Here is a 54,519-nt window from a genome sequence, read left to right as displayed (position 1 = left end):
ATACAAAAGACCAAAAATCTAACAATCCCCACGGACGCCCTCCTTTTTACTATCGACATAGACAGTCTCTACACAAACATCGAAACACAGGCCGGAATATCGGCTGTGCAAGATTGCTTCAAGCGTTTTCCGGACCCCAAAAGACCCGATGAGTATATAATCAAACTATTAGAAATCAATCTCACCAAAAACGACTTTGAATTTAACTCGAAATTCTATCTGCAAACAAAGGGCACCGCCATGGGCAAAAAATTCGCACCCTCTTACGCAAACATATTCATGGCAGCTTGGGAGCACTCCGCACTTACTAATTTTCCCTTAAAACCATTCGCATATTACAGATTCCTAGACGATATTTGGGGAGTATGGACATACGGCCGAGAGGAATTTCAAAGATTCACAACACACTTGAACAATCATCAAAGTTCCATCACAATCAAGTTTGAGATCAACGACCAACAAGTGAACTTCTTGGACGTAGTCACATACAAAGGACCAAAATTTGAGAAACAAAACCAATTGGACTACAAAGTTTACTTCAAACCCACAGACACACACTCGCTACTACACAAGTCTAGCTTTCACCCTAAGCACACATTTCGGGGAGTAATCAAGTCACAAATCCTTAGATTTTACAGAATATCTTCTCAAGAGACAGACTTTAAAATGGCAGTTAAAACCCTCTTTAAGGCACTTAAAAAACGGGGATACGGACGCACATACCTTCGGAAAATTTTCAAAACATTTCAACAATCTATCGCAAACCCAACAACAACAACAAACACACGCAACAAAATAATCCCCCTCGTCACATTTTACTCACAACAGAGTAAACAACTTAATAGAGCAACAAAAGAAAACTTCAACAAATTCATCGAACCCACACGTTTTATACAGAAACACAGACCAATCGCGGCCTTTAAGAGAAACAAAAACTTACTAGACACACTGGTCAGTAGCAAAACCAGCCAACAACCAAAACCGACAAGAGCGGAAGCGCACAAACACTACACGGTGAGACGGTGGGTCCAGAACAAAACAAACAAAAACATTTACGAAACACAACGCAACACATCGGCGGGGGTATGCAACTGCATCTACTTAATTTATTGTACGAAATGCCACAAACAATACGTTGGACAAACTAAGAATCAACTCTCATTACGAACATATCAACACACATACAACATACGTAACAAAATCGAAAAACGCAAATTATTAGTTAAGCATTTTGTAATGCATGGACTCTCAGCCCTCAGGGTTACCGCCTTACAGTCAAGCCCCTTTTGGTCATTACGGGAGAGGTTAAGGTTTGAAAGAATATGGATCAAGCGATTGGACACGGTGTATCCAAGGGGCCTAAATGAAAACTAAAAACAAACAGCAAAACCTAAAACACGGAGAGCTCCGGGATGAACCCTAATTTTCGATTACGACAACCCAACACCAACACTCACCCCAACCCCATAGACGGTAACCCTGACGCGACCACTAACCCTATTCCCATAAACCAAAACGCAACCCCAACACTCACCCCAACCCTACGGCCAGGAACCCTACGGTCAGTAACCCTACGGTCAGTAACCCTAACATTAAAATTAAAATTCATTTTTATGCAGCTCTGAACATTAAAATTAAAATTCATTTTTATGCAGCCCTGAACTACGTGAATCATACCTAAAAACACAGCGACTCAGGGGACTACGCGACTAACCCTAAGTTTCAAAAATTAAAATGCAACCCCAACCCCTACACTCACCCTAACCCTAAAGTCAGTAACCCTGACACTAAAACCCCTCTTAATACGACCTGAAATCACAGGAACCATACCCCAAACACGGGGGACGGCGCGACAAACCCTAACTCGAATCTTAACACAAAAGTAAATATACGAAGGGACACAAAAAAGCACACACACGCACACATAAAACAATAAAAACACAAATAAAAGACACACACCTAATTTTAAACAAATAAACAAATTAAATAAACAAAGTAATCAAAAAAGTAAAAAAAAAAAAAAAAAAAAAAAAAAAAAAAAAAAAAAAAAAAAAAAACAAAAAATAAAACAATTATTTATTTATTCACAAAAAATACATAAAACAGCATGATATTCAACAATGAGAAACAGGAGTGGAGGAGGGTCTGGACGAAGGAGGAAGTCGAAATGGAATCCGAAGCGGTCAGTTGAAATGTAGGACAATGCACAACCAAGGCCGGACACAGTCTGGCCTTTGGATTTTTCGTTCCCCTAACCAAGCTCGTGCCACGTCTCTGAACTTTGGGTCCGATGAGATGAAATCCCGAAATCCGACTCTCCACCACGACACAGTCCTGTAAATACACAACTAATAACATAATTTTAATGCTTAATACAGTCCCCATCACATAAAACCTAATTAAAAGTAAGCCCAGACTATATCTACACACTCATACATACATACAAGATCCTCTCAACACAGATATAAATCCCCCACAGAGAGTGGAGTGAATAATGATACAAAAAAGGAAAACTCGATACAAACTTAGAGAATATTTGATACATAATAGCTCCCCTCCTCTCTCATCACTCTAACATTAGTTACAAAGACTCAAAGGACGATTTGTAAACAAAGGGGCACACTTATCCACAACTTTACATGATTCTCAGACTAACATCCAAAACAAACACACAATACTTACCTAACATCCTATCCCAACACCTCTGGATCAACAGGGGAATTCACAGGGCTGCATACCAGTTAATTCAATCACTCCAGCTCGAAAAACAAAGCAGAGAGACGGAGTTTGCCGAGATGATGACGTCACCGGAGCCACGAACAAAACAGGAAGTAAATCGCGGAAGCACCGCGACGATGACGTCACACACCCTCGCGTTTAAAACTACTTCAAACACAGCCAATTCATTTCTAACATTTATCCAAAGCAGGATCAAAGGAATCCATACAAACACAACTTAAAAACCAGGATTATCTGACAATTAATAACATTACTAACATTATTTGAGGCTTAAGACGATTCAACACACTGATTTATCTTACAGAAATAATCCAACTCATTTAATAAGAGGATTAAAAATGAGGAATACAATTTATCTCGAATAACACAGCCTGTCATAACATTTTAGACCCAAAATGACTCAGCAAAATAACAAACACTCCATAAGGACACCAACAATTACTCCTTACACACTTATAAAAATAATAAACCCACGCAGATATGACTTAAATAGTTACTTATAAAACAACTTGAACAAACACACTTGAAGTAACATCCAAACCACATAGGAAGTCAAATAAATAAGTTTGATAATAAATACTCATAACAAATAATTTTTCTAACAAAACAAACGCTTAATTATTTCAACAGGATGATTAAATATATTAAAAGCAAAAAATACACATTAAAATACGATTAAAACACCATTTGAACAAACCAGCTCACACACTGATCATAGCCACTCCCCCACTCCCCCCTCCCCTCTCCCTCACAGCAGGACTATAAATAGGGAGGGAACACTCACCAGCTCACCATTTGTGAAGCTGCTCTCTTTGGACACTCACAGACACTGATCTTCTATACAAATCCGACGTTCTTGCACACAGCCTGAGGAAGAAATATACACTTCGAAACGTAGCTACGCATTGAACGTCGATTTTTAGGAATTCCTTATAGATTTAGAAAATAGAATTAGGAAAAAATATTTAGAAAAAAATAGAAAACTACAAAGCTTTCAAAAAACAAAAAAAGATGTACAGATACTTTAATGAATACAGAGCCAGACTAACTCCAAGAGAACGAGTTAGGATCTGGGATTATCCCACTAACACAGCACACCAATATATTTCTAGGAACAATGCAGTACAACAAAGTACTCGAAATCAAAGTCACGAGCAACGGAGTGAGAACACCAACCGCTTGCGGTGGGACGTTCACGCCGGCCCGCACCGTGTTCATGACAATGATTTCCACCCAACAGTCCGTTTCCGGACTACTAGAGATACTAGATGGATAAACGATGGGGCCCAAGACGAGCACCATCGTTTCAACAATTTCACATATCAGTACAGACAATACAACAACACCCAACCTAGACAAGACACCAGACCACGTGCACTGATCACACGTGAAGACGACGACACATGGAGATACACAAGAAGTGACACACATCACTACAAAAACGCAGAATTCCCATACAGAGAAAGACAATTTATAAATTCCCAATACAAAAGACAAGAAAATAGAGTAGAATTAGACAACGATACGTGGAGATACAGAAATAATAACACGCACTCTAAAAACACAAACTTCCCACAGAGACAAAGACAATTCAGAAACGTTCAATACGACACACAGGGGGTTCCCTACAACAGAAACGCCCAACCGCCTCGCCCGGTCTTCACGAGACGCGAAACTCCACATAACATAAACAGACAAAGAACGACTTACTATCACGATGACACTCCACGCACAGACGGTCCCCTTCAACGCAAACATTACTCCAGGGACGGTAACGGGACAGAATATACACCAAGGTGGCGTAACGAACAAAACAACAAGAGAGAACGGCCACAAAAGGGACCGCGAACAAGACCCCAGAGATATTTTACACAACCGAGCGATCCTACCCCATCTGCATATACGCCCGCAACACCGAAGCTCAAAAACACGATTAAACTGGTTTACGATCTCCTTCGCTTGGAACACCAATTAAAAAACATTGACGTACAAAAAGAAAGCGACACACCCATCACATTTAAAAGACTGCAAACACACCTGATCACCACGATTAAACCATTACTACCCAACGAAAGAGTAAACGAGAGATTGACGGGCAACGCACGCAATTGGATGTACACGACACAACTTATCCTACGAGAACATTACCAGCTCCTCATCCAACAGAAGAAGCGTGAGCTCATAGCGCACACCGACAGAGCGGATTGGCCACACGCACTCGACATAGCGACCAGATGGGCCAACAAAAACCTACAAAATAAAATACAACCCACAACATTCGAAAAAATAGAAACATTCCTTACCGAAACTAACGAACGCAACACATCGAGAGACACCGAAAACGGAGATCCACCAGCCCCAAACACAAATCAAACGCACGCACGAACACACAAACGTAAAGATGATCCGCCAGCGACAAGGGCAAAATCAGGGGCACAACACGTACATGTACAGACTTCGCCAGCCGCCCCTCCTCCCAGCAGGGGCGACTGGTCTTTCGACGAAGAATTCCCACCACTCGCACCCCCAGCAGGCATTACGCCTACAATCATACACACAACAAAACCACTACCACAAAGAACAGCACGCAGACTTAACACTGACCTCTTGGTGGACATCGAAACACCACAAAACAAACAGACCGCCGAACAAAAAGCCCCCACCGAACAGCCAAAAACAACCCACGAACAACTTAGCACACACACAACTGTCGAGAAGAACAAAACGAACGAAAAGGAAGACACAACTGGGCAGTCTAGACACACCTCAGACACGACGGCGACTACAAGACCTCCCACTACACATGTAGACAGAGCCACCTCCCCCAGTTTATACTCGGAGGACTCAACGGATGACGACTACGCCACATATACAGTCAACGCAGCACATAGAACATCCCCTACATTGGAGACCGAAAACGAACAGAGAGACAGTACACGAACCGAAGAAACCGAAAATACCACACACGACACTGAGAACACATCGACAGCGCTCGCCACACCAAGAAAGGACACACACACACTCGTGACCCCCTCCACACCAAAATCGGTGGGCAGACCTTACAAACACATCAAGACAGACAAAAAACACATAGACTGGAGCCTCAACCTAAAAAAGAGATGTGTGATAATCGGCGACTCTAACGTAGCAAGGATCCCGTCTTTTGATATAGTAGAGCTCCAGGTGGATAGCTTCCCGGGAGCCAAATTCCAACACGCCGGTTATTTGGTGGAAAAAGCAACGATCGCAATGGAACCCGAAGTACTGATGCTCTCATTCGGTATCAATAATCGTACACAAAGGTGCATCTCAACCACAGAAAAGGAAATACTCAGAACATACAAAACAGCACGCGCTCGCTTACCACACACGGAGATCATCGTACCACTCATTAACTTTAGCCAAACACTACCAGAAGAAGAAAAAGCACATCTCACGGCCATGAACAAATACATCAGGGACAATCTTCATCATGTATCAGCATTACCATCCAGGGATTTCAGGGTAGAGAACGACATGATCCACTGGACCGCCGGTACGGCCCGAGCACTTTTAGAACACTGGATGTATTTTTTAGACTTGGAAGGCCAAATATCCCAACAGGGGACTCAGACAAACGCATAGTCAATTTATCGACGGTAATACTAACCCAAGATCAAACGGAAACATTACGGAAAGGCCTTTCGTTCATTCCCTCAACTAAAAGAACCACACAAAAGATCGAATTATTACATAGCTTACAGACTTATCACAGACGAATAAAATTAGAAGTATACTTTGAGGGCAAAAAAAGACAAAAACAGAAACTACCATTCACGCACAACTCCGATTGGACTCCAGCACTATCCAGTTTACCCCCGCAAATCAACTCATTGATCAAAGCAGACTATTACGCGTACAAACATCTCGATTGGGGCCGGTCAGAAGAAGAAAATCTCACAAAGAATGAAAGAATAGCTATTAAAAACCTACACGGCAATCACCAGTTGGTAATCAAACCTGCGGACAAAGGAAACGCGGTCGTACTCATGGACAAAACGGACTATTTATGGGAGGGGCATCGACAACTTAACAAACAAGAACACTATAGCCCCTTGAACGAACCCATATACCCCCAAACGAGACTAGAAATCAAAGAAATACTTGAAGAAATGTGCGAAAAAAAGATTATCAGCGGGGACCAAAAAACTTATTTAATGGGATCGGGCACTCCCAGGCCAAGGAGATTTTATCTACTGCCCAAAATTCACAAAGACCCGAAAGACTGGAGTAGGCCACATAAGATACCACCAGGCCGTCCAATAGTATCGGACTGTGATAGCGAATCATACTATACAGCCGAATATATAGAATATTTCTTAAACCCCATCTCACAGCGACACGCCAGTTATTTACGAGACACATACGATTTCATACAAAAGACCAAAAATCTAACAATCCCCACGGACGCCCTCCTTTTTACTATCGACATAGACAGTCTCTACACAAACATCGAAACACAGGCCGGAATATCGGCTGTGCAAGATTGCTTCAAGCGTTTTCCGGACCCCAAAAGACCCGATGAGTATATAATCAAACTATTAGAAATCAATCTCACCAAAAACGACTTTGAATTTAACTCGAAATTCTATCTGCAAACAAAGGGCACCGCCATGGGCAAAAAATTCGCACCCTCTTACGCAAACATATTCATGGCAGCTTGGGAGCACTCCGCACTTACTAATTTTCCCTTAAAACCATTCGCATATTACAGATTCCTAGACGATATTTGGGGAGTATGGACATACGGCCGAGAGGAATTTCAAAGATTCACAACACACTTGAACAATCATCAAAGTTCCATCACAATCAAGTTTGAGATCAACGACCAACAAGTGAACTTCTTGGACGTAGTCACATACAAAGGACCAAAATTTGAGAAACAAAACCAATTGGACTACAAAGTTTACTTCAAACCCACAGACACACACTCGCTACTACACAAGTCTAGCTTTCACCCTAAGCACACATTTCGGGGAGTAATCAAGTCACAAATCCTTAGATTTTACAGAATATCTTCTCAAGAGACAGACTTTAAAATGGCAGTTAAAACCCTCTTTAAGGCACTTAAAAAACGGGGATACGGACGCACATACCTTCGGAAAATTTTCAAAACATTTCAACAATCTATCGCAAACCCAACAACAACAACAAACACACGCAACAAAATAATCCCCCTCGTCACATTTTACTCACAACAGAGTAAACAACTTAATAGAGCAACAAAAGAAAACTTCAACAAATTCATCGAACCCACACGTTTTATACAGAAACACAGACCAATCGCGGCCTTTAAGAGAAACAAAAACTTACTAGACACACTGGTCAGTAGCAAAACCAGCCAACAACCAAAACCGACAAGAGCGGAAGCGCACAAACACTACACGGTGAGACGGTGGGTCCAGAACAAAACAAACAAAAACATTTACGAAACACAACGCAACACATCGGCGGGGGTATGCAACTGCATCTACTTAATTTATTGTACGAAATGCCACAAACAATACGTTGGACAAACTAAGAATCAACTCTCATTACGAACATATCAACACACATACAACATACGTAACAAAATCGAAAAACGCAAATTATTAGTTAAGCATTTTGTAATGCATGGACTCTCAGCCCTCAGGGTTACCGCCTTACAGTCAAGCCCCTTTTGGTCATTACGGGAGAGGTTAAGGTTTGAAAGAATATGGATCAAGCGATTGGACACGGTGTATCCAAGGGGCCTAAATGAAAACTAAAAACAAACAGCAAAACCTAAAACACGGAGAGCTCCGGGATGAACCCTAATTTTCGATTACGACAACCCAACACCAACACTCACCCCAACCCCATAGACGGTAACCCTGACGCGACCACTAACCCTATTCCCATAAACCAAAACGCAACCCCAACACTCACCCCAACCCTACGGCCAGGAACCCTACGGTCAGTAACCCTACGGTCAGTAACCCTAACATTAAAATTAAAATTCATTTTTATGCAGCTCTGAACATTAAAATTAAAATTCATTTTTATGCAGCCCTGAACTACGTGAATCATACCTAAAAACACAGCGACTCAGGGGACTACGCGACTAACCCTAAGTTTCAAAAATTAAAATGCAACCCCAACCCCTACACTCACCCTAACCCTAAAGTCAGTAACCCTGACACTAAAACCCCTCTTAATACGACCTGAAATCACAGGAACCATACCCCAAACACGGGGGACGGCGCGACAAACCCTAACTCGAATCTTAACACAAAAGTAAATATACGAAGGGACACAAAAAAGCACACACACGCACACATAAAACAATAAAAACACAAATAAAAGACACACACCTAATTTTAAACAAATAAACAAATTAAATAAACAAAGTAATCAAAAAAGTAAAAAAAAAAAAAAAAAAAAAAAAAAAAAAAAAAAAAAAAAAAAAAAAAAACAAAAAATAAAACAATTATTTATTTATTCACAAAAAATACATAAAACAGCATGATATTCAACAATGAGAAACAGGAGTGGAGGAGGGTCTGGACGAAGGAGGAAGTCGAAATGGAATCCGAAGCGGTCAGTTGAAATGTAGGACAATGCACAACCAAGGCCGGACACAGTCTGGCCTTTGGATTTTTCGTTCCCCTAACCAAGCTCGTGCCACGTCTCTGAACTTTGGGTCCGATGAGATGAAATCCCGAAATCCGACTCTCCACCACGACACAGTCCTGTAAATACACAACTAATAACATAATTTTAATGCTTAATACAGTCCCCATCACATAAAACCTAATTAAAAGTAAGCCCAGACTATATCTACACACTCATACATACATACAAGATCCTCTCAACACAGATATAAATCCCCCACAGAGAGTGGAGTGAATAATGATACAAAAAAGGAAAACTCGATACAAACTTAGAGAATATTTGATACATAATAGCTCCCCTCCTCTCTCATCACTCTAACATTAGTTACAAAGACTCAAAGGACGATTTGTAAACAAAGGGGCACACTTATCCACAACTTTACATGATTCTCAGACTAACATCCAAAACAAACACACAATACTTACCTAACATCCTATCCCAACACCTCTGGATCAACAGGGGAATTCACAGGGCTGCATACCAGTTAATTCAATCACTCCAGCTCGAAAAACAAAGCAGAGAGACGGAGTTTGCCGAGATGATGACGTCACCGGAGCCACGAACAAAACAGGAAGTAAATCGCGGAAGCACCGCGACGATGACGTCACACACCCTCGCGTTTAAAACTACTTCAAACACAGCCAATTCATTTCTAACATTTATCCAAAGCAGGATCAAAGGAATCCATACAAACACAACTTAAAAACCAGGATTATCTGACAATTAATAACATTACTAACATTATTTGAGGCTTAAGACGATTCAACACACTGATTTATCTTACAGAAATAATCCAACTCATTTAATAAGAGGATTAAAAATGAGGAATACAATTTATCTCGAATAACACAGCCTGTCATAACATTTTAGACCCAAAATGACTCAGCAAAATAACAAACACTCCATAAGGACACCAACAATTACTCCTTACACACTTATAAAAATAATAAACCCACGCAGATATGACTTAAATAGTTACTTATAAAACAACTTGAACAAACACACTTGAAGTAACATCCAAACCACATAGGAAGTCAAATAAATAAGTTTGATAATAAATACTCATAACAAATAATTTTTCTAACAAAACAAACGCTTAATTATTTCAACAGGATGATTAAATATATTAAAAGCAAAAAATACACATTAAAATACGATTAAAACACCATTTGAACAAACCAGCTCACACACTGATCATAGCCACTCCCCCACTCCCCCCTCCCCTCTCCCTCACAGCAGGACTATAAATAGGGAGGGAACACTCACCAGCTCACCATTTGTGAAGCTGCTCTCTTTGGACACTCACAGACACTGATCTTCTATACAAATCCGACGTTCTTGCACACAGCCTGAGGAAGAAATATACACTTCGAAACGTAGCTACGCATTGAACGTCGATTTTTAGGAATTCCTTATAGATTTAGAAAATAGAATTAGGAAAAAATATTTAGAAAAAAATAGAAAACTACAAAGCTTTCAAAAAACAAAAAAAGATGTACAGATACTTTAATGAATACAGAGCCAGACTAACTCCAAGAGAACGAGTTAGGATCTGGGATTATCCCACTAACACAGCACACCAATATATTTCTAGGAACAATGCAGTACAACAAAGTACTCGAAATCAAAGTCACGAGCAACGGAGTGAGAACACCAACCGCTTGCGGTGGGACGTTCACGCCGGCCCGCACCGTGTTCATGACAATGATTTCCACCCAACAGTCCGTTTCCGGACTACTAGAGATACTAGATGGATAAACGATGGGGCCCAAGACGAGCACCATCGTTTCAACAATTTCACATATCAGTACAGACAATACAACAACACCCAACCTAGACAAGACACCAGACCACGTGCACTGATCACACGTGAAGACGACGACACATGGAGATACACAAGAAGTGACACACATCACTACAAAAACGCAGAATTCCCATACAGAGAAAGACAATTTATAAATTCCCAATACAAAAGACAAGAAAATAGAGTAGAATTAGACAACGATACGTGGAGATACAGAAATAATAACACGCACTCTAAAAACACAAACTTCCCACAGAGACAAAGACAATTCAGAAACGTTCAATACGACACACAGGGGGTTCCCTACAACAGAAACGCCCAACCGCCTCGCCCGGTCTTCACGAGACGCGAAACTCCACATAACATAAACAGACAAAGAACGACTTACTATCACGATGACACTCCACGCACAGACGGTCCCCTTCAACGCAAACATTACTCCAGGGACGGTAACGGGACAGAATATACACCAAGGTGGCGTAACGAACAAAACAACAAGAGAGAACGGCCACAAAAGGGACCGCGAACAAGACCCCAGAGATATTTTACACAACCGAGCGATCCTACCCCATCTGCATATACGCCCGCAACACCGAAGCTCAAAAACACGATTAAACTGGTTTACGATCTCCTTCGCTTGGAACACCAATTAAAAAACATTGACGTACAAAAAGAAAGCGACACACCCATCACATTTAAAAGACTGCAAACACACCTGATCACCACGATTAAACCATTACTACCCAACGAAAGAGTAAACGAGAGATTGACGGGCAACGCACGCAATTGGATGTACACGACACAACTTATCCTACGAGAACATTACCAGCTCCTCATCCAACAGAAGAAGCGTGAGCTCATAGCGCACACCGACAGAGCGGATTGGCCACACGCACTCGACATAGCGACCAGATGGGCCAACAAAAACCTACAAAATAAAATACAACCCACAACATTCGAAAAAATAGAAACATTCCTTACCGAAACTAACGAACGCAACACATCGAGAGACACCGAAAACGGAGATCCACCAGCCCCAAACACAAATCAAACGCACGCACGAACACACAAACGTAAAGATGATCCGCCAGCGACAAGGGCAAAATCAGGGGCACAACACGTACATGTACAGACTTCGCCAGCCGCCCCTCCTCCCAGCAGGGGCGACTGGTCTTTCGACGAAGAATTCCCACCACTCGCACCCCCAGCAGGCATTACGCCTACAATCATACACACAACAAAACCACTACCACAAAGAACAGCACGCAGACTTAACACTGACCTCTTGGTGGACATCGAAACACCACAAAACAAACAGACCGCCGAACAAAAAGCCCCCACCGAACAGCCAAAAACAACCCACGAACAACTTAGCACACACACAACTGTCGAGAAGAACAAAACGAACGAAAAGGAAGACACAACTGGGCAGTCTAGACACACCTCAGACACGACGGCGACTACAAGACCTCCCACTACACATGTAGACAGAGCCACCTCCCCCAGTTTATACTCGGAGGACTCAACGGATGACGACTACGCCACATATACAGTCAACGCAGCACATAGAACATCCCCTACATTGGAGACCGAAAACGAACAGAGAGACAGTACACGAACCGAAGAAACCGAAAATACCACACACGACACTGAGAACACATCGACAGCGCTCGCCACACCAAGAAAGGACACACACACACTCGTGACCCCCTCCACACCAAAATCGGTGGGCAGACCTTACAAACACATCAAGACAGACAAAAAACACATAGACTGGAGCCTCAACCTAAAAAAGAGATGTGTGATAATCGGCGACTCTAACGTAGCAAGGATCCCGTCTTTTGATATAGTAGAGCTCCAGGTGGATAGCTTCCCGGGAGCCAAATTCCAACACGCCGGTTATTTGGTGGAAAAAGCAACGATCGCAATGGAACCCGAAGTACTGATGCTCTCATTCGGTATCAATAATCGTACACAAAGGTGCATCTCAACCACAGAAAAGGAAATACTCAGAACATACAAAACAGCACGCGCTCGCTTACCACACACGGAGATCATCGTACCACTCATTAACTTTAGCCAAACACTACCAGAAGAAGAAAAAGCACATCTCACGGCCATGAACAAATACATCAGGGACAATCTTCATCATGTATCAGCATTACCATCCAGGGATTTCAGGGTAGAGAACGACATGATCCACTGGACCGCCGGTACGGCCCGAGCACTTTTAGAACACTGGATGTATTTTTTAGACTTGGAAGGCCAAATATCCCAACAGGGGACTCAGACAAACGCATAGTCAATTTATCGACGGTAATACTAACCCAAGATCAAACGGAAACATTACGGAAAGGCCTTTCGTTCATTCCCTCAACTAAAAGAACCACACAAAAGATCGAATTATTACATAGCTTACAGACTTATCACAGACGAATAAAATTAGAAGTATACTTTGAGGGCAAAAAAAGACAAAAACAGAAACTACCATTCACGCACAACTCCGATTGGACTCCAGCACTATCCAGTTTACCCCCGCAAATCAACTCATTGATCAAAGCAGACTATTACGCGTACAAACATCTCGATTGGGGCCGGTCAGAAGAAGAAAATCTCACAAAGAATGAAAGAATAGCTATTAAAAACCTACACGGCAATCACCAGTTGGTAATCAAACCTGCGGACAAAGGAAACGCGGTCGTACTCATGGACAAAACGGACTATTTATGGGAGGGGCATCGACAACTTAACAAACAAGAACACTATAGCCCCTTGAACGAACCCATATACCCCCAAACGAGACTAGAAATCAAAGAAATACTTGAAGAAATGTGCGAAAAAAAGATTATCAGCGGGGACCAAAAAACTTATTTAATGGGATCGGGCACTCCCAGGCCAAGGAGATTTTATCTACTGCCCAAAATTCACAAAGACCCGAAAGACTGGAGTAGGCCACATAAGATACCACCAGGCCGTCCAATAGTATCGGACTGTGATAGCGAATCATACTATACAGCCGAATATATAGAATATTTCTTAAACCCCATCTCACAGCGACACGCCAGTTATTTACGAGACACATACGATTTCATACAAAAGACCAAAAATCTAACAATCCCCACGGACGCCCTCCTTTTTACTATCGACATAGACAGTCTCTACACAAACATCGAAACACAGGCCGGAATATCGGCTGTGCAAGATTGCTTCAAGCGTTTTCCGGACCCCAAAAGACCCGATGAGTATATAATCAAACTATTAGAAATCAATCTCACCAAAAACGACTTTGAATTTAACTCGAAATTCTATCTGCAAACAAAGGGCACCGCCATGGGCAAAAAATTCGCACCCTCTTACGCAAACATATTCATGGCAGCTTGGGAGCACTCCGCACTTACTAATTTTCCCTTAAAACCATTCGCATATTACAGATTCCTAGACGATATTTGGGGAGTATGGACATACGGCCGAGAGGAATTTCAAAGATTCACAACACACTTGAACAATCATCAAAGTTCCATCACAATCAAGTTTGAGATCAACGACCAACAAGTGAACTTCTTGGACGTAGTCACATACAAAGGACCAAAATTTGAGAAACAAAACCAATTGGACTACAAAGTTTACTTCAAACCCACAGACACACACTCGCTACTACACAAGTCTAGCTTTCACCCTAAGCACACATTTCGGGGAGTAATCAAGTCACAAATCCTTAGATTTTACAGAATATCTTCTCAAGAGACAGACTTTAAAATGGCAGTTAAAACCCTCTTTAAGGCACTTAAAAAACGGGGATACGGACGCACATACCTTCGGAAAATTTTCAAAACATTTCAACAATCTATCGCAAACCCAACAACAACAACAAACACACGCAACAAAATAATCCCCCTCGTCACATTTTACTCACAACAGAGTAAACAACTTAATAGAGCAACAAAAGAAAACTTCAACAAATTCATCGAACCCACACGTTTTATACAGAAACACAGACCAATCGCGGCCTTTAAGAGAAACAAAAACTTACTAGACACACTGGTCAGTAGCAAAACCAGCCAACAACCAAAACCGACAAGAGCGGAAGCGCACAAACACTACACGGTGAGACGGTGGGTCCAGAACAAAACAAACAAAAACATTTACGAAACACAACGCAACACATCGGCGGGGGTATGCAACTGCATCTACTTAATTTATTGTACGAAATGCCACAAACAATACGTTGGACAAACTAAGAATCAACTCTCATTACGAACATATCAACACACATACAACATACGTAACAAAATCGAAAAACGCAAATTATTAGTTAAGCATTTTGTAATGCATGGACTCTCAGCCCTCAGGGTTACCGCCTTACAGTCAAGCCCCTTTTGGTCATTACGGGAGAGGTTAAGGTTTGAAAGAATATGGATCAAGCGATTGGACACGGTGTATCCAAGGGGCCTAAATGAAAACTAAAAACAAACAGCAAAACCTAAAACACGGAGAGCTCCGGGATGAACCCTAATTTTCGATTACGACAACCCAACACCAACACTCACCCCAACCCCATAGACGGTAACCCTGACGCGACCACTAACCCTATTCCCATAAACCAAAACGCAACCCCAACACTCACCCCAACCCTACGGCCAGGAACCCTACGGTCAGTAACCCTACGGTCAGTAACCCTAACATTAAAATTAAAATTCATTTTTATGCAGCTCTGAACATTAAAATTAAAATTCATTTTTATGCAGCCCTGAACTACGTGAATCATACCTAAAAACACAGCGACTCAGGGGACTACGCGACTAACCCTAAGTTTCAAAAATTAAAATGCAACCCCAACCCCTACACTCACCCTAACCCTAAAGTCAGTAACCCTGACACTAAAACCCCTCTTAATACGACCTGAAATCACAGGAACCATACCCCAAACACGGGGGACGGCGCGACAAACCCTAACTCGAATCTTAACACAAAAGTAAATATACGAAGGGACACAAAAAAGCACACACACGCACACATAAAACAATAAAAACACAAATAAAAGACACACACCTAATTTTAAACAAATAAACAAATTAAATAAACAAAGTAATCAAAAAAGTAAAAAAAAAAAAAAAAAAAAAAAAAAAAAAAAAAAAAAAAAAAAAAAAAAAAACAAAAAATAAAACAATTATTTATTTATTCACAAAAAATACATAAAACAGCATGATATTCAACAATGAGAAACAGGAGTGGAGGAGGGTCTGGACGAAGGAGGAAGTCGAAATGGAATCCGAAGCGGTCAGTTGAAATGTAGGACAATGCACAACCAAGGCCGGACACAGTCTGGCCTTTGGATTTTTCGTTCCCCTAACCAAGCTCGTGCCACGTCTCTGAACTTTGGGTCCGATGAGATGAAATCCCGAAATCCGACTCTCCACCACGACACAGTCCTGTAAATACACAACTAATAACATAATTTTAATGCTTAATACAGTCCCCATCACATAAAACCTAATTAAAAGTAAGCCCAGACTATATCTACACACTCATACATACATACAAGATCCTCTCAACACAGATATAAATCCCCCACAGAGAGTGGAGTGAATAATGATACAAAAAAGGAAAACTCGATACAAACTTAGAGAATATTTGATACATAATAGCTCCCCTCCTCTCTCATCACTCTAACATTAGTTACAAAGACTCAAAGGACGATTTGTAAACAAAGGGGCACACTTATCCACAACTTTACATGATTCTCAGACTAACATCCAAAACAAACACACAATACTTACCTAACATCCTATCCCAACACCTCTGGATCAACAGGGGAATTCACAGGGCTGCATACCAGTTAATTCAATCACTCCAGCTCGAAAAACAAAGCAGAGAGACGGAGTTTGCCGAGATGATGACGTCACCGGAGCCACGAACAAAACAGGAAGTAAATCGCGGAAGCACCGCGACGATGACGTCACACACCCTCGCGTTTAAAACTACTTCAAACACAGCCAATTCATTTCTAACATTTATCCAAAGCAGGATCAAAGGAATCCATACAAACACAACTTAAAAACCAGGATTATCTGACAATTAATAACATTACTAACATTATTTGAGGCTTAAGACGATTCAACACACTGATTTATCTTACAGAAATAATCCAACTCATTTAATAAGAGGATTAAAAATGAGGAATACAATTTATCTCGAATAACACAGCCTGTCATAACATTTTAGACCCAAAATGACTCAGCAAAATAACAAACACTCCATAAGGACACCAACAATTACTCCTTACACACTTATAAAAATAATAAACCCACGCAGATATGACTTAAATAGTTACTTATAAAACAACTTGAACAAACACACTTGAAGTAACATCCAAACCACATAGGAAGTCAAATAAATAAGTTTGATAATAAATACTCATAACAAATAATTTTTCTAACAAAACAAACGCTTAATTATTTCAACAGGATGATTAAATATATTAAAAGCAAAAAATACACATTAAAATACGATTAAAACACCATTTGAACAAACCAGCTCACACACTGATCATAGCCACTCCCCCACTCCCCCCTCCCCTCTCCCTCACAGCAGGACTATAAATAGGGAGGGAACACTCACCAGCTCACCATTTGTGAAGCTGCTCTCTTTGGACACTCACAGACACTGATCTTCTATACAAATCCGACGTTCTTGCACACAGCCTGAGGAAGAAATATACACTTCGAAACGTAGCTACGCATTGAACGTCGATTTTTAGGAATTCCTTATAGATTTAGAAAATAGAATTAGGAAAAAATATTTAGAAAAAAATAGAAAACTACAAAGCTTTCAAAAAACAAAAAAAGATGTACAGATACTTTAATGAATACAGAGCCAGACTAACTCCAAGAGAACGAGTTAGGATCTGGGATTATCCCACTAACACAGCACACCAATATATTTCTAGGAACAATGCAGTACAACAAAGTACTCGAAATCAAAGTCACGAGCAACGGAGTGAGAACACCAACCGCTTGCGGTGGGACGTTCACGCCGGCCCGCACCGTGTTCATGACAATGATTTCCACCCAACAGTCCGTTTCCGGACTACTAGAGATACTAGATGGATAAACGATGGGGCCCAAGACGAGCACCATCGTTTCAACAATTTCACATATCAGTACAGACAATACAACAACACCCAACCTAGACAAGACACCAGACCACGTGCACTGATCACACGTGAAGACGACGACACATGGAGATACACAAGAAGTGACACACATCACTACAAAAACGCAGAATTCCCATACAGAGAAAGACAATTTATAAATTCCCAATACAAAAGACAAGAAAATAGAGTAGAATTAGACAACGATACGTGGAGATACAGAAATAATAACACGCACTCTAAAAACACAAACTTCCCACAGAGACAAAGACAATTCAGAAACGTTCAATACGACACACAGGGGGTTCCCTACAACAGAAACGCCCAACCGCCTCGCCCGGTCTTCACGAGACGCGAAACTCCACATAACATAAACAGACAAAGAACGACTTACTATCACGATGACACTCCACGCACAGACGGTCCCCTTCAACGCAAACATTACTCCAGGGACGGTAACGGGACAGAATATACACCAAGGTGGCGTAACGAACAAAACAACAAGAGAGAACGGCCACAAAAGGGACCGCGAACAAGACCCCAGAGATATTTTACACAACCGAGCGATCCTACCCCATCTGCATATACGCCCGCAACACCGAAGCTCAAAAACACGATTAAACTGGTTTACGATCTCCTTCGCTTGGAACACCAATTAAAAAACATTGACGTACAAAAAGAAAGCGACACACCCATCACATTTAAAAGACTGCAAACACACCTGATCACCACGATTAAACCATTACTACCCAACGAAAGAGTAAACGAGAGATTGACGGGCAACGCACGCAATTGGATGTACACGACACAACTTATCCTACGAGAACATTACCAGCTCCTCATCCAACAGAAGAAGCGTGAGCTCATAGCGCACACCGACAGAGCGGATTGGCCACACGCACTCGACATAGCGACCAGATGGGCCAACAAAAACCTACAAAATAAAATACAACCCACAACATTCGAAAAAATAGAAACATTCCTTACCGAAACTAACGAACGCAACACATCGAGAGACACCGAAAACGGAGATCCACCAGCCCCAAACACAAATCAAACGCACGCACGAACACACAAACGTAAAGATGATCCGCCAGCGACAAGGGCAAAATCAGGGGCACAACACGTACATGTACAGACTTCGCCAGCCGCCCCTCCTCCCAGCAGGGGCGACTGGTCTTTCGACGAAGAATTCCCACCACTCGCACCCCCAGCAGGCATTACGCCTACAATCATACACACAACAAAACCACTACCACAAAGAACAGCACGCAGACTTAACACTGACCTCTTGGTGGACATCGAAACACCACAAAACAAACAGACCGCCGAACAAAAAGCCCCCACCGAACAGCCAAAAACAACCCACGAACAACTTAGCACACACACAACTGTCGAGAAGAACAAAACGAACGAAAAGGAAGACACAACTGGGCAGTCTAGACACACCTCAGACACGACGGCGACTACAAGACCTCCCACTACACATGTAGACAGAGCCACCTCCCCCAGTTTATACTCGGAGGACTCAACGGATGACGACTACGCCACATATACAGTCAACGCAGCACATAGAACATCCCCTACATTGGAGACCGAAAACGAACAGAGAGACAGTACACGAACCGAAGAAACCGAAAATACCACACACGACACTGAGAACACATCGACAGCGCTCGCCACACCAAGAAAGGACACACACACACTCGTGACCCCCTCCACACCAAAATCGGTGGGCAGACCTTACAAACACATCAAGACAGACAAAAAACACATAGACTGGAGCCTCAACCTAAAAAAGAGATGTGTGATAATCGGCGACTCTAACGTAGCAAGGATCCCGTCTTTTGATATAGTAGAGCTCCAGGTGGATAGCTTCCCGGGAGCCAAATTCCAACACGCCGGTTATTTGGTGGAAAAAGCAACGATCGCAATGGAACCCGAAGTACTGATGCTCTCATTCGGTATCAATAATCGTACACAAAGGTGCATCTCAACCACAGAAAAGGAAATACTCAGAACATACAAAACAGCACGCGCTCGCTTACCACACACGGAGATCATCGTACCACTCATTAACTTTAGCCAAACACTACCAGAAGAAGAAAAAGCACATCTCACGGCCATGAACAAATACATCAGGGACAATCTTCATCATGTATCAGCATTACCATCCAGGGATTTCAGGGTAGAGAACGACATGATCCACTGGACCGCCGGTACGGCCCGAGCACTTTTAGAACACTGGATGTATTTTTTAGACTTGGAAGGCCAAATATCCCAACAGGGGACTCAGACAAACGCATAGTCAATTTATCGACGGTAATACTAACCCAAGATCAAACGGAAACATTACGGAAAGGCCTTTCGTTCATTCCCTCAACTAAAAGAACCACACAAAAGATCGAATTATTACATAGCTTACAGACTTATCACAGACGAATAAAATTAGAAGTATACTTTGAGGGCAAAAAAAGACAAAAACAGAAACTACCATTCACGCACAACTCCGATTGGACTCCAGCACTATCCAGTTTACCCCCGCAAATCAACTCATTGATCAAAGCAGACTATTACGCGTACAAACATCTCGATTGGGGCCGGTCAGAAGAAGAAAATCTCACAAAGAATGAAAGAATAGCTATTAAAAACCTACACGGCAATCACCAGTTGGTAATCAAACCTGCGGACAAAGGAAACGCGGTCGTACTCATGGACAAAACGGACTATTTATGGGAGGGGCATCGACAACTTAACAAACAAGAACACTATAGCCCCTTGAACGAACCCATATACCCCCAAACGAGACTAGAAATCAAAGAAATACTTGAAGAAATGTGCGAAAAAAAGATTATCAGCGGGGACCAAAAAACTTATTTAATGGGATCGGGCACTCCCAGGCCAAGGAGATTTTATCTACTGCCCAAAATTCACAAAGACCCGAAAGACTGGAGTAGGCCACATAAGATACCACCAGGCCGTCCAATAGTATCGGACTGTGATAGCGAATCATACTATACAGCCGAATATATAGAATATTTCTTAAACCCCATCTCACAGCGACACGCCAGTTATTTACGAGACACATACGATTTCATACAAAAGACCAAAAATCTAACAATCCCCACGGACGCCCTCCTTTTTACTATCGACATAGACAGTCTCTACACAAACATCGAAACACAGGCCGGAATATCGGCTGTGCAAGATTGCTTCAAGCGTTTTCCGGACCCCAAAAGACCCGATGAGTATATAATCAAACTATTAGAAATCAATCTCACCAAAAACGACTTTGAATTTAACTCGAAATTCTATCTGCAAACAAAGGGCACCGCCATGGGCAAAAAATTCGCACCCTCTTACGCAAACATATTCATGGCAGCTTGGGAGCACTCCGCACTTACTAATTTTCCCTTAAAACCATTCGCATATTACAGATTCCTAGACGATATTTGGGGAGTATGGACATACGGCCGAGAGGAATTTCAAAGATTCACAACACACTTGAACAATCATCAAAGTTCCATCACAATCAAGTTTGAGATCAACGACCAACAAGTGAACTTCTTGGACGTAGTCACATACAAAGGACCAAAATTTGAGAAACAAAACCAATTGGACTACAAAGTTTACTTCAAACCCACAGACACACACTCGCTACTACACAAGTCTAGCTTTCACCCTAAGCACACATTTCGGGGAGTAATCAAGTCACAAATCCTTAGATTTTACAGAATATCTTCTCAAGAGACAGACTTTAAAATGGCAGTTAAAACCCTCTTTAAGGCACTTAAAAAACGGGGATACGGACGCACATACCTTCGGAAAATTTTCAAAACATTTCAACAATCTATCGCAAACCCAACAACAACAACAAACACACGCAACAAAATAATCCCCCTCGTCACATTTTACTCACAACAGAGTAAACAACTTAATAGAGCAACAAAAGAAAACTTCAACAAATTCATCGAACCCACACGTTTTATACAGAAACACAGACCAATCGCGGCCTTTAAGAGAAACAAAAACTTACTAGACACACTGGTCAGTAGCAAAACCAGCCAACAACCAAAACCGACAAGAGCGGAAGCGCACAAACACTACACGGTGAGACGGTGGGTCCAGAACAAAACAAACAAAAACATTTACGAAACACAACGCAACACATCGGCGGGGGTATGCAACTGCATCTACTTAATTTATTGTACGAAATGCCACAAACAATACGTTGGACAAACTAAGAATCAACTCTCATTACGAACATATCAACACACATACAACATACGTAACAAAATCGAAAAACGCAAATTATTAGTTAAGCATTTTGTAATGCATGGACTCTCAGCCCTCAGGGTTACCGCCTTACAGTCAAGCCCCTTTTGGTCATTACGGGAGAGGTTAAGGTTTGAAAGAATATGGATCAAGCGATTGGACACGGTGTATCCAAGGGGCCTAAATGAAAACTAAAAACAAACAGCAAAACCTAAAACACGGAGAGCTCCGGGATGAACCCTAATTTTCGATTACGACAACCCAACACCAACACTCACCCCAACCCCATAGACGGTAACCCTGACGCGACCACTAACCCTATTCCCATAAACCAAAACGCAACCCCAACACTCACCCCAACCCTACGGCCAGGAACCCTACGGTCAGTAACCCTACGGTCAGTAACCCTAACATTAAAATTAAAATTCATTTTTATGCAGCTCTGAACATTAAAATTAAAATTCATTTTTATGCAGCCCTGAACTACGTGAATCATACCTAAAAACACAGCGACTCAGGGGACTACGCGACTAACCCTAAGTTTCAAAAATTAAAATGCAACCCCAACCCCTACACTCACCCTAACCCTAAAGTCAGTAACCCTGACACTAAAACCCCTCTTAATACGACCTGAAATCACAGGAACCATACCCCAAACACGGGGGACGGCGCGACAAACCCTAACTCGAATCTTAACACAAAAGTAAATATACGAAGGGACACAAAAAAGCACACACACGCACACATAAAACAATAAAAACACAAATAAAAGACACACACCTAATTTTAAACAAATAAACAAATTAAATAAACAAAGTAATCAAAAAAGTAAAAAAAAAAAAAAAAAAAAAAAAAAAAAAAAAAAAAAAAAAAAAAAAAAAAAACAAAAAATAAAACAATTATTTATTTATTCACAAAAAATACATAAAACAGCATGATATTCAACAATGAGAAACAGGAGTGGAGGAGGGTCTGGACGAAGGAGGAAGTCGAAATGGAATCCGAAGCGGTCAGTTGAAATGTAGGACAATGCACAACCAAGGCCGGACACAGTCTGGCCTTTGGATTTTTCGTTCCCCTAACCAAGCTCGTGCCACGTCTCTGAACTTTGGGTCCGATGAGATGAAATCCCGAAATCCGACTCTCCACCACGACACAGTCCTGTAAATACACAACTAATAACATAATTTTAATGCTTAATACAGTCCCCATCACATAAAACCTAATTAAAAGTAAGCCCAGACTATATCTACACACTCATACATACATACAAGATCCTCTCAACACAGATATAAATCCCCCACAGAGAGTGGAGTTGACCACCAAAAGTTGACCACCCCTAGTTGACCATAATAGTTGACCACCCCTAGTTGACCACCCCTAGTTGACTCACCCCTAGTTGACCACCCCTAGTTGACCACCCCTAGTTGACCACACCTAGTTGACCACCCATAGTTGACCACATCCTAGTTGAACACCCCTAGTTACCACATCCTATTGAACACCCCTAGTTGACCACCCCTAGTTGACCACCCCTAGTTGACCACCCCTAGTTGACCACCCCTAGTTGACTACCCCTAGTTGACTACCCCGAGTTGACGTACCCCTAGTTGACTACCCCTAGTTGACTACCCCTAGTTGACTACCCCTAGTTGACATTAATATTTATATATTATAATAACATATTATCATATTAATAATTAACTACTAATTCAGTATACTGGGGTAGACTTCAGTAGGGGTAATGTTCTCAACTTAAGAAATGACCAGATTTTGTTTAGGGTTGTGTGATTAAAATTGATTTATCTTTCTTTACAAAACATCTGGTTTTAGGGTTAAGTTTGAGGGAAGGTTGTTATTTACAATTAGGTTTGACTTAAGGGTAGACATGGTTTAGTCAATTTTTCTTCAATACTTTAAGAAATGATTTGTTGCTCTGAGAAGTTTTAGGATTGGTTAAGAAACCCTTGTAGTTAGTATAAGGTGCAAGACAGCGGTATATTTTTGTCTACAAAAAAGTAGATGAAGAAGATTCAAACTGCTGGTTAAGACCATGCAAGAAAGAACTGAACATTGAACAATCTTGGTGAAAGATCCATCATTGGTGTGTGGATGGGAATAAAATGATGATTCAAGTGACATAGTATCCAAGTAGATGACATCGATCCAAGATAAGGCTAGTGTTCGAAAAGAGAGAGGAGAGAATAAAAAAAGGATGGTTAAACTGTTAAGAATTTTCAAAGATTGCACTAAGGAAATCCAGATGACCAAGATGTTGATACTTATGAAACCATGATGCATATGAAAGATCCAATAGATGATCTGACAATAAAATATCCATATAATCAAACTCCTTTTGGTTGGGTTAGAGCAGTTTCAATTTATAAAACGTATGAACATGATCCAAATACATGCCAAGCTTACTGTTGTTTAGGGGTGGGGGTTGGTTAGGGCTGTATCATCCACATTAAATTTAGTTACTACCAATGTTAGGTCATATTTGCTGCTATTTTTCTACTTGACAGTTCGGAATGAGGAACCTAAGGATGTTTGGCCTTTTTAGGCCATGCACTCCCAGCCTTTCTGGCCTTCAGGTTCACACACCAGTCTTCAGTCCATCCCCACAGTCCATATGGGACAGTACAGAGGTGAGCAAAGAGTTAGGTTTAATCTTTAAGTTAAGATTAAATTGCCATTTTTTCCTCCCCTTTCTATAGATCAAAGCTTCATCTAAACTCATTTAAAAAGCAAAGAATAAAAGAAACCCTTGTCGTTACGTGTAGGGGTCAGGGCAATATTCCAGTCCAGAAAAAGTAGATTCACTATTCAAAATGCTGGGTATTTAAGATGATCAAAGAATAGTTTGATTGTTTAATTAATCCCTACTTATAGAAGGTTCCTAAAAATTTGCAATAGCAGTCACTTAGTCTCTTTAAAAAAAATGCTTAATGCTAAATTAGAAAAAACAGGTTTTAAAGAGTCTAATATTCTATCAAAGATGCTATAAAAAGGTCATCTGCTTAACTTTTCTTTTAACAAAGAAATGACTGCTTTCCCACTATGGTGCCAAACTGTTGTACGAACCCTTCAGTACAGTTAGTGGTTTCTCCACTGAGCCTGAAACCATGTAGCACGATTACAAACTGTTCTCAGCCTGGAATTCTAAGCATGGTTAGACAACCGTGCTAACTGTGCTGATAGATTATGCGTGTTGATGTCAGGGCTCTGTTACCAAGCTACCACAGCTGGCTCAGAAGCATGCTAACCAGACATCCAAGTAAACACTTCATTTAATTCAAGAAAATTATACAAGTCAGACAATAGTTTAAGGGTTTAAACCATAGAGCAGTCTCTGGAAGAGAAGTGAATTACTCATAACTCAGTTATTTCATTGACTTATTTTATACATTGTTTATTTTATCCAACCAGTCATCTAAAATAATGAAAGCCTATTTTATAAATGACAATATTTTAATAATTTGATTGACATTAAGCAATTGAGACCTTTCATTCGCCTGACTAATGCAAGTTTATTGCATGCAGCATTGTATTTGGTAGCCCAAATCTCGCTCTGATCCAGGAGAGAATTAAACCAATGACTACATGCACAGACTTTTTCCTGCTGCGCATCGAATAAGCAAATAAGAAATGCGTATCAAAGCCTATGGTAGAAAGTCAACTTTCAATAATTAAACACTGCCGTCCAAGGTACTGTTGTATGATTTCTTAGTCTATATATCCTCTAATAAACAAGTCAAATGAATGAATTAAAACCAAGTTGGTATTGCTCTTAAAAATCACTAGGTTTTGACATGTTAATGAGCAATTTTCAGCAGTAGGCCATTATGATTCAGTTATACACGAGTTTGACATTTATGGGGCTGTGTAATGTTTGTGTTGTTTTGTTCCCTGATCTTTAATATATACTGGGTACCCATGCAAAAATTTTCTAAAAATGTCAAGCTGATAAATAGTGCTTTAAATCCTGATGCATTTTCACATTTGTTTATTTCACCTGCTGCATTCATTATTTAATGTTTGAATACTTAACAGCCATTGTTTAAAACGGGTGTCAAACTCAATTCCAAAAGGGCCGCAGCTCTGCACAGTTCAGTTCCAACCCTAATTAAACACCTGAGGCCTGTTTCAGTAAGGAGGTTCAAACAACTCAGTTTAAACTTGAACTCTGAGTTTTTAATCTCTCGGTAAATCAACTCTGAGTTTTCGGTTTCAGAACAGCTGATCTGAGTTGGGTCAATCAACTTCGAGTAGACAAACTCCGAGTTAAGCGCGCACACCGTGACTTTAAAAAGGCATTATCAATGGAGCGCAGATATTACGAGTGACTGGCAATATCTTATAAAAGAGATCACCATTTCTTTCTCCAGCTGAACTTGATGTTCTCATGCAAAGTTATAGCAAATATGAGTGTATATATTTGAAAAGCAGCAACCATCAGTGAAGAAGTGACAGTTAGCGTGGGAAAACAGCTGCTCAAGTTAATGCCTAATTTCACTTTAAGTATTTAAATATTTAAGTAATAAAATAATGAAGTTTGTGACATTTATATATTTTTTTCTAAACTTTTTTATATATTTATTAGTTTTAAATGATTTAACAGTGCACTTGTGTCTGCCTTTTTTATTGATCAAGTGATAGGTTAATATAACATTTAGAAGGTAAGCAGTACTAAAAATAATTTAGAAAGAATAATCCCATTAATCTAGTTACATGCATGTCGAAGGTGAATTTAATTTAATTATTTATTAAAAAAAAGGATAAGCCATTCTAGTACAGTTCTTCTGTGACAAAAATGTAGGCAATAGCTATTTTCCATCCAAATATATTACATAAGTTTGTGCAAAACTGGAATATTGCATAGAAGATGCAAATAAAATTCCATCCAACGAGTCAGAGAAAAAAATGGTCACTTCCTGATTAAACTGGCACCAAATATCAACAGTAAAAACAGAATTTACTGTGGTAGAAGCTGCGTCAATTAATTCTTTATTTAGCCTAATTAATGTACTTGCGTCAGAAGACAATGCTGAAACACAATGAACACGTGGGGGCGTCTGAAGCCATGAGACGCGGAGACTCTTGACACGCACCAGACGTTCGGAGGTAATTAATAATATACACTAATACTGAAACAGTTAAGGCATTTTAGAATGACTAACACAATATTTAAGACATGTTACAGTGTGCCCAGCCTGCTGTTTGTCCATTCACACACACATTTTCATTATCATATCATCATGATCTTTTTTTTAATGTACATACTGTAATTTGTTCAGTAAAAGTGTTTCCATCGTAGTTTATGCGCACATTTGATCGAATAAAAGTTTATGCTACTCAGTTATGCGCGTTTTTTATGCATATTTTAAAAAGTTATGTGCATCATGACGTTTATCAATCGTTTTTATGCACGTATCCAAAATGAGCATTAAAATAGGTGGGTGGAAACGTAAGGCTAAGGCGAGAAATACCGCTTCATCTTTAAAAAAAGGGGAGGAGACCAACAGAAACGGAGTTTAGAGAATGAAACCTGCTTCTGACCAGGTTAGATTCACAGAGTAAGTTACCACAGTAACTGACTCTGAGTTAAAGTTACCTCTCTTTCAGAAACAGGCTTGACTTACCCTGCTTTCTCCAGTTTAACAAACCTGCCATTTTTAAACGGAAAACCCAGAGTTTCTCTCATTTCAGGGTTAAAATACTCTGAGTTTTCAGTTAACCTCCTTTCTGAAACAGGCCCCCGATCAAACTAATTGAGTCCTTCAGGCTTGTTTGAAACCTACAGGTAAGTGTGTTGGAGCAGGGTTGGAACTAAACTGTGGAGGGCTTCAGCCCTCCAGGAATCTAGTTGACACCCCTGGTTTAAAGGGTTATATTTTACCATCAAAATGTATAATCAACTTATAGATTGTAAAAATTAAAGTGCCATTAGTTCAAGTGCCCGCTCACTTTTGACAAGGCCCATCCAAAATATATTTCTACTATTGTAATACAAATGCACTAGTTGCATTATCATAGTTTAATTTTATGTTAAGTTCAGAAATCTTAAATACTTATTCCCCCTGCAAACATTTTCAATTGTTACATGTCATTTCCCCTCCAAATTAAATTTAGCCAGAGGCGTGCAACATATGACCTCTAAAAAAGGTGCTGTAACATGTACCTATATGCAGCACCACAATATGAGCGGCATAGCAGTGTTTATTCACTTGGTTGCTTTTGTTTTTATTAACTTGAAAGTTTCAGCTATTAAGTTTAATTGAACAGGGAGCGGTTTACATTGAATTAAAGGCAACTACTGATGTGTTGTGTAAGGTTTCAAAGAGCTGTTGCAGCATGAGTGGAAAATAAAACTGTATTAGTGCTGCCTGGTCTAACAATAGTTTTAAAAGGGTTTAAACCATAGAGCAGTCTCTGGAAGAGAAGTAATAACTCTGTTATTTCATGGACTTATTTTATACATGGTTTATTTTCTAACCAGTCATCTAAAATATTGAAATAGCCTATTATTTTATTAATGGTGAGTTTAATAATTTGATTGACATCCTGAGCATTAAGACCTTTAATTCACTTGACTGACGCAAGTTTTTTGCACGCAGCACTGTATTTGGTAGCACAAATCTCGCTCTGATCCAGGAGAGAATTAAACCAATGACTACATGCACTGAGACTTTCCTACTGCGCATCGAATAAAGCAAATAAAAATGCTTATCATCGAAGCCTATGGTAGAAAGTCAATTTTCAATATTTCTTTTTTTACTTTGCTCTAAAGCTTTAGTGGCACTGCTGTCCAAGGTACTGTTGTGTGATGTCTTAGTCTATATATGCTCTAATAAACTAGTCACATCAATTAATTTAATAAATGTCGGCATTGCACTCAAAATAATCACTAGGTTTTGACATGTTAATAAATTCAGCATTTCAGCAGTAGGCCATTATGATTCAGTTATACACAAGTTTGACATTTATGGGGCTGTGTAACGCTTTTGTTTTTTTCCTGATCTTTAATATATACTGGGTACCCATGCAAAAATTTTCTAAAAATGTCAAGCTGATAAATAGTGCTTTAAATCCTGATGCATTTTCACATTTGTTTATTTCACCTGCTGCATTCATTATTTAATGTTTGAATACTTAACAGCCATTGTTTAAAACGGGTGTCAAACTCAATTCCAAAAGGGCCGCAGCTCTGCACAGTTTAGTTCCAACCCTAATTAAACACCTGATGAAACTAATTGAGTCCTTCAGGCTTGTTTGAAACCTACAGGTAAGTGTGTTGGAGCAGGGTTGGACCTAAACTGTGCAGGGCTTCAGCCCTCCAGGAGTTTAGTTTGACACCTCTGGTTTAAAGGGTTATATTTTACCATCAATATGTAGCACGTTATATAATCAACTTACAGATTGTAAAAATTAAAGTTGAGTGCCATTAGTTCAAGTGCCCGCTCACTTTTGACAAGGCCCGTCCAAAATATATTTCTGCTATTATAATACAAATGCACTAGTTGCATCAGTTTAATTTTATGTCATATTCAGAGATCTTAAACATTTATTCCCCCTGCAAACATTTTCAATCGTTACATTGTCATTTCCCCTCCAAATTAAATTTAGCCAGAGGCGTGCAACATACGACCTCTAAAAAAGGTGCTGTAACATTACCTATATGCAGCACCACAATATGAGCAGCATAGCAGTGTTTATTCACTTGGTTGCTTTTGTTTTTATTAACTTGAATGTGTTTTAGCTATTGAGTTTAATTGAACAAAGGGAGCGGTTTACATTTCATTAAAGGCAACTACTGATGGGTTGTGTAATGTTTCAAAGAGCTGTTGCAGCATGAGTGGAAAATAAAACTGTATTAGTGCTGCCTGGCCCAGTTTGGCACAAAATTGAGCAGTTCCATTTAGAGAACGATTCAGCGATTGGAAAAGCAGCTAAAGTTTATGAAAAATTTTAATCTGGATGTAGAGAATCTCATAGCACAGAAACAGCACTCCTAAAGACGCATTTATACTGCTGCATCAAGCACACAAGTATGCTTCAGCACAACCTGTGCATGGTTAGAGCCCTTGCTGTGGCAGTCAGACACTGATGCACACCTCAATGACTAGAGCAAGCTGTGATTGGTCACCTTTGTAGAGCTGACAATTGTGCCCTAACCTAGTCCTCATCTTCAGTCAGTAATTTGGGGGCTATTTCTGACAGCAACCTGTGTAAGGCCAGATTAAGCATCTGTAAAACTCAATTTCTTCATCTTTGTTGCCAAACTTTGACGAGCGATCAATAACTGATGCAGAAAAGCTTATTCATGCTTTCATGACCTCTCGGTTAGACTACTGTAATGAGTTACTAGGCGGATGCCCTGCTGGCCTCACTAACAAACTGCAGCTGGTTCAAAATGCAGCTGCTAGAGTGCTTTCTAGAACTAAGAAATCACATTACTCTAGTTCTTTCATCAGTGCATTGACTCCCTATTAAATATTTAATTTACAATGTTATTGTTTACCTACAAAGCCCTCAATGCCTTAGCTGCTCAGTATTTGAGGGAGCTCCTGGTGTATTAGAGCATGAGATTAATTCTTTTAAGACCCTATAGTGACCCACGAGTCTACATATTGATCCTGAAGGGTCAGTCTGTACACCAGCCGCTGACCTCTCCCATCTGCAGCTTCTCCACAATGGATGTCCACCATTCTCCAGCATCCGGTGCCTAGACTGCAGCTCTGTACAGGAAGTTTGGCCAGAGGAGAAATGGTCATGCCCAACTGAGCCTGGTTTGAGGTTATTTTTCCCCTTCACTTTGGTTGGTTGGCAAACTGGCTCGCTTGGTTTGGGGCTTGTGTAGTTGAGCATGGATGGAGTTTTCATTGTTTTGACTTTCAGCAGTAAAAATTAAACACCGAAAATAATCTCTGAAAACTGAGCTGATTTAAACCTCATACCTGATGCGAAAATAAAGCATGCACATCCTCAAAGATCCTTAGCCCAAACAGTTGTAATAGAAGTTTATATGAATGTTCAAGAAAATGAAGCAGATAAGGGAGATTCCACTGAAGGAAGAATTCATTTATGCAATGAGTGAATAGGTCATTGAGAGATTACCAAGGTAACCCATATGCCCAGAGCACTGAGCTGCCCAAAGAGGTGATTTATTGTGAATAAACCTCAAAGTAGCTGGCTGGCAAATTATATTGAGTTTTAAGGTTCTGGACAGATTTTAAACCAGTCATCAGAAATATCTCCCAAAGGGTTAACTTTATTATGAGACCACTGCAAATGACTTTGAGTACTGTCTGACAAATACATTTTGGAAATAGGTGTACGGTCTATGCCATTGTGTAGTTGTGAACTTCTACAAATCACGCTATGTGGAGAGAGAAAAAAAATTTAAAAAAAGTTCACAATAGAAGCAAACTGATTTTCATTGCTTAAGTGAAAGCCTTAAAGTGAGCGCTTTTGTATTTGAAAGGATTCACTACCAAAAGGAATTCTTGATACTTGAGAGATGTTTTCATTTAAATTTGAGATTTTTGAAGAGGAAACTGGAACTGGTAAAGTTGAAATATTTATAGGTGAAGGTCAAACTATTCCCATGAAATTGAGATTGTAAAAGTTTAGTGTGGTTACTTTCACTGAGGTTCTGGGGTTAGATGTTCTAAGAGTTACAGAAGATCATATTTTTGAAACATCCATATACACTACAGATGTTCTGGAGAAGGCATGTAGGGTTTTTTTCTGAAAAGTTCTGGGTTACAAGTTTTAGAAGAATAAACATTTTAAATCTTCCCATGGAGTTTATAAACAAATTTGAATTCTAAATTTATATTAAATCTTTCCATGGAAATAATGGATCTTAAAGAGGGAAAATCTGGTCATTCTGAAAAGTTGTAAGTTATAATTTGAGATTTGGTGTTTTAAAGTGTCCCTATGAAAGTTCTAATCTTACTCCTTAACCTTAATCCTAGTAAAATCTGAGGTAACAAGTCTTCAGTAGATATCGTTTGAATTGATGATTTTTTGAAAAGTTCTCGAAATGACTGGTGTAGGTGGTGTTGGTGCACAATGTGCTGTTGTGTGGAGGTGCTAATCACCAGTAGAAGACTGGGCTTCATTTAAGGCCTGTTCGCCCCCGGCCACCTTCCCTGCGTGCTGTCCAAGTGGACCCAGGGGGGCTGAATACTTACCACTCCCCCAAGTGACCTTTTGTTAACACCGCAAGGTTGCCCAGATCACCCGAGAAGAGTCTGAAGAGGTTTCTCTATGGGGCCTACTCTGGCTAATCCAGAGACCAGGCTCCCCAGGACCCCAGATATCTCCAGGGAACAGGAGAGCCCTTGCCCAAATCAGCTGAATCCAACAGGTAGATTCAGGAGTATAAGTTGGCCATGAACTGGTCATTGCCTTCTCCTCACTCCCTGCTGATTTTCTCTAGAATACTTCCAGTCAACATCCAAGAAGTTCCATAAATTCAAGATGACCAAAAAACTCGCCCAGATGTGACTAAAAGTATTCAAAGAGATAATCCTGATCTCCAACTACTTACTAGAAGTGAAAAATTTGAGAGGTCAGGTCGAGGTTCAGTCTGGCGGATATATCTCTGTAGATATACCATTCTTCTACCAGAAATCTCCCCTAAGGCAATGCAAGAACCAAGCAGACATTATCCTTATCAGGGATAACCGTTGGGAGCATTACCCTGAAGAACAGGAGACCCTTGGCCAATGACCAGGTGTTGAGACACAGCATTTCGGCAATGGTGATGACCATTTGTTTGTTTGTGTTTTTCTTTGTTCTTGTTTGTATGTTTTTATTCAGAATTTGATTATCTGATGTCTAGGTTGTTTTGCCATACTTTGATTATCATATTTAAGGTTATAAAGCCCTTTAAAATCGTGTTTTATTAGAGAATAGACCATATGCAAATGACTCATTAGTATTCGTGTTTTTAGACCAATCCTGTGTGTCCTCAGCTGAGTGTGCTTTCGGTCAGGTTTAATCCTTTATATCTCGGCCGTTTTTTAATGTTTTGGTTTATTTTTTTCTGCATTTTAATTGGTATATTGTGTAGAATAAGTGCTGAGCAAATAAACTGTCATTACTAATCAAAAATATTTCTGTGAGGTTACCATTTATGAGGAGTACAGCTGATTTAGTGTGGTAATTCACAATCTGTTTACACAGATTAATGTCTCCTGTCAGGCAAACTGATTCATGCAGTTTAATGGAGATGATTTTAATAACACTCACACACACTTTTCAGATGTGTGATTCAATTAACATGAATCAAAAGTGAACAAACAACGCACATAACAAAATAGAGAAACAGAAGCAATCTAGCAATGAAAACTTAAGATCAGCCTGGCAAGGAGTGAACACAATGGTTGGGAGTAAAGAAGATAGAGGGGGCAATAAACCCAATTTAAATGGTTTTAGTTCTGTGAGAGAATTTGCTGAGGAATCAAATACATTTTATTTAAGGTTTGATGAGGGTGATTTTAAGTCAGAAAATGACATTTTAAAACACCTGTCATGTAGTAAATCCGTAAACATTAGTAGGACTCAGGTCAAAGACCTCTTTCAGAGAATTAATACTAAAAAAAGCCCGGGCCCAGATAATATTGGTGGTAGGGTGCTACATACATGTGCTGAACAACTTTCTGAAATATTTCATTGCATTTCTTCAGTCTCTTACGTTGCAAAGAGTTCCTGAAATCTGGAAGAAATCTGTTCCTATAGCCAAAACTAAGTTTCTGCGGGAGTTAAATGATTTTAGACCTGTTGCCCTTACTTCATTAGTTATGAAGTGTTTCGAGAGAATTATTAAAGGTAAGATCTTATTGTATTCAAAGGATAAATTTGATCCTTTGCAGTTTGCATTTAGGCAGAGCAGGGGAGTTGAAGATGTTAATCTTCCACTGTTAAATTACCCGTTTAATCACCTGGAAAAGCCCAAGACCCATGCCAGATTGTTGTTTCCCTAAACGGAAAAATAAAGTTGAGTCTGAGTCATCTTATCGACATTCTGACCACTGCACGTACACACACACACACACACACACACACACACACACACACACACACACACACACACACACACACACACACACACACAGCAGATCATCAGCTATACATTCATTACATCTGGAGTGATTTTACTCCTGCCAGTCATTGTGCTTGAACATGCTGAGTCGCTGTACACAAGGCTGCATTAATCATAAATAATCATAAATAAATGAACTACATTCAATATAACACTGACATCATATAGAAAAGATCAGCAGCTCCTCAAGAACATCAGCAGAGTCAGAACACAGAATACAGCACGGCGTGAAGAACAGAAGAACACTACAGAAGAACACATGAGGAGAACTCAGCGACCGGGCCATCCTGCTGCTGCTGCGTGTGTGCGTGCAGGCGTGAGTGAGTGTGTGTGTGTGTGTGTGCATGTCTTTGTGTCTGTGCGTGTCGTGCCTACACACGTGTCTGTGTGCATGCATGTGTGTGTTACAGACACAGATAGAGAGTAAAGCAGAACATCAGAGGCAGAACAGGGGAAGGTCTGAGCGCGTCTGATTGGCTTCGTCCATTTAGCCAGATTACTTTTTTAATAGTGGGGGTGTCTTGAGGGCGGAGCCAGTCGTTGGGGCGGGGTCTGCCATGTGGACGGAGTGAACAGGAGTATTTCTGGGTGGAGAGAATGAAGTGTATCCTGGCCAATCATCACTGAACCGCTCGCTAGCTCCACCCCCTGAGCCACTGCCGGGCTCCAGCTGACCTGCGCGCACACACACACACACACACACACACACACACACACACACACACACACACACACACACACACACACACACACACACACACACACACACACACACAGGTAATGATTGTGCTCAGCAGTAATTAAGTAGCAAGCATTCATACATGTTGATATATATCCATTTCAGATTTAACTATGGGGGTAAAAGAGAGATAAGCATACATATACAGTGCTCAGCATAAATGAGTACAGCCACGTTTAAACATGAATCCCAAACAGTTTTATTTAACAGTTATATTCATTAAAATAATAGTTTGTTCACAAAACATCTGTCGGTTTAAAAAGATAAAATATTTAAATTCAAATGAGATATTGCAAAAAATAATAATAATAATAAATTACTGACTAAAAAAAGGTGGTTAGTTCTGCTGTGGCGATCCCAGATTAATAAAGGGAAAAAGCCGGAAAAAAAATAAATGAATAAATGAATGACAAACTAAAAATGTCAACAATTTAATATTTTTTTAGATTATATTAGCTTCATTTGTTAGAATTATACAATATTTATATGATGAAACATCAATAATTATATTTATTACACTCAATTAGACAGAAAAAACAAATGAAAATTATGTATAAATGATCATATAGATGAAGATTAAATAAGCATTATGAAATTAACTAAACAGATAAAACAGATCTGCAATATTAGCTAAGCGTTTGCAATAATCTTCATGATAAATTCATTAGCAGCACGAATGTTCACTGGTTACATAAAGAAGCGAGTGATTCCAAGCATGAATTTGGCATTTTACATAAACATTTACAACATGTTGGCTTTTACAGTTTTGGCCAGAGTTGGATGCATTTACATGTATTAAGCAGCAGGGGTCGCCAGCGGGTGGCATTTCATACAAACACTTAAAATCAGCTGGTGGTTTTGCAAAGAAGTTATTGGATCAATTTATTCGATGCTTTGGAGAGCTTAGTTTCTTCCATCTCTGGGGGAAATTTCACAATATTCAACAGCCATGTAAACATATTAAGGCTATTTAGTAAAAACGAAATAAATAAAAACCTTTATTTGGTCTCTTCCACTTCCCATGATGCACCACAGCACAGGTACAAAAGGTCACTCCTGATGTTGCTCTGGTTTCACCACTGCTTCCAGAAACTTCTCAGAGGATCCTTCAAAGGACATGTTGATTGATTTGAGTGAGTCATGAACATCAGCAGAGTCAGAACACAGGGAACAGCACCGCTCGAAGAACAGAAGAACACTACAGAAGATCACTTGAGAATGCAGTGATCGGGCCATCCTGCTGCTGCTGCTGGTGTGTGTGTGTGCGTACGTGTGTGTGTGTGTGTGTGTGTGTGTGTGTGTGTGTGTGTGTGTGTGTGTGTGTGTGTGTGTGTGCGCTACAGACACAGAGAGTAAAGCAAAACATCAGAGGCAGAACAGGGGAAGGTCTGAGCACGTCTGATTGGCTTCATCCATTTAGACTGTTTTGCTTTATTAGTTGGCGTGTCTTGAGGGCGGAGTCTGTAATTTGGGCGGGGTCTGCCACATGGGTGGGGTGGCTTGTCCACAGGAGTATTTCTGAGTAGAGAGAATGAAGTGTATCCAGGCCAATCATCACTGAACAGCTCGCTAGCTCCACCCCTTGAGCCACTGCCGGGCTCCAGATCACCTGCGCGCACGCGCGCGCACACACACACACACACACACACACACACACACACACACACACACACACACACACAGGTGATGGTTGTGCTCAGCATTAATAACAACAAGTGTGTGAAACTCCTTAAACATAGAGCTCACCGTCTGTGAAGTGTGAGTCTCGTCTGCACTCTGCAAAGTAGAATGTGTGTACGGCTGTGGACAGCTCCATTATAAGCTGCTGTGTGCAAGCATCTGGCCAAGAGACGTCCAGCTCCGGGTTACTAAGCTGCTTCAGCAGACCGTCAGCAGTGACCGCCGGCAGGTACCTGCACACACACACAAACCTTCAGAGTCTAGCACAATCACTCACACACACACACACACACACACACACACCTGCAGAGTCACGCACGCACGCACACGTACGTAGAAGTGGCGCAGGTCTGTGAGCAGCGAGTGTGTTGTAGGTCAGTTTAAATAACTTATATCTCTGTTGTTTTTTAATATTTTGTTTTCTTTTTTTCGGCATTTAAATCTGTATATTATGTAGAAAAAGTGTTGAACATAAAAACTGTCATTACTAATAAAAATGTTTTTATGGGGTTACCGTCTTTGAGGAGTAGAGCTGATTTAGTGGGGTCTCTTACAATCGTCTCAGTATTCAAATAGTATATCAATTCTCTTCTTGCTAATTGGTTGGCAAATGCAAATGCAAATCTTGAAGATATATCAGCAGTGATGATGAGACCCTCTTCTCAATCATCTGTAATGTCATGCATGATTCAATAAATGATGTTTAAATGCAAGTGGATAACTTCAATGAGTAAATTTCTGTGCAATTGAGAATTGATCTTCTCTGAGAGATGCACCAAAACAGAATACTGAATTAAGCTTTTGAGGCTATTTTAATAGAGATTAACTTTGACTCATTTGCATGAAAGCAGATTAAGTTAAGCTGAATTAAGATACTATAGAGGTTTATTCTCTGCAGCTATACTAAGTTCCAGAGCAGATTAATCCTAGTGATTTATATGTTAGTTTTATTGTCAATGCTACTTGAAATTACAGTAATTTACAGTCACTCCTTGTTATTGGCTATTTACATATATTTTCCAACTATTAGCATTAAAAAATAAGTAGGTTTAATTTAAGTAGCAAGCACTGATACATATGACAATAACTCATATTTTTACAGTACTGTGACGGTTGGGTTTAGCATTTGAGTAGACGGTATTAAAATACAATAAATTAGGAATTTCATTAATAGTATAAATTCTTGTCAACTTCTGACCACAACCATGTCTGATCTAGCAACAACCCTGTTTTATGACCAAAACAAGACATATTCATTCACAAATAGTGTTTATTCTGATGTCTGACCAATGTTGAAACAAAACAATACAAGAACAGAGCATTTCAAAATAGCTGCATTTGCCTGGATTCGAACCCAGTTTCCCTGCATAATAGTCAGGAACTCTGACCGCTCTGCTATAACACTTGTAGGTTCAAAGTTACAAAGTGGTGTTTAATACCTCAATTTGCTCAATTGTTCTTTGCCGAAGCTGTCTCAGAGCAATGTATAAAAATCACCACTAGGTGTCACTGTAGAGTTTTGAAACGTTTCAAAGCTTTGACACATTTGCTTCAACTGTTTCAGTTTCATGAAGCCTCACTTTGCCCACCACTACTGTTAAATGAAGCGAGGAGAGCAAGCTGAAGCAGGATTTCTACATCTGAAACACACATAATACAGGTCAGTCAGAAGCAGAACAGAACAGTTTACATGCAAACTCTAATTCAACACACCTGAAGCAGCTAATCAAGACATTACTATGACAGCTGACCGGGAATAAACTCAACAGAAAACACCAGTGACAGACAGAAGATCCATCACAGAAGACTGATAACATGAACAGGAATACTTCACTCAGGTCTGGTGAAAGCAAAGACTCCTTCATTAATGAAATCCCTCAACACAAGATATCCAGATTAAAGCAAAGCAGAGGTGTGTTTCACCTGTAGGGTTTCCATGCTCAGTATCACACTCCACCGCAGGTACACTCTGCAGGATTACACTGACCTGCACCGCAATCACAGCCTCTCTGAAAGCACACAGTCAGATCAGAACTCTGCCTTGAAGAGTCCAGAGGAAAAGGAAATTCAGTCTCTGACCCACAACTCACAGTAGGGGGCAGTAATGCTCTGTTTAAGAATGCAAACCGCCAATAAGACAAGAAGAAGAGCTCTACCTGCTGTTTCACCCACCTGTGTGTTTCTCCTCCAGTGTTTGCTCAGCGGTTCACCTGTCCGTGTGTTCTCTCCTGCTCCTCTCGGCCGGTCAGCATCACCAGGTAAGCAGAAAGAGTTCCTCCACTATTATAGATCTGCTTGATGGTATCTGAGACAGATTAAACACAGCGCTGTGGTGTATTCACCATCATTTCTCTAACACTCAGCCAACAAACAGGCCGTGAGTTACAGCTGATCACTCGCTTCACTGATCTGATCTGTAGACGAGCTGATGGAGAGGATGTGGGGATTTTATTCTTGTGCTTGTCTTCTTGCTCAGCTGTGATATTGCACTAGACAGATGCTGCTTCATCTTTAACATGCTCTCAGACAAATATAAGAGGTACAGTATAAACACAACATTTACATTTACATTTAGTCATTTAGCGGACGCTTTTATCCAAAGCAACTTACAAATGAGGACAAGGAAGCAATTTACACAACTATAAGAGCAGCAATGAATAAGTGCTATAGGCAAGTTTCAGGTCTGTAAAGTCTAAGAAGGAAAGTATTAGTAAATTTTTTTTTCCAAGCCTCCACAAACAAATAACCTCATTAATGACTAATCAACAAAACTCCACATCATTTGCACAGACAATCATTTACACAAGATCATCAGACACTGGTCTTATCTGAGAGCTGGAAACAGCAGGGTTTCTGAAGGGTTTAAAATGAGGCGTTTTCAAACAACTTTCTTCTTCTGTTTACTGGTGTTTGGCAAACAGTGTAAAGGTGCAGATTCTGCCACCTACTGGACTGGAGAGTGGAGTGCAGCTGAGTTGAGAACTGGAGGGACGGGGAGGTCTAATCTGTTTCATCTCTTCTGCTCTTTCATATATGTAATCATTGTCATTTTGCTTTTAACAGTGAAGGGTTTTCCCACCCCAATCTTTAGTGACTAAAACTGCTGGAATATTTGTTGTTGACATTACACTAATATACGTGAGAGTGTTTCATGCTAAAGAAATTCAATGACTGTATTTACTGCTTCTACTCTGAAACATCACAGGCTCCTTATAATTATTTTGATGATGTGTTGCTTTAATTAGTATTAGTCATTCCCAATAAATTAATAAAGTGTGTGTGTGTGTGTGTGTGTGTGTGTGTTTGTTTGTTTGTTTGTGTGTGTGTGTTGTGTGTGTGTGTGTGTGTGTGTGTGTGTGTGTGTGTGTGTGTGTGTGTGTGTGTGTGTGTGTGTGTGTGTGTGTGTGTGTGTGTGTGTGTGTGTGTGTGTGTGTGTGTAAATGGATGAGTTCTGACACTGTGATCATCCATCTGTCTCCTGATGCACACTGAGTGTCCTCTTTCTCAGACACATTGACCTGAGTGTTTCATTTACTGCCCAACCAATCATGTTCATTCTTTCATAATCATATTCCTAAATATTCTGTGGTGCTGTTTTACTGGTGTTCCTTCATCATCATCTTTCTAGAAGCGTTTCTCCTAGTTGCACTAGAGCTGAGTCAGTTGTTGGGAAGTTGTCTGGAAAGCTCCAGAACTGATCATGCAGTGTGTTTTCAGTAGTTTCAGTAGTTTTAAGGCAGGTTTGAGAAGCAGATATATTGAGAAGCTGTATATTGAACTGCTGTAAGCTATTGCTGATCTCCTGATCTGTTTAATGATGGCCTCACCTCATTACATTCATCCCTTTTTTACACTTCATCTAATCCGTTTTGGATATGAGTATTAAAAGTCAACTTCTCCATCGACAATCCTGGAAGTCTGCCTCAGTTGTTTTAGTATGTGACCATGTGTTTGAGTTGTTCCCTCTTTTTCAGAAATGGAATAGCGGTGATCCAGATATTGAGAAGCTGAATCCTCTTCTCTGTCTTCTGTTTACTGCCCTCGGTGTGTCATTTACTACATATATTTTATTTGTATCCTGTTTTCACACAGCAGCAGAGTCTGTATAATGATAACGCAGGGGTTTCTCTGAATTCACTGACTCTTTTTCCCTCAATGCTGATTTCTGATTCTGGATGAACACATGATCCTGTGACTCTGATAATTCCTGCTATGCTTGTGTTCAGATATGTGCAGGGTATTCGCGTGTGGTACACATGTTGAACACACACTCTGTATGCTCGTTGATGAGGTTTGGTTTGGTTTGGTTTGTTGGTCTGAATTTTTGCCTCTGCTGGGTTGTTGTGAAAGCTCCTGTAAATCAGCTCAGTGTCTGCTGTTCTGGTGTCTGAAGCACTGTGTCCGCCACCACCAAACATCTATAATCTAATACTGAGATCGTCTGTCACACACACATTGCCATTCACTACCAACCAAACACTCATTATACGTAATGTTTCTTGCCTTCATCTTTTCCCTGACGTGTACAGCCCTGTACAGTTTCACACCACCATCCTAAACTGTGTGTGTTTCACAAATTCTCATTACTGATTTACACATGATGCCTTTTCTGCCTACAATAACACATATTTTAGATTAATTATGTCCTCCTGTTATGGATGTTCATCTGTAAAGTGTTTTGACAAATCCACAAGGCAAAATCACTTTAGAAATAACTCTGACCTGGTTCTCTGTATCTGTCATTTACACCTGATTTTCTAAGCGTCTTCATTAATCGCTCATTAATCTCTGTGATGCCTGATAGACTCGCTCTGTTTATTTCTGCTTTCATGTTTCAGTCATAAAGCTGGATCATCATAAACCCGCTCTGATTGTGTTCTTCATTTCCAGCTGTAACATTTCATTTGTCTTTTCCTAAATCTTACACCTCGTCTCTGCTGTTGTACAATCTCTGCCTGGTCTTACAGTATTCTGGGAATCCAAGATTGTATTGTATATGTCTAGTTTAGGGTTAGTGTTTTGCTCATAATAATGTGAAGTTGCCTTGCTGGTAGAGCTCTTAGATTCCAGAGAGAAATGACATTTCTGAAATGCCACATTTAATAAATCATTGTGTGTGTGTGTGTGTGTGTGTGTGTGTGTGTGTGTGTGTGTGTGTGTGTATGACTCCAGTATCTCCTTAAATATGACTTATCTTTTTTTTTATTTTAGCACATTTCATCATTTTATTTTCAGTATGCTTCTGAAACTCTGACTCCTTGCCTGATTCCTTGCTTAATATTGACTGCAAATGCAAAGACTCTAATGATCCGCTTCAGCTTCATCAACAGCATTTTCCTCATTGACTGATCTCCGTTGTCTCTACATTTCTCTCAGTCCTGAAACTCTGGTTCTGTTTTCTATCCTGAAGTGGTAAAGTGTGATGTGAGGGTCATTGCTGTGGGTTTTTCTCTGCTGATGAGTCTGACACTACTGTAAATGAAGAGTTGAAGCAGAAATGAGGTTTATAGATGTTAATCAATGTGATCTTCCCTCTGTTCGGTTTCAGTTCATGTATATATTTAACTCCTCCATTCAGCACTGTATTATTTGCTTGTTTTACACGTATTCCTGTCAGTCTCTTCTCTCTGCATATCTCCGCACTTCTCTTCTTCTGAAATGCTGATTCACTCAATAATACACACAATACCCAAACCTCTTCAGCTTTTAGGACAATGCTTCAATGCTTTAGGACAGGCTTCATCTCTGTGTCTGAATGTTAGCGGTTTGTGACTTTAATACTGTTGGACAGGATCAGCTGAGGAAGCTGGTGTTCGAGAGGCTCTAAGTTTTTGTCTGGGGCTGCGCCTGAATATATGATCAAACTCAGCTGTTTTATTAAAGTCCTTCAACATCTGTCCTACAGTGCTGGAGGTGTTTTATGAGTCGCAGGTTTCGTTTCTGTTGTGGGGGTTGAACTGGATTCTCTGATGCTGGTTTCAGAATGAAGGATGTTGTCAAATCTTAGACAACACCACACACACTTTATAATGTCCTGATAAACACAGGAGTGTGTTTAATCAAGCACTGCTATTAGCTAGGTGTAGAGTGCAACTATAGAAATCCTTCTTCAAATAATGAATTCATGGTGTAATATTGTTTATTTTTATTTGATGTATTCTTAATGGAGCTGCAGTAATACACTTGATTTCCCTCTGGGTTTAATAAAGTGTTTGTGTGTTTTACAGGCTGATGTGGACGCGATCAGCTAAAACCTGCATATTTTAAGGATTAAAGTGTCTGTTAAAACAGATCTCTACTAGTCTACACTATTGTACATCCCTCCACACTGACAGTTTCTCTTTTGGCAGAGTAATGTGGTACACCCAAATTTGTGCAACCACATTTGGTGATATAAATCTATATATATTCTATAAATAGATAATACTGTTTATTCATTTAAATTAAGACTAGCATCTTTTTTGATTCAGCAAACTGTTATTTGTCATTTAGTGCAATGTCCTGCAATAGGAAAAAAAAAGTAATAATGAATGAGACAGCACTGGGGGACCGGAACATTTATTGCGGTTATTTGTTCCCGGGTGCGTATACTGACGGAGCCCCTGGTTTCCGGTTAGATGTAAACTGGGCTGTTTCTCAATATGCGTTCTTGTGTCCTCGTGAAACGTCATCAACTGTCGCCAAAGTACTGTTTCAATTCAAACGTCACATCTTTCCAAGTACACATAAAATTCCCAGATGTGTACTTGCTCTGGCCTTTGGCCAAGGATGCATCGAGAGGTGACTTGTGTGAACTTGCGAAGCTCAAGTGTCCCAGAATGCATTGCAGCGTAACCAGCAAGCGCTAATGGTGGAGAAAACCCGCACGGTTTTAAAAATACTCCTTAACTGTGTCACAAAATAAAGTTTTAAGAATTTTTCAGGCGAGAATGTAAGGCAAGGCAAGTTTATTTATATAGCACATTTCATACACAATGGCAATTAGTTGTTTTAAACTCGAATAGGCAGTTTATTCACAAAGATAGCGCTTCTTTAATGATGTGGCTCAGCGTATGTGGACTCCGACTCCCAGCCTGCCAGCGGGAGCTCTGTCATCAGCTCCCCGCCAGAGCAGCTTTACTTCGGCCAGGCCATCTCGGACGTACTGCTGGATCTCATCTCTCCATTGTAGTTAAAACATGATATTTAATATATCTTTTGAATATCTAACAGACAGTTTTTGGTCTAATAAATCTAGTGTTTGTTCTCAGGTGTATTATTTGGCAGTGGTTTTTTGTTACCTTTTATAATTGTCTTTAATCATGTTACTGTGTTGTACGCTGTTTGTCTTTGTTTACCAAATTGCTTGACGCAATCTTTATTTCTTAGAAACAGCCCTGGAGAAAGAAGCGCATGGTCCTGTCTTGCTTTCGTCTAGGTGTTTTCATTCATTTTACAGGTCAGTACTGTGTTTAAACTGTCAAAGGTTAAAGTTTTAGACATTGTGTAATGAATATACTTGTTGGAAACTGTACTGTGAAGATTCTGGTAACTTTTGCATAAGTTAAAGATGAAACACTTTAAGTAATGGTGTAAGGTCGGACCGCGAGTAATCTCGCAATGACTCGCGCTATTATCTCCAGTTGATGCTTAATCTCCCAATATGTGCTTACATGTTCAGTGAGCTGTTTTAAAGCAGAGTGAATTCATCATAGTGTGTTAAGGAAGAATATGAGAGTTTTATATATAAATGTAAACTATTCTGTTTATAGTTTTGATAATATTATTACTACTAATAGCTTTTATTTCATCAGTGTTATTTCATAAGGTCTGTTAAAGTTACTGTCCACTTTCAAATGCAATGTCCCAGTTTAAGTAAGATAATTTCTTGCACATACAGAGTATTTTTAAGTGTTAAATAATACTTGTGAGTAATATACACGTGTAATAGTACTATGCCTCAGGGAAATTAATGCCATATTGCACTGTTATTTGTAACTAGTAGGATATCTACTCTGATTTAAGTGAACGTGCAGCAGGAAGAATTTATATATCTGATTGGTGAAGCTAATTCGTGTAAATGCACTTTATTTGTGTTCAATATACAGTAAATATGCTAGACAGAGAATGCATTTATTGTAAAAGATGTATTTGAGATTAAATGATTTAATAGACATAATCTGGAGAAAGAAGCGCATGGTCCTGTCTTGCTTTCATCTCAGTGTTTTCATTCATTTTACAGATCACAATTCTTTTTGTTATAGCGGCCACCGCGCCTGGGGCCCGTAACAATAACACTGATTTGGAATTAATATTTCTATGTTGTGTGTTATTGATCTAATCCAATGTTTAAAGACCTTTAATAAACATGTCTGAAGCGGCTGTCAACATTGGCTGGACCCGACTGCATCAGAAGAGCACATTATACAGTGACGGCGGTGGCAGAAGGTACGTCTGACCATCAGTTTGAGCGTTTCTTTAGTTTTTGAATAACCACATAAATTCAGTAGCTATGATCATGTATGTAGTTATGAACATACCCTGTGTGCGTCCCCAGACCTGCCTTCAGCAGTAATCTCCATCTGTGTACTGAAGTGAACACTAATGGATGTTACCTCACTGATGCTGTGTGTTACTCATTTGACAGTCCTTTCTCAATGCTAAACTGCATCAGTCGTGTTGCTGAATAACCCATACAGTTACAGAATCTGTCTCTGTCAACAAATGTACTTTATTTGTCTGAAAAGAAGTGATGATGAGTGTGTCTTTTCCTCCAGGTCTTTCTGCATCCATATGGGAGATTCACCATCAGTCTGAAGATCCACACTGGAGCAACCTGAAGATGCAGAACACAGAAGTCCAGTATGGTGGAGCGATAAAGGATATCAACATGATCTACAGCACAGGGAGCCAATATGACACACACACACACACACATACACACATCCCATTGCAATAATATAAGATATTATACTTGCTTACCTGTTCATCTTCTTTCTCTCTGTGTGTCTTTTTACAGGTACATGCATTCAAAATGGCGTGAGTGAATGCACACACAACACACACATGCGGGTAAACTACATGTGTGAACCAGAGCTTAACATCCGGAACAGAACCAGGAGATAAAGTAACTGTACATTCACATTCTCTCTCTCTCACACACACACACACACACACACATGCAGCTATTCACCAAGCACAAGTTAATGCCGGATCAATAAAAATTAACACTAAACCATAAAACACGAAGATCTGAAGTTCTGCTGGGTCATTGACAGGTGAGCGTTCCACTGGGTTATTTACAGTTGAGTTAGAGTTAGGGTTAGGGCTTTTGACAGGTGAGCATTCCTTTGGGCTATTGACAGGTGAGTGTTCCACTAGGTTATTGACAAGTATTCATTGCACTGGGTCACTGACAGGTGAGCGTTCCACAGGGTTATTTACAGGTGCTCGTTCCTCTGGGTTATCGACAGGTGCTCATTCCACTGGTTTATTAACAGGTGAGCCTTCCATTGAGTAATCGTCAATTGAGCGTTACACTGGGTTTATCTGTAGGTAAGCATTCCTCTGGGTTATTAACAGGTTATTCTTTGGGTTATCGACAGGTGAGTTTTTCACTGGGTTATCGTCAGGTGAGTGTTCCACTGAGTAATCGTCAGGTGAGTGTTCCGCTGGGTAATCGTCAGGTGAGTGTTCCGCTGGGTAATCGTCAGGTGAGTGTTCCGCTGGGTAATCGTCAGGTGAGTGTTCCACTGAGTAATCGTCAGGTGAGTGTTCCACTGGGTAATCGTCAGGTGAGTGTTCCGCTGGGTAATCGTCAGGTGAGTGTTCCACTGGGTAATCATCAGGTAAGTGTTTCACTGGTTAATCATCAGGTAATTGTTCCCTTGAGTAATCGTCAGGTGAGCGTTCCACTGAGTAATCGTCAGGTGAGCGTTCCACTGAGTAATCGTCAGGTGAGTGTTCCGCTGGGTAATCGTCAGGTGAGTGTTCCGCTGGGTAATAGTCACGTGAGTGTTCCGCTGGGTAATCGTCAGGTGAGTGTTCCTCTGGGTAATTATCAGGTGAGTGTTCCGCTGGGTAATTTTCAGGTGAGTGATCCGCTGGGTAATCGTCAGGTGAGTGTTCCGCTGGGTAATCGTCAGGTGAGTGTTTCACTGAGTAATCGTCAGGTGAGCGTTTCACTGGGTAATCGTCAGGTGAGTGTTTCACTGGGTAATCGTCAGGTGAGTGTTCCGCTGGGTAATCGTCAGGTGAGTGTTCCGTTGGGTAATCGTCAGGTGAGTGTTCCGCTGGGTAATCGTCAGGTGAGTGTTTCACTGGGTAATCGTCAGGTGAGTGTTTTACTGGGTAATCGTCAGGTGAGTGTTTCACTGGGTAATCGTCAGGTGAGTGTTCCACTGAGTAATCATCAGGTAAGTGTTCCACTGGGTAATCGTCAGGTGAGTGTTCCACTGGGTAATCGTCAGGTGAGTGTTTCACTGGGTAATCCTCAGGTGAGCATTCTTTAAACTGTGTTATTGAGAGGTGATCATTTGTCCAGGTCATTAGCAGGTGGCACCAACAAAAGCTGAGCATTCTGATGGGTTATTAATAGGTAAGCGTTCCTCAGTGTTATTGTCAGGTGAATGTTCCATTGGGTTATCATCAGGTAAGCTTTCTGCTAGATTATTGAGAGGCAAGCGTTCCACTTGGTAATCGTCAGCAGAGCGTTCGTTAAATTGTGGTATTGACCGGTGAGAGTTTGTCCGGGTCATCAACAGTTGGCACCGACAAAAGTTGAACATTCTGATGGCTTATCAACAGGTGAGCGTTCCACTGGGTCATTGTCAGGTGACCGTTTGCTGAGTTATTGACAGGTGAGCGTTCCACTTGGATTGACATGCAAAGAGCGTTTCAATGGGTTATTGACAGGTAAGTATTCTACTTGGTAATTGTCAGGTGAGCGTTCATTAAACTGTGTAATTGTGAGGTGATCGTTTGTCCGGGTCATCAACAGGTGTAACTGACAACAGCTGAGTATTCTGAAGGGTTATCAACAGATGAGCGTTCCACTGGGTAATCATCAGGTGATGGTTTGCTGAGTAATGGTCAGGTGAGCATTCCACTGGGTTATTGTCAAGTGACCATCCGCTGGGCTATCGACAGGTGAACAATGGTTAAACTGTGTTATTGTGAGGGGATCATTTGTTTGCGTCATCAACAGGTGTCACCGACAACAGCTGAGCATTTTGAAGGGTTGTCATCAGGTAAGCGTTCCACTGGGTTATCGTCAGATAAGTGTTCCACTGGTTTATTGTCAAGTGAATATTCCTCTGGGTTATTGACAGGTGCTCGTTCCACCGGGTTATTGATGGGTGAGCGTTCCGCTGAGTCATGGGCCAGTGACCATTCGCTGGGTTATCGACTGGTGGCAACGACAACAGATGAGCATTCTGATGCATTATCGACAGGTGAGCGTTCCTCTGGTTTATTGACGGGTGAATATTCTGCTGAGTTATCGACAGATGAGTCTTCCACTGGGTTATCGTCAGTTGAACGTTCCACTGGGTTGTTGACAGGTGACCAAGGAAATGGTCACCTGATGAAGCAAAAGGTGTCTTATTACCGTGTAAACGGGTCAACATCAGTCATGTTAAACTCCCCAACTCAGTTGGGCATGACCATTCCTCCTCTGGCCAAACATCTTTTGCAGAGCTGCAGTCTAAGCACCGGAGGCTGGAAGCTGGACCTCAGCGAAGACTTGTCTGTCCCTGGAGCGTCACAGGAATCAGTCTCATGCCCTCCACTGTTCCATGACCACCACAGCAGCTGCTCAGGATACGGCCTGGTCCTGGATGAAAACCTTGGGATCATCTCGTCGCTGGTCTTGAATCAAATCAGTGGCGCTGCATAGTCTAAGGACCTCAGGATGAGTGTCCCCAGGTGGAAATAGATAATAAAGAGAATTATTAGTGTGGCTGCTGTTCATAGTGTATATAAACAAGATGCTGATAAGTGCTGCACAGAGTATATGCTTTACTAAACAGACAGGTCTTTAATCTAGTGTTGAACTGAGAGAGTGTGTCTGAGCCTCGGATATTATCAGGAAGTCTATTTCAGAGTTTGGGAGCCATAAATGAGAAAACTCTACCTCCCTTAGTGGACTTTGCTGTTAGATAAACAGGAGCTGTATTATTTAAAGCTTTATAGATAAGAAGCAATATTTAAAGTTCAATATGAATATTATTAGGCAGCCAGTGTAAGGAGGATAACATTTGGCTGATATGATCATATTTTCTAGACCAGCAACAGTGACATGACCAATGACATGAACAAACAGAAAATATTTATTAGGCCAAAGATTATTGTTGTATACAGCATACAAAAAAAGTACATACATACTGTATGTAAAAATGTAAACACACACACACACACACACACACACACACACGTACAGCAAAGGTGTATTCTGTAGATTACAGTACAGAGCACAATTGTGTGTGTGTGTGTGGGGGGGGGTCTATTCTATAAAGAAGCGTCATTCGGGCATGGGGTTGCCCATCATACACTTTACAGTGCTAGGCTCTGATTTCTCTATTTTTATTATAAGAATTTATAGAAACACAGACTCCTGTATTTGTCCTGGTGAGCAGGATTGCTGTAGTTTTCCTCTGTGGTGAGTCTACAGCAGGTATTCCTCCTGTTCAGAGCCGTGAGGATCACCTGACACCGGAGACCACATGACAGTAATCTGCAAACACGAGAGCGGACATTAGAGAGCACTGATGGAGTGTCTGTGCAGTCAGGACTTATGCTGGATCAGGCCTCACCATCATCACTGTGTTGGGGAAGAGCTGAGTTCAGTGTTCAGTCCAGACCACTCTGAGCTACAGAAACAGCGGTTTCTACTTCTGGGGGGCAGATGTTCACCACTAACAGCACGACACACACACACACACACACACACACACACTGAGAGAATGTGAAGAGTTTGTAGTGAAGTCTATTCTGGGTGTAAAGACAAACAGAGAGTGGCTGAGAACGTGGAGAAGAGCGAGAAGCAGAAGAGCTGCTGAGTGTCTGAGAGGATGAAAACACAACTTGATGCTGACACACACACACACACACACACACACACACACACTGAAATAAACATGTTCTCCTTTAGTCTGAGACTGAACAGTCATTGACTCTTTTGATCAGGTTGTGTTTCGTGCTGAAGACTCTTGAAGGGGAGTCAGTGGTGTTTCTCCAGTAACTCTGATCTACAGCGGCTTCTTCCTCTGTGCACTGCCTTAAACACACACACAGCTCTGATTACTGATTGTCAGATAGGCATCAGTGTGTGTGTGTATGTGTGTGTGTGTGTGTGTGTGTGTATGTGTGTGTGTGTGTGTGTACACTTTACAACAAAAGCAAAGACTGGAGAGTGAAGGTCAGTCTTGCAGTCAAACACGATTCAGTGGCCAGACATCTGGAGGATAAATGGTCAACGCTTTATATATACACACACACTCACACACACACACACACACACTCTCACACACACACACACACACACACTCACTTCTACATCTGGAGAAAACCCTTCTGGACAGACTGTAGGAGCAGTTTAATGGACAGGAGCTCACTACTACAGTCTTAAGCCTTTATTTGATAAAGGAAGTTTAAGATTGCACTGAGGGAAAGAGGAGAACACTGAATAAGATCAGCCTCTACAGGCCGCATGTCTGGGGTCAAACACCAGTTTACTTTGAGATGGAGCCGAGTCAGGAGGAGCAGTGAGCTGGACACAACAGAACAGCATTAAACTACAGTATTACAGTGCAGTATAGTAGAGCGGGTCAGACGGTCTGGAGGACAAACAGGTCAGTTTGTAAACAGCAAGATACACACAGCTGAGGAAGAGAAATATGAATTATTGTTATACAGTCTTACAGAAATGATGCTATGTTGATGGCGTATGCGCAGCTGTATCCCATTTAGGCTACACAAAATAGAAACATGGTTCAAACACATAAAACCATTATTTCGGAGTATTTGTACAAGTCGGGATTTGAACCCAAAAGTCATTTAAAGCACAGCAACAGCGTGCACACGCACAGGCCACTAGGCTATATGAGACCGAAGTTTTCCTGACCTTGGCAGTTAAAATGCAGATTTGCCAGGTCTTGAAACGATTCTAAACTAATCGATGCTTTAAATCGCTTTAGTCACGTGACTTGGGTGTTTCGGATCATGCTTCGGTGCAGTTTTGAAACATTTGCGCTTCGGGATCTCGACGCTCTGTGGAAACATCAGTTTCACGTCAGCCATCCCTACTTGGAGTGAGAAGGAGTGTTTGGAGAGGCCACCACATGGATCACTTTCGTCACCGGCCTTCATATTTAGTCCAATGTTTGTTTGAGAGCTTTAGAAGTTATCGCTCAGTTGTGAGTATATGTGTCTTTATTTAGTGCGTTGTGTGCAAACAGGTGATTATGTCATTTTGTTTGCTTGTTTTAGAAAGGACTGTTTATATGTTGGCTTGCTGTTTCTCACTGGAGAAGCTAAGTTAACCAACTTCCCGGGGAGCAACAATCTCACTTAAACAACTTGACCACTTTCCTACAAACAACCACCTCTTTAAAAAGTCACAGGACATCATAAGGAATTATTGCATCGCACTCAAGTGCTCTAAATGATGAGTGGTCACTGACTTTTTCTTTTTTTCTGAAAGACTATTTAGTTTCTGACTTTGAAATGCCTTTATTTTTTGTTGTGATTGATGTTTTGTTGTTTATTTGATGAGAACCTTACACGTAGGTAAAATAAAAAGAGTTTCCACTTGATTTAATTTGTTTCAAGATAGTGCTTATTCAGTACAGCCAAAATCCTGTACAACCCCCTCAGACTGATACCAAATTGAGGAGAGGTCTTGCACTGTGTCTGTCATCTCTCCATCTGTCTGTCTGTGTCTGTCATCTCTCCATCTGTCTGTCTGTATCTGTCATCTCTCCATCTGTCTGTCTGTATCTGTCATCTCTCCATCTGTCTGTCTGTGTCTGTCATCTCTCCATCTGTCTGTCTGTATCTGTCATCTCTCCATCTGTCTGTCTGTATCTGTCATCTCTCCATCTGTCTGTCTGTATCTGTCATCTCTCCATCTGTCTGTCTGTATCTGTCATCTCTCCATCTGTCTGTCTGTGTCTGTCATCTCTCCATCTGTCTGTCTGTGTCTGTCATCTCTCCATCTGTCTGTCTGTGTCTGTCATCTCTCCATCTGTCTGTCTGTATCTGTCATCTCTCCATGTGTCTGTCTGTATCTGTCATCTCTCCATCTGTCTGTCTGTATCTGTCATCTCTCCATCTGTCTGTCTGTATCTGTCATCTCTCCATCTGTCTGTCTGTATCTGTCATCTCTCCATCTGTCTGTCTGTATCTGTCATCTCTCCATCTGTCTGTCTGTGTCTGTCATCTCTCCATCTGTATGTCTGTGTCTGTCATCTCTCCATCTGTATGTCTGTGTCTGTCATCTCTCCATCTGTCTGTCTGTGTCTGTCATCTCTCCATCTGTCTGTCTGTATCTGTCATCTCTCCATCTGTCTGTCTGTGTCTGTCATCTCTCCATCTGTCTGTCTGTATCTGTCATCTCTCCATCTGTCTGTCTGTATCTGTCATCTCTCCATCTGTCATCTCTCCATCTGTCTGTCTGTCTCTGTCATCTCTCCATCTGTCTGTCTGTCTCTGTCATCTCTCCATCTGTCTGTCTGTATCTGTCATCTCTCCATCTGTCTGTCTGTATCTGTCATCTCTCCATCTGTATGTCTGTGTCTGTCATCTCTCCATCTGTATGTCTGTATCTGTCATCTCTCCATCTGTATGTCTGTCATCTCTCCATCTGTCTGTCTGTATCTGTCATCTCTCCATCTGTCTGTCTGTATCTGTCATCTCTCCATCTGTCTGTCTGTGTCTGTCATCTCTCCATCTGTCTGTCTGTGTCTGTCATCTCTCCATCTGTCTGTCTGTGTCTGTCATCTCTCCATCTGTCTGTCTGTATCTGTCATCTCTCCATCTGTCTGTCTGTATCTGTCATCTCTCCATCTGTCATCTCTCCATCTGTCATCTCTCCATCTGTCTGTCTGTATCTGTCATCTCTCTCCATCTGTCTGTCTGTGTCTGTCATTTCTCCATCTGTCATCTCTCCATCTGTCTGTCTGTATCTGTCATCTCTCTCCATCTGTCTGTCTGTGTCTGTCATCTCTCCATCTGTCATCTCTCCATCTGTCTGTCTGTGTCTGTCATCTCTCCATCTGTCTGTCTGTATCTGTCATCTCTCCATCTGTCTGTCTGTATCTGTCATCTCTCCATCTGTCTGTCTGTATCTGTCATCTCTCCATCGTTCTGTCTGTGTCTGTCATCTCTCCATCTGTCTGTCTGTGTCTGTCATCTCTCCATCTGTCTGTCTGTGTCTGTCATCTCTCCATCTGTCTGTCTGTATCTGTCATCTCTCTCCATCTGTCTGTATCTGTCATCTCTCCATCTGTCTGTCTGTATCTGTCATCTCTCCATCTGTCTGGGTTAGAGTTAGGGTTAGGTTTTCACTTTGTTTCTAGGAACTCTTATGGAGTATCCAGTGATCGAGCAGCACCTGGATCTGATTTGTTGTTCACCTCTATAGACTCACTTGGGACCAGAAAATGTTAAATGATAAAAAATAAACTTTTTTTTAATAAAGTTTGATCTTCAAGTTAACGTGAGTTTTTTCATTTTTTTAAATAAGTAATGGATGATTGAATTGTTTTAAACAACACTGTTTAGAAATTGTTTAGAATTAAAGGAGTTAAAAGTGTACTAAACAACTCGTTTTAAATTTTACATTTTAAATTCTTACAATTTCAGTATTTTACTGTATAAAAATACAGTAGCTGTAAAAAAATACAGTAAATAGCAAATACAGTTCCCTCTAGATACTGTTACTGTACTCGAGATACTGTATTTTACAGTAAACAGCGGTCAGCAGGGTTGCCAGACAGTCACTGTATTTTTACAGTAGCAGTGCTGTAATTTATTTTTAGCATTTAGCTGTAATTCAAATTACAGGACTGCTATTGTGAAAAAAATCAGTGACTGGCGGGCAACCCTGCTGACAGCTGTTTACTGTAAAATCTACAGGGAATTATTTACAGTGTACAGCTCAGTATACCGGCTTCAGACTGTTCATCGGTTCAGTTTATAAAGCGTTTGGTGGTCAGTTGATCCTGAGCTTTGAAGAGTGTACTGTTCTCCAGCACTAGAAGAAGATATGCACTCCTGACCTGCAGCTCCTCCAGCTCACACTGACCATCAGCTGGTGTGCTTTACTGATGGACACTGACACACACCAAACCACATACCCCAAGCCT

At 40.7% G+C, this 54,519-nt stretch overlaps 4 long non-coding RNA genes across 7 annotated transcripts; all 4 read right to left on the bottom strand.

Moving 5' to 3' along the window:
• Positions 1 to 2,064: 2,064 nt before the first annotated feature.
• On the bottom strand, positions 2,065 to 2,821 carry LOC147839557 (uncharacterized). 2 transcript variants are annotated; one of them, XR_015519266.1, is made up of 2 exons: positions 2,683 to 2,821; positions 2,065 to 2,348 (listed from the first exon to the last, which is right to left on the bottom strand). It is a non-coding gene; the product is annotated as an uncharacterized LOC147839557 (long non-coding RNA). The 2 variants fall into 2 exon arrangements; XR_015519267.1 differs by having other exon boundaries at positions 2,065 to 2,334.
• A 6,397-nt stretch (positions 2,822 to 9,218) lies between these two features.
• Positions 9,219 to 9,975, bottom strand: LOC147839556 (uncharacterized). Of its 2 annotated transcripts, none has more exons than XR_015519268.1 (2): positions 9,837 to 9,975; positions 9,219 to 9,502 (listed from the first exon to the last, which is right to left on the bottom strand). It is a non-coding gene; the product is annotated as an uncharacterized LOC147839556 (long non-coding RNA). The 2 variants fall into 2 exon arrangements; XR_015519269.1 differs by having other exon boundaries at positions 9,219 to 9,488.
• Positions 9,976 to 16,374: 6,399 nt separating this feature from the next.
• Positions 16,375 to 17,131, bottom strand: LOC147839555 (uncharacterized). 2 transcript variants are annotated; one of them, XR_015519270.1, is made up of 2 exons: positions 16,993 to 17,131; positions 16,375 to 16,658 (listed from the first exon to the last, which is right to left on the bottom strand). It is a non-coding gene; the product is annotated as an uncharacterized LOC147839555 (long non-coding RNA). The 2 variants fall into 2 exon arrangements; XR_015519271.1 differs by having other exon boundaries at positions 16,375 to 16,644.
• A 17,651-nt stretch (positions 17,132 to 34,782) lies between these two features.
• Positions 34,783 to 37,415, bottom strand: LOC147839554 (uncharacterized). Its single transcript, XR_015519265.1, has 3 exons — positions 37,241 to 37,415; positions 36,491 to 37,103; positions 34,783 to 35,430 (listed from the first exon to the last, which is right to left on the bottom strand). It is a non-coding gene; the product is annotated as an uncharacterized LOC147839554 (long non-coding RNA).
• Between the last annotated feature and the right edge of the window lie 17,104 nt (positions 37,416 to 54,519).

The sequence above is a fragment of the Danio rerio genome, chromosome 20 (genome assembly GCF_052040795.2).
Source record: "Danio rerio strain M-AB ecotype USA chromosome 20, GRCz13ab, whole genome shotgun sequence".
Classification (NCBI taxonomy): Eukaryota; Metazoa; Chordata; class Actinopteri; order Cypriniformes; family Danionidae; genus Danio; species Danio rerio.
This window is presented reverse-complemented; position numbering and strand designations above follow the sequence as displayed.